At 36.0% G+C, this 72,089-nt stretch overlaps 3 protein-coding genes across 5 annotated transcripts; all 3 read right to left on the reverse strand.

The window, feature by feature from the left end:
• Positions 1-39,630: 39,630 nt before the first annotated feature.
• On the reverse strand, positions 39,631-44,884 carry LOC140889859 (uncharacterized). Of its 2 annotated transcripts, none has more exons than XM_073297603.1 (8): positions 44,079-44,884; positions 43,680-43,803; positions 42,741-42,870; positions 41,637-41,673; positions 41,309-41,546; positions 40,947-41,051; positions 40,775-40,849; positions 39,631-40,304 (listed from the first exon to the last, which is right to left on the reverse strand). In XM_073297603.1, the coding sequence occupies exons 1-6, from the start codon at positions 44,295-44,297 to the stop codon at positions 40,960-40,962; spliced, it is 840 nt and encodes a 279-aa protein (XP_073153704.1). In that variant the 5' UTR covers positions 44,298-44,884; the 3' UTR covers positions 39,631-40,304; positions 40,775-40,849; positions 40,947-40,959. The 2 variants fall into 2 exon arrangements, with proteins under 2 accessions (XP_073153704.1, XP_073153698.1); XM_073297597.1 differs by having other exon boundaries at positions 40,947-41,084; positions 44,079-44,874.
• A 6,828-nt stretch (positions 44,885-51,712) lies between these two features.
• LOC140890026 (cinnamoyl-CoA reductase 1-like) lies at positions 51,713-55,066 on the reverse strand. The gene is made up of 6 exons (XM_073297778.1): positions 54,918-55,066; positions 53,596-53,765; positions 53,227-53,412; positions 52,958-53,120; positions 52,308-52,497; positions 51,713-52,232 (listed from the first exon to the last, which is right to left on the reverse strand). Exons 1-6 carry the CDS (start codon positions 55,030-55,032, stop codon positions 52,097-52,099), a joined length of 960 nt encoding a protein of 319 aa, XP_073153879.1. The 5' UTR covers positions 55,033-55,066; the 3' UTR covers positions 51,713-52,096.
• A 6,942-nt stretch (positions 55,067-62,008) lies between these two features.
• LOC140876396 (probable serine/threonine-protein kinase PBL21) lies at positions 62,009-65,836 on the reverse strand. Of its 2 annotated transcripts, none has more exons than XM_073280345.1 (6): positions 65,634-65,836; positions 65,084-65,289; positions 64,650-64,834; positions 64,283-64,472; positions 63,266-63,657; positions 62,009-62,857 (listed from the first exon to the last, which is right to left on the reverse strand). In XM_073280345.1, exons 2-6 carry the CDS (start codon positions 65,169-65,171, stop codon positions 62,576-62,578), a joined length of 1,137 nt encoding a protein of 378 aa, XP_073136446.1. In that variant the 5' UTR covers positions 65,172-65,289; positions 65,634-65,836; the 3' UTR covers positions 62,009-62,575. The 2 variants fall into 2 exon arrangements, with proteins under 2 accessions (XP_073136446.1, XP_073136445.1); XM_073280344.1 differs by having other exon boundaries at positions 65,084-65,322.
• Positions 65,837-72,089: the final 6,253 nt, after the last annotated feature.

The following is a 72,089-nucleotide window of genomic DNA, read 5'->3' on the forward strand; positions in this document are numbered from 1 at the left end:
GTCGCATGGATAGTCTGTTGGGAGTTCTTATTTGAAGCCGCGGACTTCTGGTCAGGTGTTTGCCTTGAGGCATGATCAGGCAGTGGAGGAGAATGAGAAGGTCATCGCAGGTATATTTCTGTTATATGGCATACCTGCTCTTGTACTCATTGACACTGGTGCATCTCATTCCTTCATTTCTGCACGTTTTGTTAAGAGGCATAAGTTACCATGCATTGCACTAGACGTAGTGGTTTCTGTTTCTACTCCGACGGGCCAATCTGCTTTGGCTAAGTGTCTAGTGATGGGTTGCCCTTTAAAGTTTGAAGGGAACATTCTGATAGCGAATCTCATGGTTCTTGCGATGGATGGCTTCGATTGTATTCTAGGGATAGACATGCTGACTACCTATCGAGCTTCAATGGACTACTATTAGAGATTATTACGCTTTCATCCGGATGGGACTGATAGCTAGTTTTTCTATGGTGAGGGAGCGCGACCCCCGATGCCGTTGGTATCAGCTTTGAGAGCCTGCCGAGCTCTAGAGTCTGGAGGGGAAGGTTACCTCATCTATGCAGTTGATTTGTCCGCTGAGAGCGTTGGGATAGAGAGTATTCCGGTTGTGAATGAATTCCCAGATGTATTTCCAGATGAGATTCTGGGTTTTCCTCCTGTTAGGAAAGTCGAGTTTGGCATAGAGTTGATGCCAGGCACTTCGCCAATTTCCCAAGCACCGTACCGTCTGGCTCCGTCAGAGATGCGGGAATTGAAGAATCAGTTATAGGATCTTTTGGACAAAGGGTACATTCGTCCTAGTGTATCTCCTTGGGGAGCTCTAGTTTTCTTTGTGAAAAAGAAGAATGGGTCGATGCGGTTGTGCATTGACTATCGGCAGCTGAACCGAGTTACTGTGAAGAACAAGTATCTGTTGCCTCGTATTGATGATATGTTTGATCAGTTGTAGGGTACTTCGGTTTATTCCAAGATCTACTTGAGATCTGGTTATCATCAGATGAGGGTCCGAGATCAAGATGTAGTCAATACTGCATTCCGTACTCGCTATGGGCATTACGAGTTTCTAGTGATACCTTTCGGATTGACAAATGTGCCGGCTATATTCATGGATCTGATGAACCGTGTCTTCAGGGAATTCTTGGATAAGTTTGTAGTGGTTTTTATTGACGACATTCTGGTGTATTTGCGTGATGCGGATGAGCATGTTTCTCATTTGCGGTTGGTGCTACAGACTCTTCGGGATGAGCAATTGTACGCCAAATTGAGTAAGTGCGAGTTCTGGATGGATCGAGTGGTCTTTCTCGGCCATATCATATCCAGGGATGGGATTTCTGTTGATCCGAGCAAGATTGAGGTTGTGTTAAACTGGTCGCGTCCGACGACGGTTGCTGAGATCCGCAGTTTTCTGGGTCTAACAGGATATTATCGTCGCTTCATTGCGAATTTCTCTCAGCTAGCTCGACCTATGACTCAGCTTACTCGCAAGGGTGTTGATTTTGAGTGGTCCTCAGAGTGCGAGGAGAGCTTTTGTGAACTTCAACGACGGTTGACCTCTGCGCCTGTGTTGACATTACTGTCAGGATCTGGAGGGTATGTGGTGTACACAGATGCTTCTCTTCAGGGGTTAGGTTGTGTTCTGTCTCAGAATGGGCATGTGATCGCATACGCCTCTAGACAGTTTAAGTTGCACGAAGACAGTTATCCTATTCATGATTTGGAGTTGGCAACTATTGTGTTCACTTTGAAGATCTGGCGTCATTATCTGTATGGCGAGAGATTCGAGATCTTCACCGACCACAAGAGTCTCAAATATTTGTTCATTCAAGCGGAGTTGAACATGAAACAAAGGCGTTGGATGGACTTGCTTAAGGACTATGATTGCGAGATTAAGTATTATCCGAGAGCTGCTAATCTCACTGCTGATGCCTTGAGTCGCAAGGTGCGACTGTCCGCACTTCAAATTTGTTCGATATCTCATGCGATCGAGGATTGTTGTTCTTCAGGGTATACCTTCAAGCACAAGAAAGGTATGCAGGGTATTCAGATGTTTGCGATATTATCTGCGCCATCCTTATATTCGCAGATTCGGGAAGCTTAGATGTCTGATCCGAAGACCCAGAGTTTGGCTCGTCTAGCCAACGAGGGTAGCATGTCTGGATTTCATTATCAGTCAGATGGTTTTCTGTGTTTGTCTAGTAGGCTTGTGATTCCGGAGGATGAAGAGTTGCGAGAGGAGATCTTGTCTCAGGCACATCGCACTAAGTTGAGTATTCATCCAGGGAGTAACAAGATGTACAAGGATCTGCGTACTCGATTTTGGTGGAAGGGGATGAAACAAAGTATGTATCATTATGTTTCGAAATGTTTGGTGTGTCAGCAGGTCAAGGCAGAACACCGACGACCTGAAGGTTTGCTTCACAGTCTGCCTATTCCGGAGTGGAAATGAGAGCTTATCACGATGGATTTTGTGACCCATTTACCGGTATCCTCGAGGAATTGTGATTCTATCTGGGTTGTGGTGGACCGACTCACCAAGTCCGTGCATTTCATTGCCTATAGCTGCGAGTACTCTGTAGATCGTATGGCTCGATTGTACATTTAGGAGATCGTTCGACTTCATGGAGTGCCTGTAAGCATTGTCAGCGATCGTGACCCCAGGTTTACTTCCAAGTTTTGGGGGAGTGTTCAGTGTGCCATGGGTACTACTCTCAGTTTGAGTGCTGCCTATCATCCGGAGACAGATAGTCAGACAGAGCGCACTATCCGTACCTTGGAGGATATGCTTTGGGCGTGTACTATGGATTTTGGTTCAGCCTGGCAGGATCATTTGCCATTGATCGAGTTTGCGTACAACAAGAGCTATCATAGTAGCATTGAGATGGCACCATTTGAGGCGTTGTACGGGCGACGTTGTCGTACTCCACTCTTCTGGGAGGAAGTTGGGGAGAGACAGGCTGAGGGACCAGAGTTAGTCCAACATGCAGCAGATATTGTTGGGCAGATGATAAGTGTATTTTATACACTTAATTTGTTTATAGTTTTACTTGACTTTTGTAATTTATTGAGAGATATTGCGTGAGTTGGTCGTTGTTTTTGTGATTGTAGGAAATAATGCAAAGTGATGAGTTAGAGCGGAATTGAGTCAAAAAGAACCAAGAAAAGAAGAAAATACAGAGTTGAAGAAGAAAATAAAAAGCTGAAAACCCGAGGCTATGGCGCGCCCGCGCTGCCTACCTAGCGCGCTCGAGCTACTGAAGAACTTGGAAAATGTTGAAAGGCCGAGAGCACTGCGTGCCCGCACCACTTAAGGATTGCGCCCGCGTGACAAAAATCTGAAGTCGGGAATTTTAATTTGGAAGGAAACTCGAGTAATTTCGTGGGCTTTTTCTTGGACGATTTTGAGACCATATAAAAAGGATTTTTCAGAGCAGAAAGAGGATTGGCCGCTACACGCTACAGAGGAATAATTTAGAGAAGCTGATCGTGAACTTTTGAAAGAGAATTCTGGGCAGAAACTTGAAGAACAAAGACGGAGCTCGATCGACCGGACACGTCGTCGACGACGGATTTGTTTACTTACTTTTATTTATTTAATTCTGAATTCATGTCTGGATTTTTGAATATGATTTGGTGTTATTTTAATTCAGTTATGAACTAAATTTTTAGAGTCTAGAGGTCGGATGGAACCTGGTGTAGACGCTTTCATGAATTTTTGATTTTATTGAATTGAATTCCCTTAGATTAATTGTTCTTTCTAGTTTTGATTGTCGTTTCAATTACTTGATCAATAATTGATTTTCTATATTTATTTGGAATCCAGCACTCGACAGAGGGGATTTTGAATAGGACAGATAGAATTAACACTATTAATTATTATATAGATCGAGAGAGTATAGAACATTAACGGAGCTTTTAGGAAGAACATTGTTTTACATAGATCACTGCAATTAGATTTTTAATAGGGATATTGGAATGGAATTGTAGTTGATATAATCTATTTGTTGCTCGAGAGAGAGAAATAGAATAATCTAAGTGTTCTTGTCTATTAATTGAAAGAAATTCATGAAACTAAATTAATTAGGAATGATTACTGTTGAAACCAGGTGAAATCTAAACATCTAGACCATTTTTCCTCTGATTGATTAATCTCTGAAAATTGTGTGCATATTATTAAAAAGTCATTGCTTATTTTTATTTTTATGCAAATCTCTCAAATATTGATTTTCTAGATAAAGTTTGGACTATTTTAATTACAAGTATTGAATATTTTCAATTTACTCCTTGTGGGAACGATACTTGATTCATCACTTTATTAAAACTTGACACTCGTACGCTTGCGAGCATTTTTCACAATAGCAGATCAAGAAACAGATTAAGACTGCACAGGATCATCAGGTCATCTATGCTAATACTAAACGTAGGCCTTTGCAGTTTGATGTTGGGGAGAAAGTATTTCTGAGAGTTTTACCTTTTCGCAGGATTCTGAGATTTGGTCTCAAGGGCAAGTTGTCTCCCAGATTCATCGGTCCGTTTGAGATCTTGGAGATCATAGGAAATTTGGCTTACCGTTTGGCTTTGCCATCGTATTTGTCTAGTATTCATGACGTGTTTCACGTATCTCTATTGCGAAGGTATGTGGCAGATCAGTCTCACATTCTACAGCCGTCTGAGGTCCAAGTAGATACTGATTTGACCTATGTAGAGAGGCCTATTCGTATTCTGGATCATAAGGATAAGGTGTTGCGGAATAAAGTCATTCCTCTAGTTTTAGTTTAGTGGCAGCGTCGAGGCACTGAAGAAGCCACTTGGAAACTTGAGAGCAGGATGCGTTCGGAACATCCTGAGTTATTTTGACTTTATTTCCCTATTGTATTCAGTTGTGAACTTTGTAAACGTTTAATTTGAATAAAGAATGATTATGCATGTTGTTTTACATTCAATACTTAAGATCTGATTTCGAGGACGAAATATCTTAAGTGGAGGAGAATGTAGTAGCCCGTACCCGAAATTAGTGATTAAGTGTTAATCAGTCCATTAAATCATGTTCGTTTAAGTTAAACATGATTAAGAGAACTCTTAATGGATTAGCGGAGTCCAAAAATAAACCCAGAATGATCAGAAATGGTCTGAAGGGTCAGGTGGAACGGACGCAACTTCCTAGGATCAGACGCAACGTTCGTGCCAGCAAGAATACGTCATTGCTTACGCACATGAAGTGACCAATGGATGCAACGATGGAGGAACGGACGTTCCGTTTGATGTCTATAAATAGGGGTGCCGAGATTCATTTTCAGACGCACCAATCACCTCTCTTCTCTCAATTCCTTAGTCTTCTAGCTTAGATCTAGGGAATTCTAGGCGTTCCATTGGGAATTCGAAAGTGGCGTAGTGATCTAGGCATCGTAGCGGAGCTGTGGCCTAGTTTTGAGGCAAGAGACAGCAACGGGGTGACGATGGACGCAGGTATAGCTTTTGCTTCCTAAAAATATTTAGGAGTATGCAATAGCTTAGTTAAAGCTTTTAGAGCACTATAATGATATTAGTATCATTTCGCAGTGTAGTGCGGAGTTTAGGCGTTGACTTTGAGCCTGTAGAGCTTACCTAGTATTTGAGGTACGAAAGTACTGTTTGGGATATCCTGACTGAGTATGCATGTATTATGTGACTGCATGATTTATACGACATGATTATATGCTGCATACATTTGCATATTGAGTTATCTCTTTTGAGATGTCTGGTAGTAGGGTTTTACCCTATTCTGTTAGTGGATGGACTTCCATCGATTTGGCTCCGGAGTATCCACTTGTATTTTGGTATGTGAGCCACCTCCTGAAGTGACGGCACAATGCGCTATATGCCAGAGCCCGGTCTGTCTTTGTTATCTGATTTTTGGCCTCTAGTCAGTAGGCGGTACACTTGCATCCATGTATACTCATACTATTGTGCTGAGCGTTTTATGCTCACGTCTCGTACTTTGTGTATCTAGACACCTTATTTCATGGGGCAGGTTTGCGATTGGATAAGACGGGTGGATCCAAGAGGGGCTAGGCAGTGGTTGACTAGCTGGAGCTTGGCCTAGGGTTTTATTTTATTTTATTGGGATGATACAGTATTCGATTTGGTTGTAAAACTATTTGGGTAATTACAGATTCCTTTTCTTGGGATTGTATATTGTTATTGCTTTCGCAGTCTAATTCTGGTTTACTGTTTATTTAAGTTAATTGCATGCCTAAGTTTCTGATTAGTAGGTGATCTCGGTAAGGGTCACTATACCTGGGGAGGGCAAAAACTCTCCATTCCAGGTGGGGACAAGACCATGAGTATGGGCCTGATCCCCCAGAGCAGAAGGCCAGATGGGTCAGAAGCAGAGAGATGCACCCAGCCCATTACATAAAAGGGCGCCCTTTTATGTAATGGACCGAGTGCAACCCTCTGCCTCTGGCCCATCTGGCCTCAGCTCTGGGGGGCCCGCGACCATACTCATGATCTTCTCTCCATCTGAAAAAGAGAGTTTTTGCCCTTCCCAGGATTCGAACTTGGACCGCCAGGCATATATCCAAATTCAACTGAATCCTTGTACCACTAAGTTGATCGTGGTACCAGGATTGAGTTGAATTTTAATATATGTATGGTGGTCCAATTTCGAATCCTGGGGAGGGCAAAAACTCTCATTTTCAGTTGGAGAGAAGATCTTGAGTATGGTCGTGGGCACCTAGAGCTGAGACCAGATGGGCCAGAGGCAGAGGGATGCACCCGTTCCATTTCAAGTACGATGCAAATAGTGACTATTTTAATCTTTCAATAAATGCAAGGTACACAAATATCGATAAAGTATGCTTATCCAAGGTCTATGCCAATATCTTGTAAAGATATTCTCGATGATTCAGTGTAGGTAACTGTTGTCCTACTTGACCTTTGGCCTTCTGATTTCCTTGCTTATAAATACGGTGCCTTTTATCAAAAAAGAAAAACATAACTTAGTTAAAAATATAGAGCAAATAGCGATGGATGAGTCTGATTTTGAAAGAAGAAAAGCCTTGTACAGAAGTATAGTCATAGCAAGAGGCATGCGTATCTGGCTTCTTCTGGAGGGGATACATCGCAACCTGCCGACTAGTTTAGCTTTGATGGATCCATGAGTTGCTGAGGGCTTGCTGCGATGCAAACTTACCATGCATACTCAGAGCACTCGAGATGTGCTAAGGCCTTCTGCTGTGAGACTCTTGATGCTTTTGGCAGAGAGAGACGAGATGCAGAACATCTGTTTTGAGGATGATGTCTGCAGTGGTCAAGGTTCACTCACTCTCTGGATGATTGAGTGGAGTCGAGAAATACGGGCCAGGATCTCTGCAGCTTATTACGAGTATAGACGCAGTAGGGGGTGAATGTAAAATGCTATATATGCCGAATGTAATGAAATTATTCTAATGAAATGCATTATTCCCCCTAAACTCATTCTTGTCTTAACTTAACTCTATTAAACCAAGTACATTACGAAAATAAGAAAACTTAGTGTCCGGTAGTGGCTTGGTGAAGATGTCTGCTGCTTGCTGGTCATTAGATACGTAGATCATCTGAATCTCCTTCTTGAGCACATGTTCTCGTATAAAATGATGTCACACATCAATGTGTTTTGTCCTTGAATGCATCACTGTATTCTGAGTGATTGCAATGGCACTAGTGTTGTCGCAAAATATAGGGGCTTCACTTGACTGTATTCCATAGTCTCGAAGCTGTTGATGTATCCAAAGTATTTGAACACAAAAACTGCCAGCTTCTAGGTATTCTGCTTCAGCGGTAGAGGTGGCAATTGATGTTTGCTTCTTACTGAACCATGAAATAAGTCTGTTTTCCAGAATTGACAAGATCCACTAGTACTTTTTCTGTCAATTTTGCAACTTGCATAATCTGCATCTGAATAGCCAACAAGATTAAATTTTGAGTCTTTAAAGTACCAAAAACCCACATTTGTAGTACCCTTAAGGTATTTAATAATCCTTTTGGCAGCAATATAATGAGATTGTTTAGGTTCTGCTTGAAATCTTGCTCATAGGGATACATCGAACATAATATCAGGCCTACTAGCAGTGAGATAGAGTAATAAACCTATGAGACCTCGATACATTGTTACCTCAACTGGTGCTCCTGCCTCTTCCTTATCAAGCTTGATGGAAGCACTCATAGGAGTGGAGATGGCAGAGCAGTTCTCCATACCAAACTTTTTGATAATTTCTTTGGTATACTTAGCCTGATTTATGAAGATGCCATTGTCCAGCTGCTTTACTTGTAATCCGAGGAAGAAATTTAATTCTTCCATCATGCTCATCTCAAATTGTTCCTGCATCAACTTAGAGATTTTCTCGCATAAACGAGGATTAATTGATCCAAATATGATATCATCTACATAGATTTGAACAAGTAAGATATGATCTCCTTTGACAAATTTAAAGAGAGTTTTATCTACTGTTCCTATGACAAAGTCGTGATCTAATAGAAACTGTGATATTGTGTCATACCAAGCTCGTGGTGCTTATTTTAGGCCATAAAGAGTTTTATCAAGTTTAAAAACATGATTAGGAGTTGAGGGACTGATAAACCTGGTGGTTGCTCAACATATAATTCTTCTTGAAGTAGCCCATTGAGGAAAGCTGACTTAACATTCATTTGATAGACTTTAAAGTTTTTGTAAGCAGCATAGGCGAGAAATATCCTGATGGCTTCAATCCTTGCTACTGGAGCGAATGATTCGTCAAAGTCAATACCCTCCTCTTGTCTAAATCCTTGAGCAACCAATCTGGCTTTATTTCTAATCATTGTTTCATCCTCATTTAATTTGTTACGAAATACACATCTAGTGCCTATGATATTTTGACTTTCCGGTTGAGGAACTAGATTCCAAACTTTGTTTCTCATGAATTGATTTTAGCTCCTCTTGCATTACTTCAATCCAGCTAGCATCTTGTAATGCTTCATCTATGTGTTTGGGCTCTAGCTGCGAAATAAATGTTGCATGCAATAATTCATTAATCATTTGATTACGTGTACGGAGAGGGGCAATAGGGTTACCGATGACCAGCTTGGGTTGGATGATTTTTAATCCATCGAAGATTTGGTCCAAGGGGATTTGTTCCTGTGGGAGTGTCGTCCTCATTCCTGACTAGGTTATCAGGTTCAACAACTTCTTCTTCGATTCTCTGTTCGTCATGATCTTGATCTATTTGACCTTCATTGGGTTGAACGATCTTTTCTACTGGTTCATCTCTTGTGACAGGAGGTTCATCACTGTCACTTTTATCATCTAGAACAGTTGACTCCAACCTATTTGTTAGATCTTTGATATAGGTTACGGGCTTATCTGCACATATAGTAGTTTCATCAAAAATAACATGAATTGATTCCTCTACTGTCAGTGACTTTTTGTTGAATACTTGATAAGCTCTACTGACAGAGGAATATCCAACGAATACGCCTTCTTCTGCTTTAGCATCAAAGGCCGTTAAGCGATTTTTTCCATTATCATGAATGAAACAAGTGCAACCAAATACTTTAAAATAAGAAACATCAGGTTTTGTGTCATTCCAGATCTTATATGGTGTTTTGTTGTGCTTCTTGTTAATCATAGATCTGTTTTGAGTGTAACATATTGTGTTAATTGCCTCTGCCCAGAGTTTTTGAGATACGTTAGAATCAGCAATCATAGTTCTAGCTGCTTCTTTAAGAGTTTTGTTTCTTCTCTCAGCAATACCATTTTGCTATGGGGTTCGAGCAGCAGATAACTCATGCTTGATTCCCTGGTCATTTAGATAGGATTCAAGGGTTCTTTTTAAAAATTCAGTGCCTTTATCACTACTGATCCGATATATCCCAGTACGTTTCTCATTTTGCAAACGTTGAAAAATCTTTATCAGGTGAGTAGTTGTTTGATCTTTGGACGATAAGAAAATTATCCAAGTAAAACGAGAGTAATCGTCCACAATCACTAAGGTATATCTCATTCTCCCTAAGCTCCTGACCAGTATAGGACCAAATAGATCCATGTGTAACAGGTCTAAGCATTTAGAAGAATATATACACCCTTTGGTTTTGAAAGTAGCTCTCACTTGTTTGCCATGCTGACAAGCCAAACAAACTCTATTCGTTTTTAAATCACCTTTGGGCAGGCCAAAAACCAAATCATGTTTACTCAGATGTTTAATGGACTTAAAGTTTAAATGATTGAGCCGTTTATGCCATAACCACTGCTTATCATTTTGAGCAACAAAACAAGTAGGAACTAACGGTTGTTCACTTTGCCAATTTAGCCTATAAGTGTTTTGTTATGTTAGTCCGGTTAACATAATATCACCATTACTAGATTTGATCATGCATGTGTGCTTGTGAAATTCAACAGTGTAACCATTATCACATAGTTGAATGATGCTGATCAGATTATAACATAAGTTATCAACAAGCAATACGTCATTAATAATAATGTTACCGTGAGTAATTTTACCCTTACCCACAGTCTTACCCTTTGAATTATCACCAAAAATAATTTTAGGCCCTTTGTATCGTATGATTTTGGATAATAAATCTTCATTTCTAGTCATGTGTTTAGAGCATCCGCTGTCTAGATATCACGTTGTATTTTCCATTGGACTATTCTTCTTGACTGATTTTACTGATAACCCCTGCAAGAAGAATATATAACCATGGTACCCTTATCTATTTGGGTCCGAACTGGATTAGATCTTTCGGGACCCACACCTGAATTACTCTAACAGTTTTACCAGTATGTGCATCTATAAAGTAAGTCGGTCGAGGTGTATTGTAAGGCCCGAGATTATTTAATTTTAATCCAAGAATATTTAATTTGAGAATATTTAGATTTTAGAATTAAATTTTAATATTCTTAAATGAATAAGGATTGAAATTGAATTAAATCGTTTTTCCGGGGATTGAATTGTAAATAGCCAAAAGTTCAGGGACTAAACTGCAAATAGGCTTATATTTATCTTATTTTCCACCTAGTATTCATTCATCACACGTGAATGAGCAGAAAAGAAAAGGAAGAAGTCCAGAAAACCTCCAAGACGCCATTTTCATCCGGTTAAAGCTTAGATATCTTGTGATCCGACCGTCATAAATTCGAGATAAATATATATCTGCAATCACCGCTCTGAGAGCTACGTTTTGGTACAAGTTTCATTCACTTTTCTCAGATTTTATTTTTATGTTGAAGATGGAATTTCATGATTTTAAGATATATGCATATATGAGCTGTATTGATTGTATACTCGCAGAAGAATCGGAAAAAGACTGTTGGTCAGATTTTATATGAATTTCTGAAGCTATTTTCGAAATTGGCACGTTATTATATTGAGGAATTCGTTGGTTTTATTGCTGAAATAATGGTGATATGTGGTATATTTGATTGTTGGATTGATATAAACATAGGCTGGATTGCCGGTTTTTTAGCCGTTACGTCACCGATTTCAGAATTTGTACAAGTTTGAACTTGTGTAGCTAGCTATGTTGAAATTGATTTGGAAGTTGATGTTTATGATTTTAAACACTTCATTTCATCTTTGTTATTGACGTATTCGAATTCGAGAATCCGTAATTGAATCGGCAAAGAAGTCAAGAAGGTTTGAAGCCTTTTGCAATTGAAGTTTGAGTTGAAAGTTGAGCAGCCTTTTGATATGAATTCTCATTGATGTAATTGCAGATTTGAAGTACTTTCAGACGTGACATTGAAAGGTATAAATGACAGCTAATCCATAGGGGATAGAACGCTCGAAATAGCTATTATTCTCGAGTATTCCCTTGTTAATCACATACCTGTTTGATTATATGTCTTTATGTGCTTTTGATGCTTTTGTTGCTTTATTTGCTTATGTGCTTAGATGTTCAAGATGTTTTACAGTCTTTAATGCATACAGATTATGTTGCATTCATCTTGAACTCTAGCCTAAAAAGCACAGAGGGCTAAAAGGCCTAAAGTGCATATGACGTTTGGAGGGCTGTAGTTGAGTGGCATGGAATGTAGAGTTACTTCCAGAGCCAGAAGACTCACTATAGTTGAACCAAATTCAGGGGATATAAAATACTTGACGTCACCTCGATTGGGTGAGTTGGTGATTCGTTTGAGAATTTTATTCCCCGGAATCCCAAGAACCAATATTCGATTGATATCAGACTTGATAGCCTTCATTTGAAACATGCATTGCATTCATGTTTATTATATTGCATGTTTTGTTGCCTCCCAATAAGCGCTAAGTTTATAGTCTACAGCCAGACTATGTAGAAGCAACCATCAAAGAGCGGTTGCCGCCCATAGTAGGAATCATACGACTCTACATATGGGTTTTGATTTCCATCGCCCTCAATATTGGCGTGATATATACTTTGTAAGCTCGTTGGTCCAACAACACTTGGTCTGAAATTTGTCTTTTGGAAGGAGACTCTGAATCTTGGCCGAAGGTCATAGAGGATGGAATATGCTGGAGGTGGCGTCAATGGCAATAACGTATCTTCTAATGGTGTACAAGTAAAGACTACTGACGAGGTCAAATCTTTTTTCTTGGAAATTTCTTCCTCCTCCACTGTCACTTTTGGCTCCTCGTCACATGAAGATTCCTCAAAAAATATTTCCTCGTGATCTGGCGCAATTACTTCATTCTCTTGGAAGATCTCAAAAATTTGTTCTCTAAGAAGTGCAATCTGTTCATCCAAAAGACTCAAAGACTTGATGCGGATTTCTAAGAACTGATTTATCGATGTCTGTTGTCGCACCATGTTCTCCAATTGAGCCAATGATCCTCAAAATACCCTATACACTCTTCTTGATTTGTGGAGTTGAATTGTGGAGGATATTGGTGACTCCAACCCTGCAGTGAAGGATCACAATACCAATGGTAGTCAAAATCTGCCATATCATTTAACAAGTGCATAGCACTGTCGTAATCTCTGTTAAACAAGTGACTGCCAGTGGCCAAAGCTCCATAATCTACTCAACTTCTTGTTGACTCATCCAACCCACCATAGAAAATTTGAACTAGAGTGTAGTTTGAAAAATCATGGCATCAAAATCTGTTCGCCAAATCATTGAATCTCCCCCAAGCATCATAAAAAAGCTTCGAGTATTGTTGGCCAAACCTTGTGAACACCTGTCGATGATCCATCTCCAAGTACCTCACAAGTAAAAAAACAGCAAAATTAATAATAAATAATAAATAACTAACAATAATAAAATATCTATTCTCAAGCAAATAATCTATCCTAATATTAACTAAACAGTCCCCGGCAATGGCGCCAAAAACTTGACCGGCTAAATCGGTGTGATATAAATCTACTAGAAAGCGTATCAGGTCAAGTAATAGTAAAGTGGACAGAGAGTCCAAGTATCGATCCCACAGGGATTTTTGTCAATTCTCAAGAATTGATTATTTTACTTAATCTAGACAAAATAATAAAAATCAATTTGATTTAAATAAAATAAGAAAATAAAATAAAAACTGCTTAAGAAATAAGAATAAAAATAACTGAAGATAAAAAAAATTAAAACAAAGACAACCAAGACACACGTAGGTACCGAACAAATCATGTAACATGTATTCGATTCAGGACTCAGATTTAATCTTAATTCACGAGAATTCTCCTAATTTGTTCAAAGGACTATTTCCAGAACAATCAAACATATTCAAATATTGATGAACTAATATTTCGTAATTCTAATCAAATTTGAATGCATTAAATATTTGTGAAAATTCAGTTTTCACCTAAACCGCACACTGAAATCGAATTCTATTTCTAGTCGGTTTTACCATGTGTTGATTATCAAAGTGATTGAAATCAATACCTCCTCTGTCGACTTGGAGTCGATTAACATGCAAGAAAACAGTTGATCCGACTATTCAATATAAATCTGACAATCAATAAAATAAAATCAACTCTGAAAAATCCCAAACAAACATCCAAGTTTTCTACATGAATTTGTTCGGCTCAATCACGCCGTCTTGGTTGAAAAAAAAAACTACTTAATAATTGAAATTATAATTCAATAAATAAAAATAAAGAAGAACAAAAGAAGAAAAAGTGTAGAAATCTTCTCCCAAGATTTGAAGCTGCCTCCCTTGTGTTGTCTGTGTTCGGAACCCCTCTTTCTGATGCAAAAATCGATATTTAAGTGTCCAAGGATCTCTAAAAGATAGCCCCCTTTTCGACTAAGAGTTTCCAAATATATGGAATCTGCACGCCACGCTCGCTCGAGCGAGCACAGGTCTCGCTCGAGCAAGCAACTCTCTGTCCAAATATATTTTTTTCAGTACAGGTCTCGCTCGCTCGAGCGAGCATAGACTCTCGCTCAAGCGAGTCAATTTTTCTGCTCCGCGCAAAGATTTTGAAAAATTCATATCTTGAGATCTAGCCGTCGGATCGAGCTGAAATTTGGACAGCAGTTTCAAAACATCTTGAACTGTATTTTGAACAGTGGAGATCGGATTTGGATCTCTTTAAAATTAAATTTGATTTTTCGACCAAAGCTGCTCCGTAATTCACTCTTCAGCAATTCATTTTCCTACAAAATTAACCCGAGGAGTGAAATACACACACATAAACTAAAATACATAAATACACACATAAAAAAATATGAATGCACACAAAATAGACATAAAAATAACATGAAATAATGCACACAAAATGCACTTATCAATTTCCAATATAAAAGATATCAATAAATAATCAATCTAATCATATCACTTAATAAAATATAGTGATATTTAAAATTAAGGATATAAATGAGTCAAAGAAAGGCAAAACACAATATATCAAATGAAATTAATTAAAGATAAATTATGTCTTCCATGCCAAGACACATTTTCTTTTCAGATATAATTCATATTGTGAGACTCATTAGTAGATACATGGAGAATCTAGAAGAAATGCATCTTCTAGATGCTAAGAGAATTTTATATACTTTCAAGGGACCATTGAATATGGGTTGTACTACAGAAAGGGTGAAAAATCAAATTTTATTGATTTTACTGGTAGTGATTATGCAGGTGATATTGATTACTGGAAAATTACTTCAGGCTATGTATTCATGATGGGTTCGGCAGCTATCTCCTGGTGTTGAAAGAAACAATTGATCGTCATTTCCACCTCGGTATATCTTACCTCAAGCACTGCCAAGGCATGGCTGACATAGTAAATTGGTTTTTGGTCGGCCACATCTTGCCTGATCAGGACTGAGCTGACAGCGAACTGGGTGGAAGACAAATATGCCCATAATCACTCTTCGGGGGTATGTTTGACCAGGATGGGTAGATCGTCCAAATGCTCTTTTAAATCAGCGAAAGCCTTCTCACATTCCCCATTCCATTCGAATCTCCTTGCCTTTCTCAATACTTGGAAGAAATGATAGTTGCGATGAGTTGAGCGTGAGATGAACCGAGATAGGGTTGTTATCCGGCCTGTTAGTTGTTGCACTTATCTTATAGATTTTGGTGATGCCATCTCCTGGATTGCTTGAACTTTCTTGGGATTTACCTCTATCCCTTGTTCCATGACTATGTATCCCAGGAACATACCACATTTTACTCCAAAGGTGAATTTAGCTAGGTTCAGCTTCATGTCGTACTTGTGGAGAGTAGAGAATGTCTTCTCTAGGTCGAGCACGAGGTAGTTTCCCTTCCTAGACTTTACCAATATATCATTCACATACACCTCTATGTTCCGGCCTGCTTGCTCCTTGAATATTCATTCCATCAGCCTCTAGTAGGTTGCTCCTGCATTTTTTAGACCAAAAGACATGACCACATAGCAATAGGTATCATCTGCTACAATGAAACTCATTTTATCCTGGTCACCCCTAGTCAGGGGTATTTGGTGGTAGCTTTGGTATGCATCCATGAAGCATAAAAATTCATAACATGTATTGGAATCCACCAACTGATCGATGCGCGGTAGTAACAATATTTTGGAAAAGCTTTATAGAGATCTCGGAAGTTGACTTACATTCTTCACTTCTCTGTCGACTTTGGTACAAGGAACATATTTGAGATCCATGAAGAGAACTGGACTTCCTTAATGTGTCCGGATTCCAAGAGTGCTTGTACTTGCTCGGAAACGACTTTGCCTTTTTCTAGACCAAAGTGCCTATTCTTCTGTTTTATTACTCGGGCCCCAGATATGACATTTAGGTGGTGATCGGCCACTTCGGGGGAGATCCTAGTGAGCTCACCCAGGGACAAAGCAAATACTGCCACGTTACTCCTCAAGAAAGATATCACCTCCGCTTTCAGCATCCCTGCTAGATCTAACATAATCCATGTGGTCTTTTCGAGATGTCCTGGTATGAGCTCTACCTCTTCTTGTTCCCCCTTATAACACGGCCTTCAACTTTGTACCCTATGTTAAATTAACTTTCTTACCTCGGTCACGATGTTGCAGGACTCCGCCCTTTATCTAAGTTCGTTTAGATTCTACTTTTAATATCTCCATGTAGCATTGTTGTTATGATGGTTGGTCACCTCTGACCTCACCGACTCGTGTTCCTACTAGGTACTTCATTTTCTGATGGTAGGTGGAATCTATGACCTTGAAAGCATTCATGGCCAACTTCCAAATTATAACATTGTATGAAAAAGGGGTTTCCACCATTGTAAAGGGGGGCATCCTGGTATTTCTCCATTCTCTCATGCCCAATGTAAGCGGGAGCACGATTTGGCCTCTCAGCTATATAGTGTGTCCCGCGAAACCAAAGAGGACTGTCTCCATGGGCTTTAATTTGTATCCACCCAATTCCATATGGGAGAAATCATTTTGAAGTATAACATTCACCGAACTGGCCGAGTCAACGAATACCCGAGCTATGTCGTAATTAACCACTGTTGCTCGGATAACCAATGCGTCATTGTGCGGTACATTCACCTCTTCCATGTCCAGTGGCCTAATCTGATCACGGGCACGTCCTGTTGGGCAGTGTTATCTACGCCAAAATTCTCTTTCCTACTCCATGCTTTCCGGGCTGTTTTGGAGTCTCCGTCCTTTGGCCCGCACAATCTTATGTTGATGACTCCTCTTGTGGGAGGGTCGGCCTGGGGTTTTAGCTCTTTCCATTCCTTGTGTTTCTCACTACCCCAGCCAGGTATGGGTGATGGTCTCCGAGATCGTCCCTGTCTAGATCGATCCCAAGGAGGTCCTCGTGCCTTTCTCGGCATCCCTGTTCCGCGGCCTCCATCAGGTCGCTCCAGAAGTCCTTTTACCTGTGGATTACTTTGGATAGCCTTCTCTATCTCCTTGTATAAATTCTGGCACTCGAAAGTGTCATGCTTATGCTCTTTTTGAAAAGCGCAATATTTCCCGGTGCTGGTTCCTGAGATGGGGTCTTTATTTGCTCTTTCAGTGGGGGGTGATCAGCGGAGGACCTCCTATTCTTCGCATATTTCCATGGCCCTCTCCTTGGACACTTTTAATAGGGGGTATTGAGAAAAGCACCTCAAGTCCCCCCCGTCCCCTGCTCTTTTGTCCCCAGGATGGGTGTACTTGTCGTTCTTCCTCTCTATTTTCTTTCTTCCCTTTGCTACTTCTGGGCTTCTTCCACATTAATATACTTCTCCACCTGCGCCAAAAGGTCATCATACGTTCGCGGGGCCTTTTTCACCAGAGACCTAAAGAGGTCGCCTCTCTTTAGCCCCTGGGTGAAACAACTGATCTGAACTTCAGCCTGGCAGTTCGGAATCTCCAGAGCCATGGTATTGAAATGCTTAACAAAGTCTCTCAGGGACTCGTTCTCCTTCCTCCATATGTCAAATAAACTGAGGGAGGTCTTCTTGTGTCTCTTGCTACTGGTAAACTGGATTAATAATATCCCACTAAAATCTTGGAATGAGGTGATGCTACCTGGCTCGAGTTGGTTGAACAAATGCTAAGCTGCTTTCACTAGTGATATGAATCTTATGTATGAAAGGCAACACGATTTCAATGAATCGCACCTCAATTCTATAACAAAAGAATTCAAAGATTTTGTCCCGACTTTGAAACAAGTAACAGATTTTGAAATCTCCACCTCTAGTTGAACCTGTAACTAGCAACAGAGAATTCACGATAGAAACAATCAAAGATTCAATTAGACCTTCAAAGGAACCTGTCTTTGACAACCCAATTGAAAATCGATTGACAAACGCCACAAAGCTATGAAACTTTGATAATTTTGATTTTGGGTAAAGCAAAATCTTTGATAAAATTCTAAAGAAAATTTTGTATTGAATAATCACTAATCAGAAATCTTAATTGTTTATAAATAATAAATATTGTAGTATTTATATTACAACCCAAAATATTGAAAGATAACGCACAATAAATCAAAAAGATATCAAAGATATCTCTTAAAGTTTCCTAGTAGGAATAAAAGACTTTAAAAATAGCATAAAATATCAAAATATGCATAATATCTTGCACACACACAAACACCTTCGGTGTGTGTAAAATACGTCGGGGCGGGCGCGCTAGGGTGTAGCGCGAGTGCGCCGCAGTTGCGCAGGACACGGCACGGGCGCGCGAGAAAACAGCGCGGGCGCGCCGATGGTTCGCAAAATTCACAGGACACAGCGCGGGCGCGCCGTTGGTTCGAAAATAACAGCCGCAGGCGCGCTGTAGCTTCGACCTTGGGCTTCAATTTTTTCACTTTCTTAAACTCCTTTGACCTCCATAAAATTATAACATCCCCTTGTGACTTCAACATCAAAGATCGAAGTGCTTCCTTGAACTTCTAAGCTCGGCCTCTTGTAACTGGTCCTCTTGGTAACTCCAACGGATCCTTGGCCAATTGAACAACATGTGAACCATCCATGTTCGCATCATCCTCCCCTTCTTGAAAAAGATTTGTCCTCAAATCTTGATCATCACCTACATCAAACGGAGATAAATCAGAAACATTAAAAGTAGCACTGACATTATACTCACCTGGCAAATCTAATTTGTAGGAATTGTCGTTGATGCGCTCCAATACTTGAAAAGGTCCATCGCCTCTAGGTAAAAGCTTTGAGCGCCGTTTTTCAGGAAATCGCTCTTTTCTCAAATGCAACCACACCCAATCACCTGGTTCAAACACAACTCTCTTTTTTCCCTTATTTGCTTGTTTTGTATATTGCAAATTCTTTTTCTCAATGTTCGCCTTTACCCTTTCATGCAAATTTCTCACAAAGTCCGCCTTTTTCTTACCATCCATGTTAACCCTTTTATTCATAGGCAAAGTGTAGTAACCCAGATTCCATTTTAAGATAATAATATGATAATCATGATTAAGGGTCCAGTCTAAACTGCTGAACTGTTGAGCTGCTGAACTGCAGCTAGGAAATATGAGCAGCTAGGGAAACATGAGCAGCTAGGGAATCTGCTGCTAGGGAATATGAGCAGCTAGGGAATCTGCTGCTAGGGATTCTTTAGCTAGGGAATTCTCTTGCTAGGGATTCTACGGCTAGGGAATTCTGCTGTTAGCCTGTTAGGGAATTTCGTTACTAAGGAAGTTTGAAAAGCTAATAGGGAATCCCGAACTGCTATTAAGGAATCCCGACCTGCTGCTAGGGAATCCCGACTTGCTGTTAGGGAATCCCGAACTGCTATTAGGGAAGCCCGAACCCTCCAGGACAGGCAGGCAGGTGTGTGGACGCTTGCATGAATGACAGTTGGCGCCTAAGCATGAGCTGTCAATAATGGTAGTGACTCAGCTCAAGCATCTGATACGTGACGTGCTTATAGGAGCTCGGATGTCTCGACGTCAGCTCAAGAATCCCGATCACCCCAAATATTTGTCTATAAATAGGAGCTGGGGATTCAGTTATTTTTCACATCACTTTCATCTCACTTCATATTTTACCCGGAAAAGAGTAGCTCGGGAAAGAGTAGCTCGAGAATTTGGGAAGGAATAGCTCGGGAAGGAAGAGCTCAGAGTCGGACCAAGATGCCAGGTCGGGTCGGGTCGGGTCGAACTTGAGACCAGGTCGGGTCGGGAGTTGACCTAGGACAGCTAGGGGTTGTCTTTTTTCCAGCTTAGTTCAGACTTCGGTGTTAGGTACATACACATTGACTGAGATTGCCAGCGAGTATACATGTTTATATGTTGCATTTATTTGGCATTATTATGTGGCATGATGTATGTTTTACCGATTTTTATATTCATATATCATGTGCACATACACGTTGAGCCTATACCTTGTTATACCTGATTATAGAGCCGCTCAGCTCTATACTCGATAGTCTGCCACTGAGAGTACCGCGATGGCGGGGACATGTATGTCTGACTACTCTGGTGTATTAGATGAGTGTGGTTGCATCCAGAGGTTGATCCGTGCGGTGGCAGCACTCATGTGGCGCCGGTATTGAGCATGACTTTTCAGATGACCATTTACCAGTCATCATGTTGCATGCATCATATACAAATGTTTACTCATGTCTATGTACTGGGCGTTAGCGCTCACGTCCTAGTTGTTATCTTGGACGCCCTATTCCATGGGGCAGGTCGCAGGATGGACAGAGCCGATAGCTCGAGGCAGGGCTAGGGAGTCAGAGCTTTACAGGGGATCTTATACAGCAGGATTTGTTTAGCTGTATAAATATTTTAGACAGTTTATTTTAAGCTTTTCGATATGGTTGTATCACTACAGATTTAAGCTTGGATATATTTTACTAAGCTGTTATGTAAAGTATGGATTATATTTCTGCACGTTTTTACTCTGATTAAGAATTTTGCTGTATTAAGTTTAATACATACTATTATTTGTCAGTTAGTAGGTGATTCCATGCAGGGTCACTACATTTTTGGTATCAGAGCATGCATGGATTTTGGGATTAGTACTTGGGATTTACTCTTATCTTAAGTAATTATTGCGCATTTGGGATTTTAATGTGCAATTCTTTTCAGGATATGGCTGACGAGAGTCACGGTAGTGTTGGACAGGGAGGTGGTCATCATCATCATCACCATCGCCATCAGGATGATCGACATCGTCCTCATGAGGGTAGACGTCGTTACTCTATTAATAAGTTCATGCAAGTAGGACCGAAACCCTTGGTGGGAGGTGAGAATCCTGAACAAGCAAGAGGTTGGATGTCTAAACTCGAGAGTGCGTTTCGAGCTTTAGATTGCACTGAGGAGCAGAAACTGGAAGTTTTAGAATTCGTTCTAGAGGATCGAGCACGCTTATGGTGGGATGCCAAAGCTACTCAGGCACGTACTGAGAGAGGACAGGTGACTTGGGGGGATTTCTTTCAGCAGTTTCAGAAACTGTATTTTCCTCCAGCTGTTCGTCAGGCACGATCTATGAAGTTGCTGACTCTGAGGCAAGGATCAATGACTATTGATCAATATCAGCAACGATTTCTTGATCTGCTACCTTTTAGTCCTCATATCAATGACAGTGATGCGTCCAAGTATGATATCTTTCTGCAAGGCCTGAATCAAGATATCTACTCACAAGTTGTCGTATGTGATAATCCGACATCTTATGAGACTTTGGTGAACCGTTGCCGTCAAGTGGAGAACAGCAATAGGCGGGCACTGTTGATGATGACAGGACAGCCTAGTGGATCTCTTGGGCCTAGGGCTCAATCTGTTGTGCAATCTGGACCTATGTCTTCTTTTTCTACTACTACTACTTCGTCTGGTTCTCGTGGTTCACGAGGTACTTTCCGTTTCGGGAAGAAGAAGAAGAAGAAGAAGGAGGAGGAATTTTGCAGCCACTGTGGTGGGAAGCATCCTGCGGCTTCGTGTCAGAAGGCTACTGGTGCTTGTTATATTTGTGGTGAGCAGGGACATCTACGGAGAGATTGTCCTCAGCGCATGGGTTCTGCTAGTGGATCGGGATCACATGTTGGATCTCAGGATTCTACTTTTCCACGTCAGCAGACAGCACCACAGAGTTCTTCTGGTTACCGTCCACAGACTCAAGGGCAGGTATTTGCTCTGTCTCAGGAGCAGGCTACGGAGGGAAGCGATCGCATGTTGGCAGGTACCTTTCTGTTATGTGGTATTCCTGCACTTGTCTTAATTGATACTGGAGCGTCGCATTTCTTTATTTTTAGTCGTTTTGTTAAGAGACATAGATTACCTTATGTATCATTCGATATGGATTTAGTTGTATCTACTCCGCTGGAGCAGGAGGTAGTAACTAAGCGTCTAGTGATGGGTTGCCTTCTAGAATTTGAGGGTAATGTGTTATCGGCTAATCTGATGATATTAGCGATGGCAGATTTTGATTGTATTTTGGGAATAGATATGCTGACTTTGCATCACGCTACTGTGGATTGTTATCAGCGTCTGGTACAGTTTCATCTGGATGAGGGTGATAGCTGGTACTTTTATGGTGAGGTGCGCGACCTCCGATGCCACTTGTATCGGCTCTGAAGGCATGTCATGTCTTGGAGTCAAGTGGGGAGGGCTACCTCATTTATGCAGTTGATATGTCCACGAGTAGTCCGGGTATCGATCAGCTACCGATTGTCAGCGAGTTTTCAGATGTATTCCCTGATGAGATTCCTAGTTTTCCTCCGGTTCGAGAGGTTGAATTTTGTATTGATCTAGTACCAGGAACTACGCCTATATCCCGAGCACCTTATCATCTAGCACCGTAAGAGATGAGGGAATTGAAACAGCAGTTGCAGGATCTGCTTGATAAGGGATATATTCGTCCGAGTGTTTCTCCGTGGGGAGCAACTGTTTTGTTTGTCAAGAAGAAGGATGGATCGATGCGATTATGTATTGATTACAGGAAGCTGAATCGTGTCACCATCAAGAATAAGTATCCTTTGCCACGAATTGATGATTTGTTCGATCAATTACAGGGTACTTCTATTTACTCCAAGATAGATCTGAGATCGGGATACCACCAGATGCGGGTACGAGACTCAGATATTTCTACGACTGCTTTCAGAACCAGATACGGGCATTATGAATTTCTGGTGATGCCATTCGATTTGATGAATGCACCGGCAGTCTTTATGAATCTGATGAATCAGGTAATTCGAGAATATCTGGATAGATTTGTCATTGTCTTCATTGATGATATTCTTGTCTATTCTCATGACAAGAATGAGCATGCACAGCATCTGAGGATTATGTTGCAGACGTTACGAGATAAGCAGTTGTATGCGAAATTGAGCAAGTGTGAATTCTGGCTTGATCGGGTAGTGTTTCTCGGTCATGTGATTTCTAGTGAAGGAATATCTGTTGATCCTAGTAAGATAGAGGCAGTGCTGAACTGGTCTCGTCCGACGACGGTTGCTGAGATTCGTAGTTTCTTGGGTCTAGCGGGTTATTACCGTCGGTTCATCGAGAATTTTGCACAGTTGGCCAGGCCTTTGACTCAGCTTACTCGGAAAGATGTTTCCTTCATATGGTCCTCGGATTGTGAGGAGTCATTTCACGAGCTGCGTAGACGTCTTACTACTACACCTGTGCTAGCTCTACCTTCTGGATCAGGAGGTTATGTTGTCTATACTGATGCCTCTGGTCAGGGGTTAGGATGTGTTCTGACACAGCATAGACATGTTATTGCCTATGCTTCTCGACAGTTGAAGACACATGAGAATAATTATCCAGTACATGATCTCGAGTTAGCCGCCATTGTAATTGCTCTCAAAATTTGGAGACATTATCTTTATGGCGAGAAATTTGAGATATTCACGGATCACAAGAGTTTGAAGTATTTATTCACTCAAGCAGAGTTGAATATGCGACAGAGACGCTGGATGGATCTTCTGAAGGATTATGATTGCGAAATCAAATATCATCCAGGTTCTGCTAATCTTACTGCTGATGCCTTGAGTCGGCAGGTGAGATTTTCTGCACTTCAGACTAGTGAAGTATCTCATATGATTCAAGAGTGTTGTTCATTGAGTTTTACGCTCAAGTATAAGAAAGGGAGGAATGGGATTCGATTGTATACTATTCTATCTGAGCCAGCATTGTATTCTCGGATCAGAGATGCTCAGATATCTGATGATAAGACTCAGCGTTTGGCACGTCTAGCCAATGGAGTTAATACATCTGGATTCCATTATCAGGCAGATGGTTTATTATGCTTATCGAATCGAGTGGTTGTACCTGATGTTGCGGAGCTCAGAAACGATATTCTTTATCAAGCTCACAGGAGTCGATTGTCTATTCATCCTGGAAGCATGAAAATGTATAAGGACTTGCGAACTAGATTTTGGTAGAAAGGGATGAAGCGGAGTGTATATCAATTTGTTTCAAGATGTTTGGTTTGTCAACAGGTCAAGGCTGAACACCGACGACCAGGTGGATTACTGTAGAATCTTGAGATTCCCGAATGGAAGTGGGAGCACGTGACTATGGATTTTGTTACCCAATTGCCTATGACATCACGTCAGTGTGATGCTATCTGGGTCGTTGTTGACCGTTTGACAAAATCAGCACATTTCATTCCTTACAACCGGGAGTATTCTTATGATCGCATGGCATGCTTATATGTCCAGGAGATAGTGTGATTGCATGGAATTCCATTGAGCATAGTCAGTGATAGAGACCCGCGATTTACCTCACGTTTTTGGGTTAGTTTTCAGCAGGCGTTGGGTACCACTCTGAGTTTAAGTACTGCATATCATCCAGAGATTGACGGGCAGTCAGAACGGACGATTCGTACATTGGAGGATATGCTACGTTCTTCTGTCATGGACTTTGGTTTATCTTAGCAGGATCAGTTACCTTTGATCGAATTTGCTTACAATAACAGTTATCATCGTAGTATTGATATGGCACCTTTCGAGACATTGTATGGTCGAAGGTGTCGTACTCCGTTATTCTAGAATGAAGTAGGAGAACAACAAGTCGAGGGTCCTGAGTTGGTGCAGCAGATTGTAGACAAGGTAGATTTGATCAAGCGGAGAATCAAAACTGCTCAAGATAGACAAACCAGTTATGCTAATATTCATCGCAGGCCATTGCAGTTTGAGCCTGGTGAATATGTGTTCTTGCGAGTATCACCTTTCAGGAAGGTGATGAGATTTGGTGTGAAAGGCAAGTTGTCACCTCGTTTCATTGGACCTTTCCAGATACTGGAGAAGATCGGAGATGTTGCTTATCGTTTGGCGTTACCGCCATATCTTTCTAGTATACATGATGTTTTTCATGTGTCGTTACTTTGACAGTATATATCTGATGAATCTCATATTATCCAGCCTACAGATGTTCAGCTAGAGCCAGATCTGTCGTATGTTGAACGACCACTCCGTATCCTAGACAAGAAGGAGAAATTTCTTCGGAACAAGACTATACCACTTGTAATGGTACAATGGCAGCGCCGAGGAATTGAAGAAGCAACTTGGGAAACCGAGAGCCGTATGCGAGCGGAATACCCTGAGTTGTTTGCTTTATACTTTTGATTACCATGTAAAGATGTAATTACCGTTGTTGTAATAAGACATGGTTTTTTGTTTCATATTGTTATCTTAATTTGTCTTTAGATTTTATTTCGCGGACGAAATATCTAAAGGTGGGGAGAATGTAGTAACCCAGATTCCATTTTAAGATAATAATATGATAATCATGATTAAGGGTCCAGTCTAAACTGTTGAACTGTTGAGCTGCTGAACTGCAGCTAGGGAATATGAGCAGCTAGGGAAACATGAGCAGCTAGGGAATCTGCTGCTAGGGATTATATAGCTAGGGAATATGAGCAGCTAGGGAAACATGAGCAGCTAGGGAATCTGCTGCTAGGGATTATATAGCTAGGGATTCTTTAGCTAGGGAATTATCTTGCTAGGGATTCTACGGCTAGGGAATTCTGATGTTAGCCTGTTAGGGAATTTCGTTACTAAGGAAGTTTGAAAAGCTGCTAGGGAATCCCGAACTGCTATTAAGGAATCCCGACCTGCTGCTAGGGAATCCCGACCTGCTGTTAGGGAATCCCGAACTGCTATTAGGGAAGCCCGAACCCTCCAGGACAGGCAGGCAGGTGTGTGAACGCTTTCATGAATGACAGTTGGCGCCTAAGCATGAGCTGTCAATAATGGTAGTGACTCAGCTCAAGCATCTGATACGTGGCGTGCTTATAGGAGCTCGGACGTCTCGACGTCAGCTCAAGAATCCCGATCACCCCAAATATTTGTGTATAAATAGGAGCTAGGGATTCAGTTATTTTTCACATCACTTCCATCTCACTTCATATCTTTACCCGGAAAAGAGTAGCTCGGGAGCTCGGGAAAGAGTAGCTCGGGAATTCGGAAAGGAATATCTCGGGAAGGAAGAGCTCGGGGTTGGACCAAGAGGCCAGGTCGGGTCGAGCTTGAGACCAGGTCGGGTCGGGAGTTGACCTAGGACAGCTAGGGGTTGTCTTTTTTCCAGCTTAGTTCAGACTTCGGTGTTAGGTACATACACATTGACTGAGATTTCCAGCGAGTATACATGTTTATATGTTGCATTTATTTGGCATTATTATGTGGCATGATGTATGTTTTACCGCTTTCTATATTCATATATCATGTGCACATACACGTTGAGCCTATACCTTATTATATCTGATTATAGAGCCGCTCAGCTCTATACTCGATAGTCTGTCACTAAGAGTACCGCGACGGCGGGGACATGTATGTCTGACTACTCTGGTGTATTAGACGAGTGTGGTTGCACCCAGAGGTTGATCCGTGCGGTGGCAGCACTCATATGGCGCCGGTACTGAGCATGACTTTTTAGATGACCATTTATCAGTCATCATGTTGCAAGCATCATAAACATATGTTTACTCATGTCTATGTACTGGGCGTTAGCGCTCACGTCCTAGTTGTTATCTTGGACACCCTATTCCATGGGGCAGGTCGCAGGATGGACGAAGCTGGTAGCTCGAGGCAGGGCTAGGGAGTCAGAGCTTTACAAGGGATCTTATACAGCAGGATTTGTTTAGCTGTATAAATGTTTTAGACAGTTTATTTTAAGCTTTTCGATATGGTTGTATCACAACAGATTTAAGCTTGAATATGTTTTACTAAGCTGTTATGTAAAGTATGGATTATATTTCTGCACGTTTTTACTCTGATTAAGAATTTTGCTGTATTAAGTTTAATGCATGCTATTAGTTGTCAGTTAGTAGGTGATTCCATGCAGGGTCACTACACAAAGACATCAAATCCAACGGGGTTAAAGGATTAAAATCATACACAATTTCAAATGGTGAAAAATTTGTAGTAGAATGCACACTACGATTATATGCAAACTCAACAAATGGCATACATTCTTCCCAACTCTTCAAATTCTTTTTAATTATAGCACGCAACAAAGTTCCTAACGTTCTATTAACAACTTCAGTTTGACCATCCGTTTGAGGATGACATGTAGTCGAAAACAGTAGTTTAGTACCAAGTTTGCACCATAATGTTTTCCAAAAGTAGCTCAAGAAACAAGTATCTCTATCAGACACAATACTCCTAGGCATGCCATGCAATCTAACAACTTCATTAAAGAACAATTCAGCAACATGAGAAGCATCATCAGATTTATGACACGTAATAAAATGAGTCATCTTAGAAAATCTATCAACCACAACAAAAATTGAATCCCTCCCCTTTTTAGACCTCGGTAGTCCTAAAACAAAATGCATAGAAATATCTACCCACGGTTCACTAGGAACGGGAAGTGGAGTATACAAACCATGTGGATGTTTTCTAGACTTTGCTTTCTTACAAGTCACACATCTTTCACAAATTTTCTCAACATCATGCTTCATATGTGGCCAATAAAAATGTTCATGCAAAGTTTCATAAGTTTTAGCCACACCAAAATATCCCATTAAGCCACCCCCATGTGATTCTCTAACAAGTAATTCACGAATAGACGACTTAGGAATACATAATTTATCCTCCTTAAACAAATACCCATCATGCATGAAGAATTTATCTTTTGGACCATGCAAACATGATGCATATATCTCACCAAAATCAAGATCACTAGTATATAACTCTTTCACATACTCAAATCCTAAGAATTTAGAATTTAGAGTAGATAAAAGTACATACCTTCGTGATAGAGCATCCGCTACCACATTTTCCTTTCCTTGCTTGTATTTGATAACGTAGGGAAAAGTTTTCACAAACGCCACCCACTTAGCATGCCTCTTGTTTAGCTTTTGTTGTCCTTTGAGATGCTTCAATGATTCATGATCCGTATGAATCACAAATTCATTTGGCCTCAAATAGTGTTGCCATGTCTCAAGTACCCTTACCAACGCATAAAACTCCTTTTCGTAGGTAGGATAATTCAAGGACGCCCCACTAAGCTTCTCACTGAAGTATGCAATCGGTCGCCCACCTTGCATCAAGACACCTCCAATTCCTACACCTGACGCATCACATTTAATTTCAAAAGTGTTAGCAAAATCAGGTAATACAAGTAAAGGAGCATTAATTAATTTATGCTTGACAATATTAAAAGACTTCTCTTGATCCTCGCCCCAATGGAATGGAACGTTCTTCTTGATCACTACAGTCATAGGTGCCGCCAAAGTACTGAAATCTTTCACAAATCTCCTATAGAAACTTGCAAGACCATGAAAACTTCGAACTTGACCAATAGAAGTAGGCGTTGGCCAATCTCGAATTGCACTTACCTTGTCCTCATCAACTCTGACACCTTGGGAACTCACAACAAAACCAAGAAACACAAGTTCTTTTGTACAAAACACACACTTCTTCAAGTTAGCATACAATTGTTCAGCTTTTAGTGTGATTAGCACAATTCTCAAATGTTCGACATGCTCATCCAAATTTTTGCTATATACCAAGATATCATCAAAATATACCACAACAAATTTTCCAATATAAGCATGCAACACATGATTCATCAATCTCATAAAAGTTCTAGGTGCATTAGTTAATCCAAAGGGCATAACCAACCACTCATACAAGCCGTATTTGGTTTTAAAAGCAGTTTTCCACTCATCACTTTCTCTCATCCTAATTTGATGGTAACCACTTTTTAAATCAATTTTACTAAAGACGCTAGAACCATGCAACTCATCCAACATATCATTTAGTCTAGGAATAGGATGCCTATACTTGATGGTAATGTTATTAATGGCTCTACAATCCACACACATTCTCCATGAACTGTCTTTCTTAGGAACTAACAAAACAGGCACAGCACACGGTGACATGGACTCACGCATAAAACCTTTATCTAAAAGTTCACTTACCTGTCTTTGCATCTCTTTTGTTTCCTCCGGGTTGCTCCTATACGCTGGACGGTTTGGCAACGCACTTCCGGGCACAAAATTAATTTGATGTTCAATCCCCCTCAAAGGTGGTAAGCCTTGAGGAAAATTCTCCGGAAATAAATCTTCAAATTCCTGCAAAAGAGAAACAACAGTGCTCGGAAGATTTCCGGCTATATCACTTGTGTTAAGGAGAAACTCCTTATAGAAAATCAACACAAGTGGAGTATGCACATGTAAAATCTCTCGCAACTCACTCTTTTGGGCCATAAATATTTTTTATCGGCCTCTTTCCTCTCAATTTCTTTTTCATATTTTTTTTTCTCAATCTTTTTTTCTAAGGTCATCTCACTTTTTTGTTCACTCTTTTTTTCGGCCTCCTCTTTCTTTTTATTTTTCAAATGATCCTCCAACACTTGCTTTGGAGTCATAGATAATAATACAATAGGCTCCTTTTTCAAGGTAAAAGAATAACGATTTTTAAAACCGTCATGTATCACCTTTCTATCAAATTGCCACGGCCTACCCAACAGAATATGACAAGCTTGCATAGGCACCACATCACACAACACTTCATCTACATACTTACCAATGGAAAATGGTACCACCACCTGCTTATGCACTCTCACCTCCGAACTATCATTAAACCACTGTAATTTATAGGGTTGAGGATGCTTTATAATAGGCAAACTCAACTTTTCCACCAGCTCATAACTCGCTACATTAGTGCAACTCCCACTATCAATAATAACACTACATACTTTGTTATTCACAAAGAATCTAGTATGGAATAAATTTTCCCTTTGAGTTTCTTCCTCCTCCTTTTGTTTTACATTTAACACTCTCCTAGTCACTAACAATTCTCCAACCACCGCATCATATCCCTCTTCATCGGGATCCTCCAACGCAGGCATAACATCATAATTCTCCTCCTCCTCACTCTCAGACTCAATATCACCACCAGAATTCATAATCATAATTTTTTTATTAGGACACTGACTAGCAATATGACCAAGTCCTTGACATCTAAAACATTTAATATCTCTAGAACGAGTATTAGTAGTTTCAGGTGTACCTTTACCCCCTTGTTTTGGTGCCTCCAATTTGGTGTCAAATTTTGGCTTGGATACCGACTTGTTGTCCTCCCATTTTGCAACGTTTGGACGCCAAGGAGTCGACGATCCTCCACCGATAGGAAGTCGACCAGCTCCTCTCCTCTTGAGCTGCTGCTCCACCTTCATGGCCGTCTGCACCATCTCATCCAAATCAAAACAGTGGCGAAGCTCCACTTGATCTTGGATTTTTCTATTCAAACCGCACAAAAATCTAGCCATTGTAGCTTCATTATCCTCCTCAATGTTGGCCCGGATCATCGTGGTTTCAAACTCCTTGTAGTAATCCTCCACGCTTCTTGGACCTTGCTTCAGAGTTTGTAATCGTCTGTACATGTCACAATAATAATAGTTAGGCACAAACCGCTTCTTCATGACACGCTTCATCTCCTCTCACGTCTCAATAGGCGGCTCTCCACACCTCCTTCTAGTGGTCACTAATTGATCCCACCAGATTAACGCATAGTCTACAAACTCAACCACTGCCAATCTCACTTTCTTAAGGTCAGAATAGTGATGGTAATCAAACACAAACTCCACACGCTTCTCCCATTCCAAATACGCCTCTGGGTCAGACTTTCCATGAAACGCTGGAATTTTCATCTTAATACTACTAATATTTTCATCCTCCTTACTGCACTCCGTATGTTTTCCTCGTACTGCTTCTTGCCTATGTCTACCCCCATGTACTCTTCTCTCTCCATCCCAATTCTCATCAAAACTCTCCTCATCTCCTTCAAAATTATTCCCCTTCCTATCTTTAATTTTTTTTTTCACTACCACTACTATCCTCCAATCTACTCATCCGCTCATGAAGAGGTTCCAAATCCGACCTCATCACCCTAGTAAATTGCCCCATCAATGCCTCCATTTGAACCTTGGAAATTCCTTGGTTCACACTTTCACTAGCATCTTTATTAGGATTCATGGTACCTGCAAGAAAAAAAAAAAGTTAGTAGTAAAATTCCTCACACAAGTTCTCATAGATCACTCCAAACGAATCATTCCAACACTCGTTTTCTTTCCACTCAAAATTTATGTAGGTTTTTGCTTTGTGTAAAAGTGAATCAAACTCTTAAGTTCACAACTTTTAGACGCTTGAAGATCGACTCTCGAAGATTGACAAAAACAAGAAGAAGAAATTTAGGGATGCTCGAATTTTGACTTGCACCCAAGGATGAACAAGAACGAAAATTGTCCACAAGTTATCTTGCTTCTTCTATTATTATTTTTTAAGATTTTTCGGTCTCTACTTTTTTTTTTTTGACCAATTTCAACTTTCTATTTTTTTATTTTTTTTTTTGAATTTTCCGAGATAACTTAAGAAGGGCGAAGAACGCGAAGAACACGAAGAACAGATAGTCACAAAGATGTGAAAACTTACTTGTTTCAAACCTTTGCTTTGATACCAAATGATATGAATCTTATGTATGAAAGGCAACACGATTTCAACGACTCGCACCTTAATTCTATAACAAAAGAATTCAAAGATTTTGTCCCGACTTTGAAACAAGTAACAGATTTTGGAATCTCCACCTCTAGTTGAACGTGTAACTAGCAACAGAGAATTCACGATAGAAACAATCAAAGATTCAATTAGACCTTCAAAGAAACCTGTCTTTGACAACCCAATTGAAAATCGATTGACAAACGCCACAAAGCTATGAAACTTTGATAAGTTTGATTTTGGGTAAAGTAAAAGCTTTGATAAAATTCTAGAGAGAATTTTGTATTGAATAATCAATAATCAGAAATTTTAATTGTTTATTAATAATGAATATTGTAGTATTTATATTACAACCCAAAATATTTAAAGATAACGCACAATAAATCAAAAATATATAAAAGATATCTCCTAAAGTTTCTTAGTAGGAATAAAAGACTTTAAAAATAGCATAAAATATCAAAATATGCATAATATCTCGCACACACACAAACACCTTTGGTGTGTGTAAAATACGTCGGGGCGGGCGCACCGCAGTTGCGCAGGACACGGCGCGGGCGCGCCGATGGTTCGCAAAATTCACAGGACACGGCGCGGGCGCGCGAAAATGCAGCGCGGGTGCGCCGTTGGTTCGAAAATAACAGGCTCGGGCGTGCTGTAGCTTCGACCTTGGGCTTCAATTTCTTCACTTTCTTGAACTCCTTTGACCTCCATAAAATTATAACATCCCCTTGTGACTTCAACATCAAAGATCGAAGTGCTTCCTTGAACTTCTGAGCTCGGCCTCTTGTAACTGGTCCTCTTGGTAACTCCAACGGATCCTTGGCCAATTGAACAACATGTGAGCCATCCATGTTCGCATCATCGGGTGGTGAGGAATACTTTGAACTTGATATTATCGGTGTAGCAGTGTAGCATCGTCGTATTTTTTAATCATCCGAGGTTCTCCTTGAGATCGGTACTTCCATCATAATCGCTAGTCCTCATCATCTTGAAACTGTGCGACGATATCTTGTTAAGGAACCAAGATCTTGGTAGAGATTTTGCCACCGCCTTAACATGGCTGACCTTGGTGCCATCAATCTCGTGACACTTCCTTTCTTTGTATCGCCTCTCAAGTCTCTCCTCCTCCTTTTTTTCCTTTACCTCGCTCTTAGTCCCAGACCCTGGGTACTCGGGTCCTCGGACTTTATTGCGCATGGATTGGTATCCTCCTCGGCCCTACCCCGGGTCCTCGGCTTCTTGGACCGAACTCATATCTAGGTCGGCCCTTACCCTGCCTTCTCCTTCTGTCTCGGGTCTACTACCCCGGATCTCCCTTAACGGGTCGGACCCGTACATCTACCTATCCCCGGGATAATGGAAAAACCGAGGTAACCAACAAGTTTATAGTACAAGCACTGAAAGTTCGGTTGTATGGTGTAGGAAAAGATTGGGTGGACAAGTTGGCCAGTGTCTTATGGGCATACTGAACCACGCCCAGAACAGCCACGGAGGAAACGTTGTTCAGCATGGTATATGGCTCCAAGACAGTGTTGTCGGCCGAAATTGGAGAGAGCTCGGCGAGGATTCAGGGCTATGGCAAGAATAATAGTGAGCGGAGGGCAGCAGACATAGACATGATCGTGTTCGTTCCAGGTGCAGCATCACGAGATAGAAACTATGTAAATTGAAGAATAAATAGACAGCAAGATTTACGTGAAAAAACCCCAAATAACTTTTGGGGTAAAAACCACGGGCAAGACCAAAATATTCCACTATAATATTTGGAGAATTACAACCTTTCTCTGTGTTTTCAAAGAGACACACACTCTCTTAATACAGGAAAAAACCTATCTCACAAATATTATAGAAATACACTCAAAATTACTTGAATTCTTTAAACTGAGAAATGAACTTTGTGTTGGGATGCTTTCTTCAGAAAGTGGGGAGCTCTATTTATAGAGCCCCCTCCGCGCACAAACATCAGAAGGAAATTCTATATAGAATTTTCCTTCTGATGTTTGTGCGCGGAGGGGGCTCTATAAATAGAATTTATCGTACATTTGGCTTTAATATATTGCCATCTACCGCCTCATTTGCCAACACTTGCTGCCACCTCCTGCCACATGCTGCCAACACTTCTTTTCTTTATTATTTTATTAATTGTTGACATTTCTCCCACTTGGAGATTTGATTGAGAATCAAACACATCTCCACATATCCTTTCAATCTTGCCATTCCCGCTGCTTACGTTTCTGCGAGGCCACTTGAGGATCTACACCATTCAAACTTCTCCGTGCTCACTGGCTTGGTCAGAATATCAGCTATGTTATCCTTCATATGGATCTTCAGCATGTCCACACTTCCTTTCTCTACTACTTCCCGTACAAAGTGAAATTGTACTCCAATGTGTTTAGTCCTGAAATGAAAGGCTGGATTCCTTGCAATGTGCAAGGCACTCTGACTGTCACAAAACAGAGGAATCTTTTCTTGTTTGTGCCCAAGCTCCTCCAATAACCTTTTAATCCATATTGCCTCCTTGCAAGCTTGAGTAGCTGCCATGTATTCTGCCTCCGTTGTAGATAAAGCCACAACTGTTTGCAGTTTTGAAACCCAGCTGACTGCACCTCCTGCAACTGTAAACACATAACCAGTAGTAGATTTTCTCTTATCTGGATCACCTACGTAGTCTGAATCCACATAGCCCCTGAGTGTAAAATCTGATCCTCCAAAACATAATGCAGCTTCTGAGGTACCCTTAATGTATCTAAGGATCCTCTTAACCGTGCTCCAATGCTCTTGTCCAGGATTTGCCATATATCGACTTACTGCTCCCACTGCTTGTGCAATGTCTGGTCTTGTACAAATCATGGCGAACATTAAACTCCCCACTGCTGATGCATACGGTACTCGAGACATCTTCATCTTCTCTGCTTCACTGCTAGGACACATCTCAGAAGATAACTTGAAGTTAATAGGAAGAGGGGTTAAAACTGGCTTACTATCTTGCATGTTGAAGCGTTGCAAGACTTTCTTCAAATAATTTTTTTGGGAAAGCCAAATCTTCCTATTGCTTCTGTCTCGGTGAACTTGCATCCCTAGAATCTTGTTTGCTGGTTCCAAGTCCTTCATATCAAATTCCCTAGCCAACTGTGTCTTCAATTCTTGGACCCGATCTTTGTTGGGGCCTGCTACCAACATGTCGTCCACGTACAACAATAAAATGATATAATCATCATCACCAGACCTCTTGAAATACGTACAAGGGTCTGCACTGAGTCTGTTGTACCCAAGGCTCATGATATAGGAATCAAATCTCTTGTACCAACACCTCGGCGCCTGTTTGAGACCGTACAGAGATTTGTTCAACCTGCAAACCAAGTTCTCTTTGCCCTTTTCTGCAAAACCTTCTGGCTGGAGCATATAGATTTCTTCTTCAAGATCGCCATGAAAAAATGCCGTTTTCACATCTAACTGTTCTAGATGTAGGTTAAACACCGCACACAATGCCAATACTACCCTGACTGTTGAAAGTCGAACCACAGGAGAAAATATCTCATTGAAATAAATTCCTTCTTTCTGAGCGTACCCTTTTACAACCAATCTCGCACGATACCGCTCCACTTGGTTATTGCCATCACGCTTGATCTTATAGACCCATATGTTACCGATAGCTTTTCTACCTCGTGGTAGTGTAACAAGATCCCAAGTTTTGTTTCTGTCCAATGCTTCCAATTCTTCCTGCATCGCTGTCATCCACAGGGATACATCCGTTCTTTGAGTAGCCTCATGGAAAATCGATGGCTCACCATCCTCTGTTAATAGACAATATGCAATGTTGCTTTCAGTGACATAATCTGAAAGCCAACCTGGTGGTCTTCTCTCTCAAGTTGACTGCCTCACTTTGGAAACCTCGGACTCAACTGGTTCTTGTTCTTCGTGCTCTGGTACTTCTTCACAAGAAACTTGATCTTCGTCTGTCTTATTTTCCACCTGAATGATAGTAGTTTCTGAATTCAGTGTGCCTTTGTCTCCCTTCACTTTATCTTCCTCGAAGATAACATCCCTGCTGATGATAAGCTTGTGGAAAGTAGGATCCCACAAGCGAAACCCCTTTACTCCATCAGCATAGCCCAAGAAGATACATTTTCTGGATTTGGAATCCAACTTCGATCTTTCTTGCTCATTGTACGAAACGTACACCGGACTTCCAAATGTATGTAACCGAGAATAATCAGCTGGCTTGCCAGTCCACACCTCCATCGGAGTCTTCAAATCAATCGCCACTGAAGGAGAACGATTGATGATGTAAGAAGCGGTTTTGACTGCTTCTGCCCAAAATGACTTTGGTAGACCCGCAGTACTCAACATGGCCCTTGTTCTATCCAACAAAGTTCTGTTCATCCACTCCGCCGCTCCATTCTGTTGAGGCATGTAAGCCGTCGTGAACTGTCTTTTGATGCCCTCATGCTGACAGAATGCATCAAATTCATCACTGGTATATTCTCCTCCATTGTCAGTCCTCAAACACTTGATTTTCTTATCAGAATCAAGTTCAACCCGCGCTTTGAAAACTTTGAAGACTTCGAAAACATCTGACTTCTTCTTGATTGGATACACCCAACATCTCCTAGAGAAATCATCAATAAACGAGACAAAGTATCTCGCTCCTCCTAGGGATACCATCGGTGCTTGCCAAACATCAGAATGAATCAGCTCCAATATTCCTTTGCTCTTGGTAGTAGACGTGCCAAACTTCAATCTGTGTTGTTTACTGGTAACACAATGCTCACAAAAGGGTAGAGTCACTTTTGTAAGCCCTGGCAACAGCTTTCGTTCAGAGAGAATCTTCATTCCTCGTTCTGACATATGTCCAAGCTTTCTATGCCACAACACTGTTGATTCTTCTCCCAAACCAATTGATGCAACAGCTAGTTTCGCCTCTTTGTGTGTTTCCCCCAACAATACATAAAGATTTTCAGCAACCTTTTTCGCCTTCATAACCACAAGCGCGCCTTTCACAATTTTCATGATCCCTTTCTCGATACGGGTTTTGCACCCAATATCATCCAATTGCCCCAAAGACAAAAGATTCTTTGTCAGGCCCTTCACATGTCGTACCTCCTGTATGGTGCGAATAGTACCATCAAACATTTTAATTTTAATGGTACCGACCCCAACGATTTCCAAGGCATGATCATTTCCCATGAATACAGATCTTCCTGAGACTGGTTCATACTGATCGAACCATTCTCTCCTTGACGTCATATGTCACGTCGCTCCTGAATCCATAATCCATGCATCACAAAATTTGTGTCTGCCTTCCGCAACCGTTGCTGCTTCGCTGAATAATATTTCACCACCGCCTGATGTACTGGCCACATTTTTTTGAGATCCCTTATCGATGCTCTTCATACACTCTCTCTTGAAGTGCCCTTTACCGCCACATTTAAAGCAGTAAATATTCTTCTTCTTAATTCTTGACTTGGATCTATCATATATGTGGCTCCCACTGGAGTCACGCTCCGTCAATCTTCCTCTCGTCATCGGTAAAGCCTCTGCTTGCTTCGACGTTGCCAACCTATCTTCCTTGTTCCTTCGACGACTCTCTTCTCCAAGAACCGCAGTTAAGACGTCGTCAAAATTTAAATTATCCGAAAGAACATTGTTGGTAACATTGATGATGAGCTGATCGTATGAATCTGGTAGACTTTGAAGTAGAAGCTCCGCACGCTCTTTTTCCTCTATTTTATGCCCCATAGACGTGAGCCGGGAAAATAGAGTATTCAGTGTATTGATATGGTTGGTCATCGATGAGGATTCCGCCATCCGAAGAGTATAAAGCTTTCTCTTTAGGAAAATCTTGTTGTGTAGTGACTTGACCTCGTACAATTTTGTCAGAGTATCCCAAATAACTTTTGCGCTTTTTATTTCAGAGATACTTGACAAAACTTCATCCGCTATAGCCAAGTGCAAATTGGCAACAGCATTGTGATTCATCTCATTTCACTTTTGATCGTCCGTGATGTCCGCCGGTCTATCTCCAATAGCTGCCAAGCAACGCTCTTTTGTTAGAATTGCTTGCACCTTCAATTTCCACAGCAAAAAATTGCTCCCATTGAACTTTTCTATCTCGTATTTTGCCGTCATCTTGACTACAAGAATCCTGCCTTATAAAATCTTCAAAAAATCTTTTCTGATGTGGAAGATCAGTCAAAGCTGCAACCACAGAGCATACTCAGAATTTTAAGAAATTTTATGCCAAGGCTCTGATACCACTTGTTGGTTCCAGGTGCGGCATCACGAGATAGAAACTATGTAAATTGAAGAATAAATAGACAGCAAGATTTACGTGAAAAACCCCCAAATAACTTTTGGGGTAAAAACCACGGGCAAGACCAAAAGATTCCACTATAATATTTGGAGAATTACAACCTCTCTCTGTGTTTCCAAAGAGACACACACTCTCTTAATACAGGAAAAAACCTATCTCACAAATATTATAGAAATACACTCAAAATTACTTGAATGCTTTAAACTGAGAAATGAACTTTGTGTTGGGATGCTTTCTTCAGAAAGTGGGGAGCTCTATTTATAGAGCCCCCTCCGCGCACAAACATCAATTTTCCTTCAATATTTATCGTACATTTGGCTTTAATGTATTGTCATCTACCGCCTCATTTGCCAACACTTGCTGCCACATGCTGCCAACACTTCTTTTCTTTATTATTTTATTAATTGCTGACAGATCGAGGAGATGAGAGAAAGAGCTCTGATCAGAATGGAGGCATATAGGAGAATGGTGATGTGTGCATACAATAAGCGGGTCTGGGTGCGGAACATTCATGTAGGGGACATGGTATTAAGGAAGGAGAAGTGGGAAAATTAGATCCCAGGTGGAGAGGGTCGTTCAAGATAGTCCAAAAGACGGCCTTAGGAGCTTATTACTTAGAAGATGACCAAGGCCGCCGTCTTAAGAGGCCCTGGAACGTTTACCAATTAATGAAATATTTTTCTTAAACATTTTGATAGTTTCTAGAATATTTTGTAGCCCGCGGACATAACTATTTTCATAATTTTGAAATTTTGAGACTTAAAAAGATCAATCGAATATTGAGATTGAATTGAAAAGAATTTGACGAAATAGTATTGAAATTATCATTTCTCATATCCATTTTCGTATTTGGATCGAAAATGAAATTAAATAAGAGAAAATCTTTATTTTTTTGGAATGAAGGTGGAAGAAATCTCTACAATTCTATTATAATGCAATATTTTAAATTTTTAAACTGAAATCCTCTCTTATTAGTCATCCACACAACTATCAATTCATGGATAAATTAAAAATTTGTTACCAAACAACCTAACCAAATTTGAATTTCAAAATAAATGTGGAAAATAAATTCGGTACACTAAAAAATCCATTTCTCAAAACTTCTCCATCTCTACAAACTTTTGCCCCAAAACCTACTTTTTCCAAAACAATACGTGTGTATTTACTCAGCTTGATAATTATAAGATGAGCTTATTAATCGAATCTCATTCATTGTTTACTTATAAAATATTAATTCCCCTCAAATCTCAAGGCCCGTCATTTAATCTTGATTTCATGAGATTTTTCATTTTTAATTAAATAAGGTATAACATATCCTGAAAAATATTTATAAAAAAAAAATCCACAATAAACCTAATCTACCCTTCTTCCCTCCCAATTTTTCTCTTTTTTTTCTATAACTTTGTTTATCAATTTTATATATTTTTAAAAAATACATATTTTTATACATAATAATTTTGATAACTGAAAATGACTGACATATGAATCAATAATAATTTACAATATTCAACAAAAATTATATGAATACAAAATTAAAAATAAGATTATTTAATCAAATGTGAAGGATAAAACTGTAATTCGCCCTGCAATCATTATTTCACTCTCAAAATTAATGATTCAAAGTAAAGATGTTATTGTTTATTCATCGTTATTTCACATCCTTCAAAACTATTTTAATAGTCCTAGGATGATTTATCAACATGTAATATCAACTCACTAAGTAAAAGCAGCCTAAGAATAGTGAGAGAGAGAAGGTTACAACAGATGAAAGGTGTCTGTTATTACATAAGACCTGGAACAACTTCTCATATCTTGAATTTGAAGCTCCAAATTATAAATCCAGATTTAAAGCAATGTCGAAAAAATTCCGAACTGTTATGCACAGAACACTGGCCGAACTTTCAAATACAATGCAGGATGCAACACTAAGGCCCCAGAGATAATCCACAAATGCAGGTACTCTGGATAACAAACAAGAATCCTATGTTGATTTTAGGATGACTTCTAGCGCATACCATTTAATTATTACACAGATGGAAGCCAGAAACCGATTCTGGCCGCCACCAAAAGTTGAAGATGAGCCTCTGCCAGCTAATCCAGATGGCCGGCAGAGTACAACAGTTTAGATGATGATACGCGGGACGTTGAAGGAAGTGCAGCCTGCACATCCCAATTTACTTCCTACACCATCAGGGGCGACTCGGGCATTGAGTTCTTTGGTGAAATTGACAATATAAGGCCTACATATATTGAACAAATAATGGATGAGAATATGCAAATTGAAAATTTTCAATAATGTAAATACGATGGCACAATTTGGTGACTCGTGATGAGGTGTAAATAAGATACTAGCATACCAAAATTATTAGTGTATGTTCATTTTCCCTAAGCCATCAACCTTATTTCCATTTAGATTAAATGGGATAACAAGATCATTGAGAAGTTAAGAGTGATAATACTAAGAGGGTTCAAATATGGCGGATATGTATGACAATTTACAGGAACCAAAAGTATTTGATGTGCCCTTTCCACGTCTCTCTCTTGGAAACCAACACACCCCTTCAGAACATTTGGAGTAAGAGCTTCTCAAGCAGATGATAAATTTTACATTATTATGAATAGTTCGCCATCCCAATTTGAGGCAGACTGCTGAAGAGATAGTACTGAAAATCATTACAAGTAGAAAGATGTTACAAAACTAGTTAGATACCTCTAGAATGCAAAGGAGATGATTTCCAAGGCTAGACTGGAAGCCTTGCCACTCGAGTAACAGTCCTGCTGCAATCTAAGGGTAGATAAAAAGTCAGCATAACTAAGTAATAAGAATATCAAGGAAATAATGGCAAATGAAAAATGTATGACAATAGGCGGATGGGACTTGCCTAGATCAACTCTTCACCCAGCTTTCGGGTCCGAGCCGCTACCCTCTATGAACTGAGGAGAATGTGCAGGTAGTAAGAACTGTGGCTGCTGTGGAATACGTGCACCTGATACAACCAACATATTTACCGCAGGGCTTCCTGTTCAAAGGTAAATTTAAACCACATTGTTCCATGAAAAACCAAATAACATGTGCCATAGATGACATACAGAAAATGCCGTGAGCATAAAATTCTGGTAAAGAACAAAATACTTGACTGCAAATCATTAGGAGTGGTGGCGAATATATGCTTTCTAAGTAATGAGATCTGAACGAGGTGGTAGGAATTCTGTTATTGACGTCAAGGGGACCAAATACATGTACCTGAAGGATACGACACTGGAATTGTTGGAACAGGATTAGTTGTCACTGAATTGACACTAGGCCCAGTAAACTGCGATATCTGATGACTAAGCATCGCATATCCTGGTAATGCTGTATAACTATGACTTCCAGGAATCGCCTGACTCAGTTGGCTGTAAGGAAACATGGTTGTGTTAACTGCTCCAGGTACACCATATACGTGAAGGTTTTGCTGACTTCCGTAGGGATTGTAAACTCCCTTTTAAGACAACGTAAGAATGACTTAAAGAAATATTAGAATAAAGATATTAAGAAAACCTTTGGAATCAAGTTTCTCAATGCTACAGACCTGATAATAAGTATATTCTGGGCTATAAGCAGCATACCTGCACCAATTCAAAGGTTTAAATGATTAACTGTGAGCGCATATTGAACTAGAAAATATACTCAATTTAAGCAAATAAATTCTGTTTTTGGCCATGAAATTTTCCAGATAGCATGTGCTATGTGATTAAACAATTATTTCTCGCATACCAACAAATATGAAGAATTCTCCGTCTTCGACAAAATGTGATGTTCTAAAAGCAAACCATATACAAAAAACTAAAGAATGAAACTTTACAATCAATTGAGGCAGAACAGAAATTGATTCTAGAATGCTTAAATTCAGGCACAATAACGGTTTCCGCCATTTTCAACAGTTAGGTCTATACGAAGTATGAAATATACGGATGTTGATCGAGCCGTGACAAATACGGATGTTTGAACACACAATAATTTAGATATGCCAAACGTATACAATCCTAGATCACCACATCATATATATGGGATAGGGCCATATGTATCCATGCATAAACTTAATCATCCATTCTCCTCTTATCCAAGAACCATAACATTAGTTGCAAGAACTTGTAAAGACAATTATTGAATCCGGGAAATCCTTCTACTAGAAGATACCAAGTTACTTTCACTAAAGCAGATTTATATCAACATGCATGCATAGCACTGCAGCTTATGTCGTGATAACGGGAATCATATGACAGCTGGAATCATCAATCACGTAATTATCACAAATACAAAAAAAGAAGAAAGCAGAGAACAAACAAATAGACCTTTTTTAACAGGCATGACTCTTCTCAGGGTATCAGTTATTTCATTTTTTTACACAATAAGAAAATATACTGCAGCATTCTTCAAGATTTGTCAATGTGAAGTAAAAATAAGACTAATGATCATGTACCTGCAAATTTATGCTATATTCATGGCTCATGCATTGTTTATTATTGTTCCTAGCTGCTTTTGAACTATTGCGATACGATGAACCAAAAAGAAATAATGATGCAATTTTAAAAACAATACCAGGAGTCTGGATGTGGATGGTAAAATCAAGTTTCACAATCTACAAAATTTAAAATACCATGCCCGTAAATTGCTACTATGACAAGTATCTTACCCATATGGAGAATACACCGAGCCTTGTTGAGCACTGTAAGGGACAGCTTGCTGGTAGCCAAAATTTCCCATGTAATGACCCCTAGCAGCTGGCAGAACTCCAGGATAAGGTGATGGAGGTCTAAAACGTCCTATGATAAACAAATGCAGGAAAAAAAATTATGATGTGCATGGCAACAATCTTGAAAAAACTACATTAAAGTTGCAGTCGGGTTTACTTGCTTCAAATTAAGGACTGGTTCGGCAAAAATTTTCCTTACCTTTCCAATTTATACAATCTGGATTGACAGAGTCGGTCATCCTAAAATTAGGGTTCATTCCACTAGCATGCTCAAAGAATCCGATTAAAGACTCAAGTATGATGTATGGAATTTTGTGTCAACCGAGTTTTTCAGAGGATGTCCAGTCATTAGTTTAAATCATGTTTGAAAGTAAGAATTAGATTTGCGGATATGAAAATACTTAATAATAAAAACATAAGTTTCAAAATAACAAGCGGAACTCATAACAAGAAAGGTATTCAGACTACAAGAGATTGGCTCATTTAAACATAGAAGGTAGCTGATTAAAGTTCTTCTCACAGCAGTAATGATCATTATACCAGTGCTATCTTGTCCCAGCCATGCTCTAACAAAATGTGGACCAAGTCTGTGAGTGGTAGCAGTGCAGGACTGAAAACTTACGCATGAGTTGGAAGATAGCGAATCTGGAAGAGTACATTATATTTTTAAATTGGAAAATGGGGACATGTAGTCCACCAGCAACATTTTCGAGTCAAACTGCTCAAGAAGTACCAGAAACACCATTGATGTTAGGCCAGCAAGTGAAGATTAATATCTTTCACAATCAGTAGAACACTCTGTCAAATAAGATCCAAAACTGGAAACTCTAGGACATTCCCACATCCAACGTGATGGGCACAATAATTGAGGTACATTACCAAGAGGAACTGCTGGCCTAGGTCTCCCAAGTGAAGCTAAATTACAATTTGCTCGCCTGCCATCAATAATTGGACTTGGATCAGCACATGCTCTTCTAGCTGACTCAGGTTCCCGGAAAGTCACCTAATCTCCATACAAACACCATTTTAAATAATAATCATTAGATCATCCAAATTTCCATCTCACTAGAAAATCAATCAAAGTTACTAAAGCAATAAATGGTCGGTCAAACAGCAAGAATTTGGAACTGCAGCAAAATGTCCAAGAAACTAAATTATGTTGGATCTTCTTAACTTTTATACAAACTTCACACTACTGCAGTACAAACAAAAGAAATCGATACAAAGTAAAACCAACAAAAAAGTCATGGTATTTCTGAATCAGGACCAAGAACTCACAAAACCATAGCCTTTTGATCTGCCGTTGTTGTTGTCTTTGATGACAACAGCCTCAAGAATCTCCCCGAACGGTTCGAAATATCGTCCCAGGGTCTCACTCTGAGTCTCCCAAGCAAGCCCCCCAACAAAGACCTTAGTAAAAGTGGTGTCACCAAACGGAGAATTCATATACTGAAATCCACCAGGACCCGTTTTAGCTGGTTGCAGCTTATATGCCATACTCACATAAACACTAAAAAATGGGTCTTTTTTCCCGGTTCGATCGTAACAGAAAACAGGAAGGGAGAAAAACCAAAGGGGTTCTAATCAATTATCTACACAACAGGGAGGAAGGCAGCGATTCAAGTGATACTAAAGCGCCGTCTCAACAAGAAAACCCCAAAAAACTCCTGAAAACCATTGACACAAGCATATATTTTTATTATTAACAAGAAATTTAGAACAGAAAGGCTGATACTGAAGTTGGATCTTGAATTTACAAAAAAGGGTGATGGATCGAACAAGCACGAAGATCAAGGAATAACAAAAGAAAAGAAAGGGAAACACAAGCCTAAAATTGAAGCATGGAAATAGCAACAGAAGTGGGTTATGATCAGCTGTCGGAAAATTTAGCTAGAGAACGTGGATATCGACCACCTTCATTATTACATTTATTTTTATTTTATTATTATTAAAAAAACAAAAAAAAAAATCTTGTATAAAATATCAATAATTTCCCAGCATTCTAGTGGAATCTGCTTTTAGGTAGTGTTTATTTCTTTTGTTTTGACCTTTTAACAATCTGAGAACCCTAGCGGTTAAAATCACTTCATCAATCTTCTTCCTTGGCTTCTGGATATTCGACAGCTTTGGTCAAGATTCATTCAAACCCCCATAGTTCACTGTCGGCGAAATTCACATTTGCTTGCATCTAAGGTCATTTCAAGCAGTGTTTCAGTTGAATATGTTGATTTTTATAAATTAATTAGATAATAATTTTTCGAAAGACCTTGACCCCGTTTGGATTTGGTTGACATTTTTTAAAAAAAGCATTTTTTTAAGCTATAATTTTTTGCTTTTGAAAAAGCTCTAATTTTGACTTTAAAAAGTGTTTATTTAAGCACTTTTTTGGTCAACCAAACACTTTATTAAATAAAAAGCACTTAAAAAAGTATTTTTTTGGCCTAGCTTTTGAAACCAAACGACTTGTATAATACTATAATTCCATCAATACTACTAAAAATTCAGTAAAAATACAAAAACAACTAGTATAATTTATTAGAATGTGATTTTATTGTTATTTGAGTACAATGAATATTATTTATTTAATAATTAAAAACAATAATCATCTCTTATTTGTTTTTATAAATATACATTTATATAAGAGTAATATTCAATTTGATAAATGAATTACTGATAAAATGTCAAATTGGTACATTAACTACTGAAAATGGTTTAATTGCTACATGATCCAACTAAAAAATCAACTTTATCCTTTAATAAAATTGTTTTTTAAGTCCAATTATTTTTATTAAATTAAACTAAATCGCATTTTATTTTTCAAATTAATTTTTATTTATTAAAAGTGTAAAATTAAATTTATATTAATTTAAAAATTATAAGGAATAATTATCTTACTATTTTTATAATATATTTATATTTTATATATGCCTAGCAGCCGATTTGCTTCATCAATAGAGTATGGCCAGACATGATCCAGCTGCGCAAGAACAATCGGCAAATGTTAATGCAGGAAATCTTACATGGAAATTGGGAACGACCACCATCCGGAGTTATGAAATGCAACGTGGACGGAGCAATTTTCAAGGAGATGCAGATGATTGCGGGTGCAGCAATTATTGGAGATTCTGATGGTGAATTTATGATGAGTCGGATTAGCAAATACCAAAGGATGATTGAGAATCGAGAATGTGAGGCAAGGGCATTGCTTGGAGCTCTACTTTGGGTGGTATCAATGGAGCTACAATATGTCATTTTTTAAATAGACTCAAAATCCGTAGTCGATGTCGTTCTTTCAAATTTGGATCATAGTGAGTTTGGAACACTTATTACTGACTGCCGAAAGCTTCTCTCAAAAGAATTAAACTACAGAGTTCGGTTCGTTATACGACAAGCGAATGTGGTCGCTCATACACTAACTAGTGCGATCAATTCTTATGTTAGTCCTTCTGTTTTCTATAACGCTCCTTCTTTTATTTATAACCTTTTGATTCAGGATTGTAATGACTTTGCTTTAGTTCAATGAAGTTTTGACTTGTTTGTCCAAAAAAAATAATAATATATTTATATTTTACTCATTAATAAATTATTTATTAATTTAATATATATTTAAATTATTAATAAATATATAATAATTTAAATATTAAATGATTATCCATTTTTTTAAGAATTGATATAAAATTATACAATAATAAAACCACGCTCGATATATATAAATTATAAATACGACTAAAATATATTTATTTTGATAAAAAAAATAAGAAAATAAATATTTATTTATATTTAAATTTAAATACGAGTAAAAAAATATAAACTTAAAACTTTTTAAATCAAGTGGAGAAGTTTTAAGTCATTAAAATCATGCAAATGGAGACAATGAATATTAGTTTTTTCATGATCCAAAACTTTAATCTTGAACATTTTTTTGAATTTTCAACATAACAATACTAAATTTCGAAAAAAATAAAATGATGATTATGTTTGTTTCAACTTTTTAAAAACAATATCAACGGTCTCGGGTGACATATTTATTTTATTGTATTTTTATCAATATATTACAATATTTTTTGCTGTATAATTTGAGTTAACAACTATTAATCATGATATAATTTTAAATAAATATGATTTTTTACAAATTAATCAATAAATAACCTTGAAAATGAAATTATGAAACTAATAAAAATTTAATAATAGTAATTGGATTTTAAAAAAAAAATTAGATTAGAAGGTGTTTGGTTGTGCTTATAAGCAATGTTTTCATAGCCGGACCGGTGATCGAACCGGTCGACCACCAAAAAACGATTCAACCGGTTTGACCGGACGGTTCAACCAGATTAATAAAAAATTAATATTATATTTATTTTATATAGTAAATAAATTTTTAATATATTTATTATTAATTATTTAATTTATTTTTTTAGGGTAATTATTTAATTGATTTTACTAAAATTTTATCATAGTATACTAGTACATAATCTCCAAAAATCAGCAATATATATTCTAAAATCTTATTCATAAATCATAATTAATCAGCATCATATCTACTGCCTATTTTTGTTCATAAATCACAAGAAATCATCAATCATATATATACCTATTTTCGAACAACTCCAACATTCAAATTCCAAATATGTAATTGAAAATAAATAAATAAGCAAACAAGAAAACAAGACCCGTCTGCCACAAATATAATTCATATCTCCAGACTCCAAATCATAACTAACACTCCAAACTTCAAATTTCAAAGGCCAAATTTCTAATTGCTAAATAACTAAATAAATAAAAAAACAAATTTCGTATGCCATAATCCATAGTTCAATAGATGGTAGCGACAGAAAATAGATGTCAAAAGATGTCCAAATATGGTTTCAATCTATCATTATCTTCGACGGACAGCGGTGTATAGGGGCGGCAAAAGCGGCAGCCTTGAAGAGCAAGGTTGAGAATCGAGAGAAAGAAGAAAAATAGGGGAATGGCGGCTTCAACTCGTGCAATCGAAATGCTGAATATGGGAATAAACAAACGAAACCCTACATCTTTCTAATTTTCATTTTTTAAATTTTATTTTTTATAGTTTTTTTTTAAATATTGATAACCGGCCGGTTTACCGGTTTTTTCGGTTCAAACCGGTTTTTTTCCGGTTCGATCGTATTTTCGGGTTTTAACATGCACCTGGACCGGTCTGGCCGTCGGTTTTCGGTTGAACCGGCCAGTTCGGTTCCGACAACACTGCTTATAAGCACTACAAAATAACTTATAATATATTCAAATTTGTTTGGTAAAAATTTTGCCAAACAACTACTTGACTTTTAATTTGATCATGTATCAATTAAACTATTTACAATAGTTCATGTACTAATTTCATATTTTATCAATAGTTCGTGTACCAAAATAAATGTTACACATTTAAATAATCAATTTCTTATATATTAATTCAAAGAATATGATGCGAGTGTAGGTAAATCACAATAAATTTATGTGTGCTTAAATTTATGTTCGTCGAAAAAAAATATTTTTTAAAATAGTAAATTATTAATTTATCGATTTATTAATGTATTTATAAATTAATAAAATTTCATGGACCCAACATTATTAATTTATAAAAATTTTAATATATGTGTGTGTGTACACGCGGTCGGTATTCACAAGAACTGCATGCATGCTTACAATTTGTTTGTGCAAATAATTATTTATAGAGTTAATTAAATGATAATTTGGTGGTCTGTCCCAGGGCTGACAAAAAATATCGAAATGCCGTCATACCGCTTTTTTTGTACCGAAAAAAAACCAAATATATCGAAAATTTCGGTATATCGTAAATTTCGGTACGGTATAAGATTTTCGAATTTTCGGTATTTCGGTATACCGAAAAAAAATCGGTATATACGGTATCGGTATGATACCATGTATACCGATATTTTTTTAAAAAAACAGTATAAAAAATCGGTATACACGGTATCATATTGATACCGTACCAAATTTTGGTATTCGGTACGGTATCCGTATGGATTTATGTCATACCGATGTCGGTATACCGAAATTTTCGGTATGGTATCGGTATCGAAAATTTTGGTACGGTATGCGGTATTGGGTACGGTATGCGGTATACCGTACCGAACCACCCCTATCTGTCCCTAAACCCAAACATAATTATATGCTCAATCCCCTGTCTGAAAAAAAAAATTGTTTATCTTGGGCCCACATGTTTTTTTTCCGAATCAAATTCAGTACAAAAGTTTGAAAATATGGTACGAATACATGATATTTGAGTATCAACTGTTTCAAATCTGATACAAATGTATGATTTTTGAGTACTCAAATATGTAAACTAATATTGATATTAATGACACATTTGTCTTCTTTGGATAAAAATCGGTACAAAATATCAGAAATATCAAATACGGTACTAATATATGATATTTGATTATCAAATGTGTTAGATCTGATACAAATATATGATCTTTGAGTACTAAAAAAATATTGATATTAATGACACATTTATTTATTTACATGAAAATCGGTACAAAACATTAAAAATATGGTACTAATATATGATTTTTGAGTACCAAATGTGTAAGATTTGGTACAAATATATGATTTTTTAGTATTCAAACATATGTTGCAAGTTCATATTAATATAAAGATGTTCAGGTTTTACCCAAAATCTTATTTTATATCCCCGATCTTGAACAATTAGTGCTCGAATATCATGTATTTGTATCATATTTTTAATGTTTTGTACCGACTTTCTATGATTTTAGAGTACTCAAACATATATTGCAAGTTCATATTAATAAAGATTTTCAGGTTTTATACTCAAATCTTATTTTTTTATACCTGATCTTGAACAATATTTAATGCTCGAATATCACGTATTCGTACCATATTTTCAATGTTTTGTACCGAATTTTATCGGAGAAAAAATATGTGAGCTCAGAGAGTTTAAACAACTTTTTTTTCTATTGGGCATGTATTTACGTTTGGGTTCAGGGACTAAACACTAACTTACTCTTAATTAAAACTACAAATAATTATATCAAGAATATTTATAATTTATTTAGATATTTACCGAATATAAATAAATAAGAAAATTTTCATTAAATATATGTGTATTTTTTTCGTGAGATTGTGATAATATTGTCATGTGAAAATTAATTTATTTTAATGGAATGAGAGTATTATTGATATTAAAAATATTGGTAGTACCATTTTCATATATAGCAAGTATTATGTGGATATAAATAAAAATATTTTCGTTATAAATATTTATAATCCAATATAGAAATTAATAAAACATTAAAACAATTATCCAAACAAAAACTAATTATGCAAGTACACAAGTCACAACACGTACACAATTATATTAGTATAATTTACTTTTGAAAAATGAACTGTTCCATGTTCAATAAATGCACTTCGTTTTTTAGATAATAAAATCGTCAATAAATATATATTTTTTTACCTATATTAGGTAACTTTACGAACACACATAATAGCTTGCATGCTCAACTTCTATTTTATTTTATTTTTGACCCGCATTTTACCATTCGATGCACATTAAATAAATCACTGAGCTAACACAATACCTTAGCTTACAAAACACGTTAACCATATAAATTGTATCGCGTTCATTGGTACGAGGATTAAACTCCACCATTTGATCAAACACTCACCTACTTTACTAACTCGAACAACCCTTTGGAGGGTCACGCTTAACTTTTATTATCTATTTCTATTTATTAAAGATGAGAGGTACATACCAATTGTTTGACCTCATGGTATTTTGAATAATTCCGGCATAACTTTGTCGATTAACAAATTCTTGAGCTTACGCTTTATAAATATTAGGCCTAATTTTATTTTTGATTCAAATACATGGAAATACGGTTTGGCGTTATGGATGATATGAATAAAAAATATGTACAAATATGATACAAATATGGATGAGTAATATATATAGATGAGTAATAGGTTGTTTTGTATGTTTTTAATTTTGTAAGATTATTATGTTTACTATTATATAATGTCTTCATTGTTCTTGTTACTTGCAAACAATTGTAAGAAAAAGAGCTATATTTGTATTTCATCAATATCATCTTAGGACAATCATGTCCTCATCACATAAGCTAAGAATGATATCTCATCTAACCAATATGCAATAACATCACGGACCACGCAATAACACCACGAACCATGATATATATGAAATTAAACTAATTAACCAAAAAAAATAGACAAACATGAGAATGAGTAAACAATTATTACTCCTCTCATTTGCACCTGTCATACCAAAAGGTACCTTGGAAAAAGTAAAGATGGAATCGAACGAGACAGTGGGATTCGAGCTCGGGACTCGATCTGTACTGGCGTCCGTGCACACAGTATATTTTACAAAAATAATTGTATATGAAAGGTTTAAATTAGCGTGTATTTTTTTGACAGGAACTAACTTGTAATTTTATTAATTTGTTATTTGTAATTTTATTGAAATGGAATAAAAAGAAACCAAAGTAATCGTCAAACAGTTAAAAAGAACGATGCTGGAAGGTCAATTTTAAATAAATATTTAAATTGATACAGAACACAACTTCCTAAATTATTCAATATATACATACACACAAATAGTTAAAATTTAACCTCTTGAACGCAACTTGAAACCTTTTTTTAATTCTAAGAATCTCTTTAAACCATTCAATTTCATATTTTACAAATCTATTTTCGTCATACTTCTCGTCTCATATCATTTCAATTTCAAAACTTGTGATAATTTTCATTTCAAAATTGAAAGTGGAAAAACATTTTCTATTTTGTTACGGATTACACGCATCATGTATACCACCCGCTGGTACATACAATGAGAGGGTTGTTTTGTGTGATTCACATTAGAACACCTGATTTTTTTTTAAAATTACAGAACAACCAGTTTTCACAAGTTTATCTTGCTATATTTATTAAATAGCATGGTATCATATGCATAACAGCATATTTCATGCAAGGGAATCCAAAGAAGAAAAGAGAATTACCAACAGAAATTTTGATACAAACCAAGTATGCTTTGTTGTCCAAAGGACCACACGCATAATCACCTTCCCCGTCGATGTTCATCTAAGATCGACCCTTTTTCGTTCTATCGCTAGGTTCCACTTATACACCTTCAAGATATGAAGAAAAACGAGAAAGACAGAAAGAAAAAACAGAAAGCTATCAAAATGTGAAGCATAAAATCATCCAGGCAACTTAAGTATGAAACCGGGATTATAGGGAATGCTCGCCCTGAAGCATGAAACTGATTTGTTGTATCATGAATCAAGCATGGACATCCGTTTGTAACTTTCCACCGCATCAATGAGCGTTTCTTTAAGCGGCCTGTACCTCCAACCCAGTTTTTGCAGTCTACCTGAAGTGAGCTTCAACGAGTCCGTTCCCTCTTGGAAGCTGAGAGAAGGGTACGCAAATCTTTATCGAGTGCAACTGCTTAAGAGTTAATGTTTTAGAGAGAAACGTGCTTACCTCTTGGGATACTTATAGTCGGGATACATTTTCCTCAGATTCTCCACCAAACCTTGTATAGTAACCGTGTGAGCCATGCATAAATATCGACCTTCAGCTTCAGGTGTTTCGTAGACTAACTTTAACGCTTCGGCTACATCACGTACATCCACCACCTTTCGGAGGTGGTTAACCACTTGTTCATTTCCTCCTACAGAATCAAACACATAGTAGACAAAGTAATGTTATATGGGAGTAATCAAAAGGCAGCACAGAAATGTGTAAACATGAAAGCCTGTTTATAGAAAAGGGAGGAAAGGAACTTTGAAGGCTTTCCATTTGTGTAAAACTGCCATAAATTCTTGGGTTTTAGTGGTGAATTGCATTAAAGAGCCTCCGTGGTAGTTTAAATAAACCAACGCCCCTGTGGACGATTCAAATATAATCTTCACTCTGTAATTTGATAGTTACAGAAGCAAGAGGCACAACAAGATTTCTCTTACTTGCCAGACCTAAAGTCCAAGGTTTTCGTTTGGCCATGACGTGGTAGACATTAAATTTTAGAAGACACGAAATGGTAAATGGTAAATGGCCGATATTTCGAAACTGAAGAAAATGAAATAAAACTAAATTAAGCAATGCAACAAGACAAATGCTCAAGGTGGTAATACCTTTCAAAAGGTTAATGAGAACAAGACTGCTAGCATTTGCCTTCTGCGACAGCATCGGTCCCACTACAAGGCAGGGTAAGAAAGATATAACCTCCAGTCCACTTTTCTTTGCATATCCCAGAGCCTCGATCTCTGCCACTGTTTTCGAGTAACAATACCAGTTCTGCGGATATAGAATCAGGTGGTCAAATAAAGATTATATAAATTGCCCTATGTAAAACTTAGATAAGCACAAAACAGTATTGCAAAATATTGGCGATAGCAACTACGTTTGTCATCTTGCAGTATTCTGCGTCTGACCAACATGTCTCATCCAGCAATTGATCTTTGGGCAAGTTGGGGTTCATTATAACAGCAGCTGCTGATGATACAAAAACAACACGTCTGACTTTAGCTTCAGTGCATGCCTTCAAGACATTAAGTGTACCTTTTACTGCAGGTTCAACCAGTTCTACCTGCAAAGTTATCGTGCCAACAAATTTATGCAAGAAGAAAAAAGCAGCCGGCATTGTCGTTCAAACCAATTTCGCACACACAAAAAGTCGAAAAGTTGGTATCACAATGTCAAACAAACATGTTCTCCATTATCCATTTATTTGATTATTCCTTAATTCAAGTAAAGAGTTTGAAAATCATGCCTCTGGATTTGAAACAGGGCCACTAGGAACTGGGCTAGCAACATGGAACACTCCATCACATCCACCGATTGCCGCAAGCACTGAGTAATAATCTAGCAAATCCGCCTTAAAAAGTTTCAGCTTCTCAGCTGCAAACTCAAGGTTTTTCAACTGAACATTTCTGTCATCCCCTGCAACAAACAAGAAGAAATCCATATGATGCATCAGTAACACTGAAAACCAAAATATTATTTAACACCAGCGACCGCCATGATTTCAATTAATGTAGAATAATATCATAACAAACTAATGAGTTGATAAAAATTAACAATCCCCAAGCAAGTAAATCATATGTTTGGCAGGTCATTTTTGTCGAAGACTCGAATACAGGTCCTTGCTCATAAAAAAATCATGGAGAGGATAAAAGATAGGAAAGAAGAAAGAAAGGACCACAAAACATGCACCAGTCAACCTTAGAGGCAGTAACACAGGGTATGACTATCATCCAAGGTGTGAATGAACAACCAGCGCACAGGCAAAGCATTCAGAAATGGCTTGGTTCGCATGACAGGTGAAGTGGTAAAATTGAAGGCACAATGCACGACAAGAGTAGGATCGTGTCACTTCGCTCGAAGGGGCATGCCTTTTAAATTTGTTGAGAGATGGCCATCACGAACCATTAGAGATGTAAGTTGAGTTAAGCTCTCTCATGAGCCTTTTGACACCCATATGACATAATATCCAAGTTCACGAAGAGATTTCTGGAAAAAAAAAAAAAAAAACTTGTGTTCACCCATATGGCTCATGAGCCAGATCACGAGCTTGAGCTTCTTCAAGCTCAAACTTGTGCTTGTGAAATTTCACAACATCACATGCAAGGTTTATTCCCACCAAAGTTCGTAAATGCTATACACAGTTTAACCCCAGAAGCAGTGCATAATACACTACATTTACCAGGTTTCCGTTCACAAGTACGAACTAATTCAATTAAGTGGCTCGAATTCAACAAACCTAGATATCATGTCGAATCAACTCCACTAATTTACCCCCTTCCTATAAACAGCGAGCAACTTCATAAAATTATCAGCTAATCATCAGCAACAACTTAATCAACAAAAACAAAACAAAAACAAAAAACAATCATTCACTAATTCCAGACAAACCAAAGCACTAATTTCCAAATGGTTGTGGATTAGGCTACGCCATTAGAATCTAACAATAACAAGAATCACTCTTACACAGCGAAGGATCAACGATTCACCCAAACACATGCTAGCCGAGTCCCTAGCTAGGTTTTGAACTTTACCAAAAAGCACGCAAAAAAAGGTAAAAAGAAAAGTAACCCGGATCTCTGACAGTGCCGTGAACGATGTAAGATTTGGAAAGAAGAAGCTTGATCAGCCATGAAGCTATGTATCCGCCCGCCCCCGTCACGCAAACTCTCCCATTTTCCGCCATAAAAATCAAAACTTGGGATTCCAATTCTCAATGCCGTAACATATATATATATATAAGCAAGCAAAACAATTTCTGCGTGGGAATCCGCTGGACAATAAATGCACCACGTCACCCACACGATTTTACACGAGGCCACTTTTTTCATATTCTTTATTTTAAATAAATAATCCATAAATTAACTCATTCTTCACCGTTTTTTTTATTTTATTTTTTTTATATGCTAAAAGAAAAAAAATATATAATGTGAAATACGAGATGCCGGAAGTTCATCGGAGCTCCGAAGAGGACTGCCGGAGCTCTGGTAATGGCTAGCGACTGCCGACTGGTGATAGTGGGCAGTAGTCGCCAGTGGCGGGCAGATGATAGTTTTGAATTTTTTATTTTATTTTTTTACATGAGATGGGTGTCCACCATTGCAACTGGATAATCCTCGCTATAGTTTTTAATTTGATGGTGTATAAAAAATTAATTACATGAACTCGTGTTAGATCGTATGTTACTCGTTAAAAATATTATTTTTTTATTATAAATATTAACAAAATTGATTCGTCCCACTTATGAAATCAACTCAAAAAAAGCATAGTCGTAATTAATTAAAATCTTATAAAAATATATAAAATTTTTAACTAGTTAAAACTTGGAATTAAAATTTAAACATGCGTGATATCATAATTTGCCATAGCAAACATGGCATTTAACTTTGAATTCAAATGAATTTCAAATTCGTTTTACATCAAATTTAGCAATATTAGCTAAGATATATTGTCATGGATTTCACACTGTCAATTAATTTATCACAAATCATTCCGTAAACCAAATACTTGCTCTAAATCATATCCTTACATCCAAATATAGGATAAGATAATTTCCAAATTCTATCTCGAGTTCGAATAAGTTTGTTTGCTAATCCAAATCGGCATAAAAAATAGGTCAATTTTTTTTATACCTTCTCTAATATTTTTTTAAAAAATAATTTTGAATATACACGTTAAAACGAGCTAACATGATGAGTTGACCCATTTTTTGACAGGTTAGAAAAACACTAATCAAACACATCTAATTAAGGCAGAAAGAGGAATTAACCCAATAGATCTACCAATTTTACATGTAATACGAATTAAGATTAGGAAATTGTCGACCCAATCCACCAATTTCATATAGTTGGATGGACCAATTATATATAACCCATATCTCTAATTTTAAGTATGCACCAATTTCATATCACTAGTAAAAAGCATGTACTTCGCACGTAAGATCACTTATTTTATAACCAATTAGTTATATGATTGAGTTAAAAATGATACTAATATTGAAATATATAGTGACATGTATTATATATATATATATATATATATACAGAAATGATCCGGTGGAGGAAATTTGTGAGCGACGGGTTTTAGTGTTTTTTTTTTATTTTTTTGCACCACTAAAACTCACTATCGGGTTTTAGTGGTCGCTCACAGATTCGTGCAGGGGATCAAAATTATATATATATATATATATATTATAAATCATGTTACGTATTTTCAATATTCATCTACTTCACTATCTAATAAAAAAAATTATTGACTCTAGTCTATATATAATTTAGGAACATGAATATATCATAAGCCAAAAAAACAGATACTTTAGAAAAATATTTAACACCTTGATACAAAATGATATATAGATGAAAATATATAAAGAGATGAAAAAAAGATATTCTAAAATATTGACTCAATATATGATAACAAACAATGTTCTTCTATAAGAAATTTTGATGAAAAAGTAATGACATAATATCAAATATCACTAAACTCACTATTAATTTATTATTGTTGTTGTTGTTGTTCTTGTATGTAAAACAAATAAAAGATTATCATGATAAGGTAATAAATTAATAAAAAAATATTAAATCTACTAAGTTTTATTATCATTATTTATTACTTTAGTCTTTTATTCCGATTCTTTAAATTTTGTGTAGGTCTCCTATTAGATTTATTCGTAAGATGGGTCGATTTGATCCTTATGTAGATTGAAAAAAAATTATTTTGGCATAAAAAGTCATATTTGTTATGAGTTAGATCGAGCAAGAGATCAGTCTCACAAAACTAACTCGTGAGATAGTTTATATTAGATATAATATAAAATTAAAATAACTTTAAATTTAATCATATTTATAATAGAAAGAAACTAAGTAGCAATCAAATCATCTATTTATTTTATTTGTTTGAGATTTGAGATGTATTGTCTTTCTAATAATAGCTAAATATCTTATATATTTGGAACTTAAGTTTCTTTATATAAATGTAGATTATATTTTAAACTTTACTTTTTAATAATTATCTTCGAACTATTTATATTGATGAATTTAAATTTCTACATTTATTTTTACGTCACTACAAATTTTCTATTTTAATAGTAATTAATTTCAATACAATACATTAATTATTATGTCAGTACATTCAAATATATCGATCAATTTCTTATGAGATTATTATGTCATTACATTCAAATATATCGATCAATTTCTTATTCTCATATCACTTGCATATAGTATATGTGGATATATTAGGAGAAAATATAAAAAAAAACATTTATTTACTCGGAGTAAAAGAATTCAAATGGCAAAAAATAAAACTATTAATTATCATTAAATAATACTTAGTAAAAAAGTTGAGTAAAATTCGATTATATACCAAATAATACTTTGATATATGTAAATTATTGAAATAAATCTTGAATTTTTTAACTTCTATCTATTTACTATAAATTTTTTGAAATTTTTTGAACATACTATATAATTTTTACTATAATCATTTATTTATTTTGCAATATTTTTTATTAATATATTATTTGAAACAAATCTTGGATTTCTTAACTTTTTTTCTATTTAATTTTAAATATTTTATGAGAATTTGTCAAAATACTATATAATTTTTATCATAAGTATTTATTTATTTTGCAAGACTTTTTAATATAAGTTGTCAATTATAATAATCTATTTCTTGATCGAATATTATTACAAAATTTTATGTTGAAATAATGAAAATACATGGATGAAATTTTAAAAAAAATCATATAATAACATATGAATTATGTAAAACAAATTTTGTGACAATTTGACACAATCAATAATAGGAAGGAAGTAAAGTAGGAGTTATAGAATTAAATATGTAGACTCAATTTAAATAAAAGTTATATGTGAAAAATCATTACACCTAATTGTTTTGTGTATTTTTCCATCTTTGTCTCTTTCTTTTTTGTAATTTTTACTTATATAACTCTAATTATTATCTTATTTATATAGAACACAAAGGTAAACAAGTATAAAGACAATGAAAAATTTTACACCCACATTCATACTTTTATAGTAGATAGATAGATAGATAGATAGATAGATAGATAGAAGTAGATAAATTTTCGGTACAATAATCTATTCCTTGATCAAATATTATTACAAAATTTTATATTGGAATATTGAAAATACATGGATGAAATGAAAAAAAAAAACATATAATAACATATGAAATTTATTTACAACAATTTTTGTGACAATTTGACACAATTAATAGTAGAAAGAGAGTAAAGTGGAAGTTATAAAATTAAATACTCCATTTAAATGGAGGTTATATCTGAGAAATTATTACACCTAATTGTTTTGTGTATTTTTTCATCTTTGTCCCTTTCTTTTTTGTCATTTTACTTATATAACCCTCATTATTATCTAATTTATATAGAACAAAAGAGTAAACATGTATATACACAATTAAAAAACTTTACTACTACATTCATACTTTTTATAGTAAAATAAATTTTTTGAAAAAATACTATATAATTTTTACAATAATCATTTATTTATTTTGCAAGACTTTTTATTAATATACTATTTGAAACAAATTTGGATTTTTGAATTTTTTTTCTATTTATTTAAAATATTCTATCAGAATTGTAAATATAATTTTTACCATAAATATTTATTTATTTTGCAATACTATTTAATATAATTTTTTGGTTACAATAATCTATTTTTTGATCGAATATTATTAATTTTATATTATAATATTAAAAATACATGGATGAAATGAAAAACAAATCATATAAAAACATATGAAATTTATGTATAACAAATTTTGTGATAATTTGACACAATTAATAGTTGAAAGAGAGTAAAGTAGAATTTATAGGCTAATGAACAAATTTAAAATGTGAAAAAAAAAAAGAAAATAGGCTAATAAACAAATTAATTAAAAAACTCTTAATTAATATCATTATTAATTTAAATAAAAATAATTTATATTTAATTTTTAACAGTATTGCTTCTCAAATTTCATATGTTATGTATAAATATTTTTGTGACAATTTGACACAATTAATAGTAGAAAGAGAGTAAAGTGAAAGTTTTAGAATTAAATAAACTTCATTTAAATTGAATTTATATGTGAAAAATTATTACACCTAATTGTTTTGTGTATTTTTTCATATTTATCTCTTTCTTTTTTGTCATTTTACTTATATAACCCTCATTATTATCTAATTTATATAGAACAAAAGGATAACAATGTATATAGACAATGAAAAACTTTACTTCTGCATTCATATTTTTATAGTAAAATAATTTTTTTGAAAATACTATATAATTTTTAATATAATTATTTATTTATTTTGCCAGACTTTTTATTAATATACTATTTGAAACAAATTTGGATTTTTGAATTTTTTTTCTATTTATTTAAAATATTTTATAAGAATTTTTCAAAATGCTATATAATTTTTACCATAAATATTTATTTATTTTGCAAGAATTTTTAATATAATTTGTAGATTACAATAATCTATTCCTTGATCGAATATTATTACAAAATGTTATATTAGAATATTGAAAATACATTGATGAAATTAAAAAAATTCATATAATAACATATGAAATTTATGTATAACAAATTTTGTGATAATTTGACACAATTAATAGTAGAAAGAGTGTAAAGTAGAAGTTATAGGCTAATGAACAAATTTAAAATGTGAAAAAAAATTAAAAGAAAATAGGCTAATGAAAAAATTAATTAAAAAACTCTTAATTAATCTCATTATTAATTTAAAATAAAAATAATTTATATTTAATTTTTAAAAATATTGCAGCTCAAATTTCATATAATAACATATGAAATTTATGTATAATAATTTTTTGTGACAATTTTGACACAATTATTAGTAGAAAGTGGAAGTTATAGAATTAAATAGACTCCATTTAAATGGAAGTTATATGTTATTACATCTAATTGTTTTGTGTATTTTTCATCTTTGTCCCTTTATTTTTTGTCATTTTACTTATATAACCCTCATTATTATCTAATTTATATAGAACAAAAGGGCAAACATGTATATATAGACAATAAAAAAACTTTACTCCTAAATTCATACTTTTATAGTAAAATAAATTTTTTAAAAATACTATATAATTTTTACTACAATCATTTATTTATTTTGCAAGACTTTTTATTAATACACTATTTGAAACAAATTTGGATTTTTGAATTTTTTTTCTATTTATTTAAAATATTTTAGTCTAACTGTTACACACCATAAAAAATTTGAGCAACAATACTGTTAAAAATTAAATATAAATTATTTTTATTTAAATTAACAGTGAGATTAATTAAGTGTTTTTTTAATTAATTTATTCATTAGCCTATTTTATTTTAATTTTTTCACATTTTAAATTTGTTCATTAGCCTATAACTTCCACTTTACTCATTATTATATAATTTATATAGAACAAAAGGGTAAATATGTATATAGACAATGAAAAAAATTTATTCCTACATCCATACTTTTATAGTAAAATAAATTTTTTGAAAATACTATATAATTTTTACCATAATCATTTATTTATTTTGCAAGACTTTTTATTAATATACTATTTGAAACAAATTTGGATTTTTAAAATTTTTTTCTATTTATTTAAAATATTTTATCAGAATTTGTCAAAATGCTATATAATTTTTACCATAAATATTTATTTATTTTGCAAAACTTTTTAATATAATTTTTCGGTTACAATAATCTATTCCTTGGTCGAATATTATTTCAAAATTTTATATTGGAATATTGAAAATACATGGATGAAATGAAAAAAAAAAAATCATATATATAATAACATATGAAATTTATGTATAACAAATTTTATGACAATTTGACACAATTAATAGTAGAAAGGGAGTAAAGTGAAAGTTATAGGTTAATGAACAAATTTAAAATGTGAAAAAAATTAAAAGAAAATAGGCTAAATTAATTAAAAAAACTCTTAATTAATCTCATTATTAATTTAAATAAAAATAATTTATATTTAATTTTTAACAATATTGCTGCTCAATTTTTGTATGGTGTATAACAGTTAGACATTCGATTTGTGACATTTAGTAGTCAATAAACTTTTGAATTTTTTTTCACCTTCCAAAAGTAAAATATTTTACATTATAAAAATATTAGCCAAATATTGTGTGTAAAATTTTATAATTATATAATATACATAATTTATCAATAATTAATTTTTAGGTAATAATTGGATATAAATGAAAAATTAAATCAATATTCATTACTATGCAATAAATCACCATCTAAATTTTGATTAAATTTTTAATCCATTTTTGCCCTTTTTTTTTACTTCATTTTTCCATAATTGCCCCATAAATGATTTTTGATTTCTATAGGACAAAGTTATAAATTCACAATGAAAAATTTTGCCACCATTCATATTTTTATAGTAAAAATAGATTGGATGGACCGATCTATTATTTTTTATTCATTTTGACATTTCTAATTTTAAACACGCACGGGTATAGATAATAAAACCCCAAAAAACTCGTTCTACAACCTTTTCAGGTACAAAAACCAAGAAAATCTTCCATACAATAGACTATAATTTGTACAAGAAAAATAATACATTCTCTTAAGTAAAGCCAATTCCATTTTAGTCAGCAACACACGGCCCAGAAACAAGAAACTAAAAACATAAAGAAAGATACAAAAACATTTACAGGGATCAAATTTATATCCTACCCTATATTTCACATGGAAATATACACTCGATTACATGAAAATTTATCAAGAACGCTCAACCCCCTACAGCCTAAAGACTACAGCCCCACTAGGCACTAGCCACCCCCGGACTCTGCCGGTACATTACGCTACTCTACACGATTCATACATGAATATCTCGGGTACTAAAACACGAAAAACAGGTAAACTGATTCACACAAGGGCTCGGATTCGAGTTTCTGCTTCGAAAGGCCTATAAAACCAAAGGAATATTCGACTTTCTTGCCACTTATAAAACAGAAAAGAAAAAGAAAAGGTGTCATCCACAAATACAAGTATTTACAGTAATATAGCTACAGCCTACAAATGATGATAAAATCCGGTGTAAATTTTTGGCCAGTGAAATATAAAGCCTATGTTAGATCAGCTCAAACAAATTGTGATTCGCTACGTACCAAATGAATTAACAGATGATATTTATGTCATACCCACTTGATCCTGAGACTTTGAGAATATGCATTAGTTTCTAAATGTCTTTTCCTCTCGAGTCAACTTTACCCTCCATCTGAGATGGGGACGATGATGTCCTACTGTGAGATCTGCTTCTACTAGAATCCTCTGCTCGAGAAGCTAAGTATTCGAGTGCCATAACAATATCACTTATCAGGGGGCGGAAACTAGCTTGTTCTTGAAGACACATGGAGGTGATTGCAATTGCGTGGTGCAGGCTTCGGGTCGAGAAACGCCCTTCAAGTAGAGGGTCCACCATCTGGGAAAATTTCGTCCTGTCCTTCAGAAAAGGATGAGACTGCAAAGAAAAAAGAAACACTAAGATTCCGAGGCAAGTTTATTTTATTTCTCGTAGCCTAGATAACAACCATAATCTCTTTTTAGTGGTAAAAGATGATGTGATAAATATGGTCTGAATTTTTTCATAACATAATTCTAATGCAGTAAGATCATCGCAATGATTTTTAGGACCATGTCTAAAGAGGTCTGGAAACATCATAGAGATTTTGACATTTTGTATAATATAATAAATAATCTTTTTTTTTCAAAAGAAAGTATGTGAAAATGCTTCTCTTTCAAGATTATATTCACATGAAAACATGTTAAAAAATTTCCCACATTTTTCAATGCAAATTCAGTTCCGAAAAAGATATAGATAATTGATAGGTTACAGTAAACTACCAGAAGTTGAAGAGTAGAAACTCACCCATACGACCAAATTCTGTTCTCCATGTTTTCTAGAGCAGTCAATGGCCTTGCGTCCGGTAATCAACTCCAACAGAACCACACCAAAGCTATAGATGTCTGATTTTAGAGTTAGTTTACCGCTCATGGCATATTCTGGGGCACAGTACCCATAAGTCCCCATGACTCGTGTTGAAACATGAGTGTTGTCACCAACAGGTCCTAGTTTGGCGAGTCCAAAATCCGAAAGCTTCACATTGAAGTCATTGTCCAACAATATGTTTGAAGATTTCAAATCACGATAGATGACCGGTGGATTTGCTTTGCAGTGAAGATACTCAAGGCCTCGAGCCGCACCAACAGCAATTTTCAGCCTCGTGCCCCAACCAAGTGGCTTCTGACCAGGCGCTACATCTGACAACAATAATTTTGATAAGAAACGAAATTCATTAACAAATATTAATACAATATCAAAGTATAACTTTCTCATGGCCAATCATGCGAATGACTACATCAGGTATATTTGTTGGAAAAGAACACAGACCATAGAGGATCCATAGTCCCTCAGATTTATTTATAGCTACAAAATTGTACAAGCTTCAAGGTAAAATGAAAACTTGAAGCCCAATTTACAAGAGTTGAGTTCCTTTTCCAGGCTCGGAAAATGGAAGACAGGTTATTTCTTTTCACTATGATTCTATGAGAAGGCCTCATCAAGAACGTTGAATAGATTTAGACAAAGCACCTAAGCACGAAACACAGCCATTTAAAATGGTATTATCCACTTCAAGAGTCCCCATCTTTTTACTTGCATAAATATGGAAAAGCTAGCTTCAGCAAGCCAGTGACAAAAATGTCGAAAGCCGTACTACTAATAATATAATTCAGTGCCATGTTAACCACCGATAGAGACGAGAGTATAAGCTTAAAACATTAAACAAGAGTGAAGAATGACATTCAAAACAAATAGTGAAGAATGAAAACAGAGACTGATGTACATTGTTTCAGCTAAATATTATATGATTATATCATAAATTACCGAATAGATGATTTTCCAGGCTACCCATTGACATGAACTCATAAACTAGGAGCCTCTGATCACCATCAGTACAATACCCAATCAAGCTCACGAGGTTTGGATGGTGCAGCAAACTCAACATAAGAACCTCCACAATGAATTCTTGATTCCCTTGAAGGCCTTCAAGATTAAGTTGCTTCACCGCAACAATCTGCTCATTAGAGTCTAAGATTAGCACCACTTGAAGAACAAATTGCATCAACATAAATTCCACAACCAATTTAACAGAGTCATGGAACCTCTCTGTCATATTTTCTGTTGTTTTGAACCTGCAAACTACATGTTTTGGAACATCCAAATTCAGAAGTTAGATATACAAAGAGCTTACCAGGCCAGATTCCAGCCGACCTTTATAAACGCTTCCAAAACCACCTTCACCGATCAAATTAGCCTCCCGAAAATTCCGAGTCGCCATCGCGAGCTCCTTGAACGAGAAGCTGCGTGCCACATTGCCCTTTTGGCCGTTGCTTTCATTGGTTTTAGCCCTCACAGAGTTTCCCTTTTTCCCACTTTCTACATTAAAAAACGAGCATAACTATCAAGAGATCAATGTTCAGCACCCCAAATCCTTAAACCAATCAATCCTCTAATTAGAATTAGTTTCCCTTCTGCAAAGTACGTATCAAACCATAGAGTTTGAAAACAAAAAAGCTCATGATACTTGAAAGTGCACTCAAAAAAGAAAAATACATTCACAAAGTGTAATCAAACAACATACAGATTTGAAAACAAGAACAAAAGAAACGACAAAAGAAAACGAACCTGAACCATCCACTGATCTTGGAGCCGTATCTTCATCATAATCCCTCACATCCTTGCGCCGGAGGCTCATGCAAGAAAAGCAACTCATCCCTTTTAGGACACCCACCCCCACTGTTCTTCCAGAAAATTCTTTCTCCTCACAGACACAGTAATCCTTCAAATGAAACCAGAACTACAGAACCCAAAGCCCAGAGATATCTACCTCACTGAACCCGAATCAAAATACACAATCACATGTACTGCATTCCATATGTAGAAAAAAATTATTATACAAACAAGAATACAGGAGAGAGAACACTTTCAAGTTCCCTCCCCTTCAAACCCAAATCCCAGATGAAAAAAGAAAACCTCCCCCAATAAAAGCTAACACGGATCTAAAGTCTCAGACAGCCAAAGAACTTATCTTTTAGCGCAATATTTACAACTCAAAAAACAAAACAAAAAAACAAAAAACGATGGCCCTTTTTTATATGATTTTGCAGGGATTAATAAAAAAAACCAAGATTAAGCACATTGAAATGAACAAACAAACAGTATTAAAAGAACCCACAAGGCCAGATTTTCAGGGAAGCATTTTGTTAATTGCACAGGCAAAGATCTCTTCCTTTTGCTATATTTAGCTCAGATTTCCTCTTCTCTTACAGCCACCCCTGTTTACCGCCACCCTTAACGCTAATGCTTTCCCATTTTCCCCATTTCTGCCAAAAAGATTAAATTTTTGAAGAATTTTTTTAGTGTGTGTGGGCCTTTTGGGGGTATTGAGAGCAATAAAAGCAGAGTCTGATACTGTTGCGTGTCGCTTTCATTCACAGCTTGCATTTAAACGTTTGGGAAGCGAGGCAACACTAGGAAAGTACTCTTTTACCCTCCGTGTACTCTACTGGGTTTTGCTAATTTACGCTCCCGATTGAGTATCCTCGTGCCCTTGTAATAAACTGCTTCAACACGGTGATTATGTTGTGCAATCTTTATTTATCATTTTATATGTATTAACTTTGGGTCCCATTAAATCTTTTCATATTAGATGTTTGATAACGAGAATGGTCGACTAATTTATATATGGAGTGGAATATAATATTTTTTTTACAGATAAAATCGAATAAAAAATTTGTATCACATAAATAATCAACGAGAAATTCATAAAAGTTTTGTGATCCTTTAATAATAAATTTATTTATAATTCATCTGGTATTAATATTTTAAGTTTGGAATGATACTGTGTCAATTACAATATTTAAACTTCACCCCAACTAAAAAAAATACTTTTTTATTATAAATTTAATTGATAACGTAATAAAAAATAAATTTTTAACTAATGATAATGTGTAGTTTATTTGACACTAAAGTCTAAAGTCATGTTTTCAAAACCGGACCGGACGGTTCATGTGAGACCCCTGTCCCACATGAGAAAAATGAAAGCTTTAAAATGAGTTTAAAATGAGCTATAATGGACTTCTATAACAACTTGGGTTAATCATTTTCGTAAAGACGATGACGAATACGAAGTAGTTGCTATAGGGGCCCCTTGTGTGCAATCGCGCAGGCGCGGGCCTGAACCCGGGACGTGACAAAATGGTATTAGAGCCGGTCACCAGCCGACAGACCCCGGAAAATAAGTGCTATGCGGGGCAAAAGTGCTACGTGCGTGTGAGTCATCTCTTGAACCTGCGGAGCAAAGTGCTACATGATTGAGCCATCTCTTGAACCCGTAGGAGCCACCTCTAGATTTCCGGTGCGCGGACCTGAACTCGAGGCGTGACAGTTCGACCGGAAACTGGTCACACGTCCGATCCGAAACGCCCTCAAAAAACGTTTTAACTGTCAAACGGGCCAGAACCAGTCAAGAACCGATTAGATTGGTTAAGAACCGGAAAATCAATTCAACCGATTTCTCGAATTTTTTTATTCTTTTTCGAAAAATTGACTTTTTATTTTTACAACTTTAATTTTTATATGTTGTTATATATATACATGATTATTTAGAATTTGTATTTCGTTAAAAATATTATTTCAATAAAACTAAAGTTTTTTAAATGAATTATTTTATTATTTAAAAAATGTGTCGCTATAATTGACATTTTGAATATATTTATTTAGTTTTCAAGCCATGATAAATATATATATTTTGTCTATTTATATACATATTTTAGGTTTTAAAAATATATTATTCATTATCTTATATTATATAAACGGTTTTTCGGTTCGACCGTTCGATTAAAACGATCCGACCAGTTTGATCGTTTTTTAAGGTAGATCGGTTCGATCATCGATTCGGTTATGAAAACATTGTTCTGAAGCATAGAACATGATCTCGAGTTCAAAACTCAATTATAAAAATTTCTTTCATCCCAAATATATATATATAATTAAAAATTTTTGAATTTCCAAATACGTAATTTGATTATCTATGAAAGATTATTATACACATAAATTCATATTGCGTTTGCGTGACCTGATAGATAAATATTATTTATTATTTATGTGTATCATGTTTTTTGTTTTTCAAATTATTGGTTTGGAATGATTTTTTGAAAAAAGATACTTGTCAAATGATTGATTTAGTTATCATGGTTTTAAATATTAATAGGCAATTAAATTATACAAGTAATATACACAATAGGTAGGAGTTAGTATAAAATATAAGTGAGGCGTGGAAGAGTTTTTTTTTTTGAAATGCACAGGAGTTCTAAAAAATGAAGGATACATTATCCTATTAATATTTTTTATAAAATTTTATGTCTTTTAAACTTTTCACAAGAAAATTTATCGCAATTAGCCTGTGTTTGACGACTAGATATTTGTATCAAATATGATTTTAGGGTGTTTGATTAATGGTCGTGAGTTCAATTCTTTATATATATATTCAACATTTTCGCACGAGTTGATCACTTAAGACTTACCCTATACGACTTACTAGCTAACCTGGTTTACAAATTATTGCATTAATTCAGAGTTTATGCATCATTTATCAACGATAACGGTTGCGATTCTCAATTTATAGAAAATAACGAATAATTTATCTAACATTTAAAAATATGTGCAGGTTGACAAAGTAAAGGCCGTATCATATTTGTATATACAAATAATACACACATTGACACATTGTGGTAGAAAAGCATAAAGTCATGTTGACAAAAAAGTCGGTGCTTCCAAAAGTAGTACATGGAATAACATTCTCAAAAGTATCCCTCTCGGTCCATAAAATACCCAACGTATGACTTATTTTAATTCTTCACGAAAATACCCTTACTCAATTATTTTTATACACGACAATATTATATAATTTGATATTACTTGATTTTTATACACAACAAATTAAAATCAACATTCGCACCAGAAAAATAAAAAAAACACTAGGCTTTGCGACCGTTAGTGACGGACTTATTTGTATCTTTTTTTCTCAAAACGGCAGAAGTATAATTTTAACTAGTACTAGCGTGCACGTTATTCAGTCCGTTTTTTTAAAGAAAAATCAAAAATAAAAGTAGAGAATAATTTTAAATTTTTTTATATAAATAAATAAATTTTATAAAAGTGGTATTTTAGTAAATTAGTAGTTATCATTGGATAAAAATAAAATGGTATTTTGGTAATTAAATATACATTAAAAGATAAAAGTAAAGTGGATGATCATACAAGTTACCAACGTACAAACCTCTCAATTTTAATAAAATAAAAAAAATTATTTGTAAATTGCTTTTATGACTAAAATACATTAACAAAAATTTGATAGTTTTTTATACTTTTTTGTATTTTTTTTGTACACTCACAGACCTGGTTTTGATATAACTATTCTCCTATGGTTTGAGTTGCTCTTAACAGATAAAATGCAAAACATAATTTCCAAAATAAACTCTGACTATTTTTCTATTTCCACACACACACACATATTGGATGCAAGCAACATGACTTATGTATACCATGTATGTCAAACTGTAACGTGTCTTTCAAATTACTATGAAACAAGCTCACGAGAGTTGACGTATACGGTATAATCTTAAATAATGTTTAGTGCGAAAGAGATGACTCAACATTCTTATATATCATCTATGTTGGAGTCTTGTTTTATAATAATCAGAGTTGAAAAAAAATTATATTATAACATCCAAATTTATCATCAAATTACACTAACCAAATGGTGCTAACTATCACACGCATGAGTTGACTTTAACACACTAAATTAGTCTTTGCACGAACTTGTTTTAAGCGTTTCTCATATCCTATTTACAAATTTCAAATAGGCTAGAAGTATAAGGTATTTTTGCAAAATCTAAACATAAATGATTATGGATTTTTTGTTAATAAATGTGTAAAACAAAATTATAAAAAAAATTTTAGAGGTTGCAAACACTCCCTAAAAAATAAAAAACATTTGAAATAAACTATTATAAACACAATTTAAACCATGAATGAGCTAGCTCAACAAATCAAGGCAAACGAACAATCAAGCAAAATGCATCCGTGGACATATATATATATATATATATATATATATATATATATATATATTATTTAGTTTATAAAATTTCGATGACATAGACAATCATCATAAATAATTACATGAGCAACAGATTACGTGACATTTTGTATATCCAATGACGTAACAACCACCATAAGCAAATAAGTGATTAGCTATAAATACCTTGAATAAACACTACTAAATAAATTATCTCTATCCTACTAGCTATTTAATTTTTATCATAAAAAAATGAGTTTATCATTATATTTTTATTTTTTATTTTTATTTTTTATTTTTATTTTTATTTTTATTTATTGAAAATTTCATTATAACTTACAAATTTTATTTTAAAATGAAAAAAAATTAATTTTTTTCACGAATCATACGCATTATATTTATGTGTATCACGATCACGGTCTTATATTATTGGTTGGCCTCAAAAGCGTGAGAACTGTATGGGGGAGCAATTATTGCCTTGCACTGATGTCATACGAGAACATGACATATGCATGTTGAAGATAATTTTAAAATATAATAATTAAAAACATAGTACAACAAATAATACCGAACGTTATAGTTAATGAGATAATAATAAGACAATCCTTAAAAAAAGGGGGGAAGACAAGCGTGACAGATCTTAATTTGCGACACATGATCATCATTATTATTTTTGAGATCTCGGACAATGTAATACTCATTTAAATTGGATTATTGTATTAATATCCTACATTAATTGCGGATCAATGTAGATTTTCAGTAATTATTTATTTTATTAAAATACTATCACAACGCAATATAGACATAGTGTTGGAAATATATTTAAATAAAAATTTTGAATGAAAATAATGGATCATGAATGTGAGAATGTTTTTTGGCTCTCCACATTTTTGAATTAATTTGAGGCTTTTGGCTCTCCTTATTCTTGAGTTAAATGAAAGATTAATTTAGTTAATTAATCTTATGACTCTTGGTGTGCTTTTTGAAGCTATAAATAGTGTGCTTATTTTCTCAATCCAAACACACATTATTCAAGATCCCACTCAAGAATTCTCTTGCATTTCATATTGTTAGCTCTTCTTTTGGCCTCCGTAAAATTTTGGTGATAAAGTAAAGGTACGATTCAAGTTCGCCGGAGTAGTGAATTTGTGCTTAGTTTGCTACTGGTTTTTCCGTTGTATTCTGGGAAACAGACGTCTATACGTGTTGGTCCTCAAGCATCTAGTGGAGTGGACGAATCTGTTTTAAGGCAACTGTACTAGTTACAGGCCTCGGTTTGCTTGACTATTTCCTTACTTGTTTGCTTTATACTTTTCAGTATTTGTGTATTCGTTATACTATTGAATTGTTATATGATCATTCTTTTTTCTTGTAATATTATTTCTGTAATATTCACGTTTTGAGTTTGCATATTTTGGATTACACATAGATCATGAGTGTACCAAGACATATCATTCAATTTTGCTATGTTGTTTATCCACCGTACCTATTCAATGTGTCCACCATTGAGATAACACTCATATTGGATGTGATAAATTAAACATCTAATAGTTGAGTGTCACCTAAATGATGGGCACAGAGGTAGGCACGGCTGGTGGACAACATAGTAAAACTCATATATCATTATAGTTATATTATATATATATATATATGTGTATGTGTGTGTGTGTGTGTATATATATATATAATTAATAATTTAATTATATTTTTATTGTATTGAATAATGCATTTCTAAATCAATTTATGGATAGAGATGCAAATGAGTCGAGCTGATCCGAACAATGTCACACTTGATTTTTTCTCTCGAAGCTCGAGCTCGGTTCGTTTTGGAATTACTAAGCTCGGGAACAGCTTAACGAACGAACTCAAACGAAGTTTTTTATCGAACCGAACTCTGAAAAATTCGCGAATAGTTCGGTTCATTTACATCCCTGTTTATGAGTATTGTATAAAATATATTCGAGGTGGGTCAGACCCGGTTAAGCAAGTTTAGGACAAATTTTGTAATTTAGTACATCCGTCTCAGATTCACCCGTCGTTATATATATGTATATATATATATATATATTGGACAACCACCACGTGCACCTACATGAGTAACAGCTGACGTGGCAATCACTGACTAGATGTACAGAATGTCACGTCAACTTTTGCCCATGTAGGTGTCCATGATAGTTGTTCATGATATAAAAACTCATATGTATACAGAAATTGTAAGGCCCGAAAATATTAAATTATTAATTATGGGATTTGAGAATTAAATTCCATATTATGGGCTAATATTGATTTGAGAAGTTTTGAAAATGATAGATTTAATTTCCGAGCTAAAAATATTTAATTTGAGAATATGCGGATTTTGAGAATTAAATTCCGAGAATTCTTAAATTAAAAGAATAAATATTCGATTTGAATATTTATGGAATTGAAGATTTAATTCCATGTTTCGGAAATTAAAGAAGATGAATTTGGAAGATATAACTCGATCAGGGACTAATTTGCACATACTGATATTTGAAGGGCTAGAATGCAAAAGACCGGGATTATTTAATT

Source organism: Henckelia pumila, chromosome 1 (assembly GCF_033568475.1).
Source record: "Henckelia pumila isolate YLH828 chromosome 1, ASM3356847v2, whole genome shotgun sequence".
NCBI lineage: Eukaryota > Viridiplantae > Streptophyta > Magnoliopsida > Lamiales > Gesneriaceae > Henckelia > Henckelia pumila.

What these genes read in the sequence shown, in the direction of transcription:
- LOC140889859 (XM_073297597.1), bottom strand. Translation starts at nt 44,297, where the DNA reads ATGGCATATAAGCTGCAACCAGCTAAAACGGGTCCTGGTGGATTTCAG. An exon ending in CAGAATATACTTATTATCAG is followed by an intron (nt 41,547 to 41,636) that starts GTCTGTAGCATT and finishes TTGTCTTAAAAG; the next exon opens with GGAGTTTACAATCCCTACGG. An exon ending in TCCAGTGTCGTATCCTTCAG is followed by an intron (nt 41,085 to 41,308) that starts GTACATGTATTT and finishes ACCTTTGAACAG; the next exon opens with GAAGCCCTGCGGTAAATATG.
- LOC140890026 (XM_073297778.1), bottom strand. Translation starts at nt 55,032, where the DNA reads ATGGCGGAAAATGGGAGAGTTTGCGTGACGGGGGCGGGCGGATACATA. An exon ending in CGGCACTGTCAGAGATCCGG is followed by an intron (nt 53,766 to 54,917) that starts GTTACTTTTCTT and finishes TGTTTGTTGCAG; the next exon opens with GGGATGACAGAAATGTTCAG. An exon ending in AATACTGCAAGATGACAAAC is followed by an intron (nt 53,121 to 53,226) that starts GTAGTTGCTATC and finishes CTATATCCGCAG; the next exon opens with AACTGGTATTGTTACTCGAA.
- LOC140876396 (XM_073280345.1), bottom strand. Translation starts at nt 65,171, where the DNA reads ATGAGTTGCTTTTCTTGCATGAGCCTCCGGCGCAAGGATGTGAGGGAT. An exon ending in CCTGGAAAATCATCTATTCG is followed by an intron (nt 63,658 to 64,282) that starts GTAATTTATGAT and finishes TATTGTTGTCAG; the next exon opens with ATGTAGCGCCTGGTCAGAAG. An exon ending in AACAGAATTTGGTCGTATGG is followed by an intron (nt 62,858 to 63,265) that starts GTGAGTTTCTAC and finishes TTTTCTTTGCAG; the next exon opens with TCTCATCCTTTTCTGAAGGA.